The 51,729-nt window shown below is 35.2% G+C and overlaps 2 protein-coding genes and 1 non-coding gene across 4 annotated transcripts; 2 read left to right on the top strand and 1 right to left on the bottom strand.

The window, feature by feature from the left end:
* Window positions 1-21,207: 21,207 nt before the first annotated feature.
* Window positions 21,208-24,814, top strand: LOC109020775 (patellin-4-like). The gene is made up of 4 exons (XM_019003297.2): window positions 21,208-22,606; window positions 23,340-23,464; window positions 23,560-23,701; window positions 24,088-24,814. Exons 1-4 carry the CDS (start codon window positions 21,275-21,277, stop codon window positions 24,346-24,348), a joined length of 1,860 nt encoding a protein of 619 aa, XP_018858842.1. The 5' UTR covers window positions 21,208-21,274; the 3' UTR covers window positions 24,349-24,814.
* A 6,482-nt stretch (window positions 24,815-31,296) lies between these two features.
* On the top strand, window positions 31,297-45,468 carry LOC109020773 (putative rRNA methylase YtqB). Of its 2 annotated transcripts, XM_019003296.2 has the most exons (7): window positions 31,297-31,627; window positions 32,359-32,422; window positions 33,896-34,088; window positions 41,981-42,054; window positions 44,179-44,334; window positions 44,462-44,528; window positions 45,214-45,457. In XM_019003296.2, the coding sequence occupies exons 1-6, from the start codon at window positions 31,414-31,416 to the stop codon at window positions 44,502-44,504; spliced, it is 744 nt and encodes a 247-aa protein (XP_018858841.1). In that variant the 5' UTR covers window positions 31,297-31,413; the 3' UTR covers window positions 44,505-44,528; window positions 45,214-45,457. The 2 variants fall into 2 exon arrangements, with proteins under 2 accessions (XP_018858841.1, XP_018858840.1); XM_019003295.2 differs by lacking the exon at window positions 44,462-44,528 and having other exon boundaries at window positions 31,298-31,627; window positions 45,214-45,468.
* Window positions 45,469-46,559: 1,091 nt separating this feature from the next.
* Window positions 46,560-46,632, bottom strand: TRNAR-CCG. Its single transcript has one exon. It is a non-coding gene; the product is annotated as a tRNA-Arg (tRNA).
* Window positions 46,633-51,729: the final 5,097 nt, after the last annotated feature.

The following is a 51,729-nucleotide window of genomic DNA, read 5'->3' as shown; positions in this document are numbered from 1 at the left end:
ACCATTAAGTTCTGTTTTTACAGAGTGCTTTCTCTGTTACGAGAGAGTTTGATTAGAAGTTAAGACAATGTTCGCCACAAATGTATTTGTGTGTGGGGAAGCCCCAGAGCTGTTGAGTTAGTTGGCTTATAGACTGGATTTCCTATGTATTGGAACTTCTTGTATTGATAAGTCACATTTGTAACTTCGGTTTATTAATGAAATGAGTATGTTTCATTCAAAAAATAAAACTTATTATACTAGACTTATTTAAATACTAGCGTCTAACTTATTTCTATACTTGATTATGTATGATAGTAATACTATGATGTTTAAATATACTAAACTATCATTAGTATATTTATATTATAGTATAATTATATTATTTTATAATAATTAGCTTATACTAGTATATTATTGAATTTCGTTCTAGTTATACAACTATATTAATATATATGATAAATATATAGATAAATACATATTTTTATAACATATGTACTAGGGGTGATACCCGCCCCCTACGGGGCGGGGCCACCCCTCCCTCGCCCCCCACCCACGCATATGCGGGGTTGGAGAATTTTTCCATTTACCCCGCCCCCGTCCATGCGGGAGTGGGGTACCCCGTCTGCTGGCCTGGGTGCGGGGGTGGACCTCCATCCATTCACACCCCCGCATTCCCCTACTGGGCCTTCGGCCCAGTTTAGTTTTATGGGCCTAAAATTCGTTTTTGGACCACTTTGAGCCCATAATTTAACTTAAAAATATATAGATTTAAAAACTGAAAAAAAAAAAATATATATATATATATATATATATAGATTGAACTATTAAGTAGATACTAAATTTCAACTATTAACTAATTAAATAATAATCATCATTAAGGCATTAAGCTAAAATAAATAGTTTACAGTTATACAAATTAAGATAACTAATAAACTATTACACTATTACAAACTCCTCTAAAAAATATATATATTACAAATAGTACAATTAACTATTGTAGCAACATTACAATTAATTGTAAATTAACAAAATCATAATTTTTCAATTTGATCAATTTGATTTTAGGGTGGAGCCGTGGCGGTGAGTTCACTGAGTGGTGAGTTGTGTCGACTGCTATGAGACTGAAAATCAAAATCATAAAAGTTAATAAGTTATAAAACCTGAAATATTAATAAGTTAAAAATAAAACAAATTAGAATTAAAAAGTTATAAAGATGAAACAAAATTTTGAATGCAAAAAATAATTAAGGGAAAAATTGTACAAACCATGGCAATGGTGAGTCTAATAGAAAGTCGTACTGCATCGGAGGTAGCCGTAGACGCCGTCTCATGTATCACTATAAGTATTAAATTTGAAATCAAATTAATGAATACCAATTAAATGAAAATAAATAAATTAAAATAAGAAATTAGAAAATGAAATTAAAATAAATATCAGATTCAGGCTGATCATCACTCTCCTCCTCAACGTCGGCCTCCTCATACTCAAGAACATCCAGAACATGTATTGGAGTTCTCTTGATCCAATTCTGCGTGTAAATCAAAGCTTCCATAGTGGTAAGAGCTAATGAACTCCAAAATGAATCTAATACACGCCCTCCGGTGCTAAAAGCTGATTCTGAGGCTACGGTGCTAACAGGGATGGCCAAAAGTGTGCGGGCTATCTCTCCAAGAATGGGATATTTCACGGCATTCACCTTCCACTAATTTAATATATCGAAATATCGTGAAAATGGTAAAATCTCTGCTGCTAAGTATCTGTCTATCTCTGACTGAGCCTCAACAGAATCTTGGAGGAAGGGAGTTTGCTCATACCTCTCATCCCACTCCAATCTACGTCTTTTCTCAACCTCGACTTTAGGAACCTGTGAGCCTAAGGCTAAGGGGATAGGTGTAGGTGCCGCAATATTACCATCCTGCAGGGTGGAAAATTCATCAAATAATCTACCAAAGGTTTCCCAAACCCTTGTTGCAATAAGCTCAGCCCATACTTTCATGTAGGCAAGGCCAAATCCAAATATCATGCCATTCAACTTATACCTCGAGTCAAAGATGATAGCTACATATAACAAAATATTAGTCATAGTTAAATCTCCCCAATATTTTTTATACTTTGTCCTCATAATCAATGTCATTTCATGCAGCCTAATGTGAGCACCTGTGACCATGTCATCTAATTCTTCTTTTATCCTATATATTTACTGACATACAACATTGGATGTAGGGTACAAAGTTACAGATAACCCCATGGTGACATTGTAAAAAAGTCTCAAAAACTCTACAAAATTAGCTACAATTTCCCAATCATCATTTAGGGGTTTCCCCAATCTCCCGTGATTATCAAAATATTTAACATTTTGGCTGTCGTCGTTATCCAATAATGCAAATGCCAGTTTATATTCTTAGGCCGCCTCCAACATAAAAAATGTTGAGTTCCATTGTGTAGGCATATCAGTACAAAGGCCCTTCTTAGATGTTAGAGCTGCAGATCTCGCAGCAACCTTGAATTTCTCCAACCTCGAAGGAGAAGATCTCACTCATCTCACAGCAGTCCTAACCCGAGCAATCGCGTATGAAGATTCATCAAACCATCAGTGACAATCAGATTTAGAATATGTGCCGCACATCTCACAAGTGGACACTCACCACTCATGAGTGTCTTATTTGCCTCTCTAAGATAGGTCTTCAGATGTCCCAATGCAATATCGTTAGACGAGGCATTATCGATTGTGACTATAACAACTCGGGACAACCCACACTCCTTTATTGCGTGTGGCGCCCCCGACCCCCATCTAAGGAAACACAGGAATCGAGACGCCGGGATGATGATAACACGGGTCACGCATCCCAACGAAATGTGCCCAAGTGTGTGCAACATGCAAAAGTGTACAACAAAAGTCGCAGCGGATAATATAATAAGTCAACTAAGTACCAGAAATTTAAATACAAGTATTCAAAATAATTTACATTTAAAAAGTTATACAGTCATCCCAAAAAATTACAAAAGATAAATACATAAAAGAAGTAGGATAATAATTCTCGATAAACGAGAGCAATCCCAAATCGCTCTTCCAACAGAGCCAAAGCCTAAGGCTCGTCATCCTCATCTGCATCAAAATCTGCGATACCATAAAACGGTACCGCAGGTAAGTAATAATCCAAACAACCCTCGAGATAAAAACGCATTAAAGCAACCAACTAACAAATCCCAAAACCTCATTTTTCCCGAAAACGAGTACTTTCCCAACACAAGCTAAAAATCCCATTTTTAGCCAAAACATATAATCCAACATTTTCCCAGAAAATGATTTACACAAAACTCAACAATTTATTGGACACTGTAGGCGGGAATCACAGGCAGGACTATACCACCATCCCTACTGCGTGCACCGTAGGTGGGAATCACAGGCGGGACACAACCACCATCCCTGCATACCACCATCCCTACCGCGTGCACCGTAGGCGGGAATCACAGGCGGAACTCTACCACCATCCCTATAGTTCCTTTCCACACAATGAATACATATCAGAGCACTGTAGGCGGCAATCACAGGCGGGACTCTACCACCATCCCTGCTTACCACCATCCCTACCGCATGCACCGTAGGCGGAAATCACAGGCGGGACACAACTACCATTCCTACCGCGTGCACCGTAGGCGAGACTCTACCACTATCCCTGCTTACCACCATCCCTACAGTCTCTTTCATTTTTTCTCAAACCAGTCAATCCAAACATTTCAAACATACTCAAAATCATTTCTCACATAAAAATCCCGTTTTCAAATAAATACATGAACATGCATGCAATCATGTGAAAGCTCAGTTTTCAGTTACAAACATGAACATGCGTGTAATTGCAATGAACACAACACAATAATAATATCCAACAATCAATAATGTCAACACAATCCAATCACACAAACAACTTCCTCCACTAATCCATCCGACCTCCGTACTCCTCGGACTCAATCCGGCAAAACCAATCAATAATTTAATACAGTGTAATGAGTTAGTGTAAAAATACATTTAAATCACAAGAGTTCTTTGGAAAATACTTACAGCGCTATATAGCAATTTTTGGAGGATCACGGAAGTGCAAGAAGCGGCAACACAGCAACAGAACAGTGTCAAATACACTGTGGCCGTGGGTCTCAAAAACTCACTTTTGAACTGGTGCAAACGAAGACCCGAAATTGATAGGGTAGGGCCTAGGGAGGTCGGTGAAGCTAGTGGTGGTGGTAGTTGGCCGTGGGTGGCGACGTGGGCGGCAGTAGAAGACCAAAATACCCAAATCGGAAATGTTGATGAATGTGCTTCACCGGTGACAGATCGGAGGTGGGGTTGGGTCCAGTGGGTTGTTAAGAGGTCGAGGATGAAGTGGTGTGAAGATGGTGGCTGGAGGTGGCGCGACGGCAGCGCGCGAGCACAAAGAACGCCGCGGCTTCAAGCCGTGCATGGAGGAGAAGGCCGGCGAGTTAGGGGCTGAGATTGATGGGGAATGACGACCGGCGGGAGGGGAAGTTGTGGTGGTGGGCGGTGACGGTCACGGCGGCGGTAGGCTGGGTGAGCGACGAAATGCACGGGAGAGAGGGAGAAGCAGTTCGCTCGAGAGAGAGGGCCGAATGAGAAAATAAGGAGAAAAGAAAAGAAAGAGAAAAGAAAAGGAGGAAAGAAAAATAGATGGAAAAGAAATGAGGTCCGATCCTCATAACTTGGGTCACAAAAATGATCCAACGGAAACGATTTTAAAACCACAAGTTAAATAAAATAATTTAAACGTAATGGTAAAGTGAAATTTGAAATAATTAAATCCCACAGTAATTAATTAAATATGAAAAGCAATTTAAATGAATAACAATAAATAAATATTAAGAAATCACATAAAAATAATTTTCACCAAATTAAAATCATAAAAATAAACTCACTAAAAAAATCCAACCAATTTTTAAAACAAGAGAATAAATTTTTGAATAAATAAAAATAATCTTTCAGTAAAAATACACTAAAATACGGGGTGTTACATCCTCCCCCCTTAAATAAAATTTCGTCCTCGAAATTTGTAGGGCCAAACATCACACTAAAGCAGGATACCAAATACAACCAGAACACTCTTAAGAAAATCACACAACCTCCAACACCCAACGGGCATGGGTACAACTTGCATAACTTTCCAAAACCCAAGAATAAACCACACATGGCATCCATTACGAAAGGTAAGATTAGACCCATACCTGCCATAACTCCAGCGTTCTGAGTCTCTGGAATCTCGTCGCCAGCACTACCAGGAGTCACCGCATACACCCGAGCTTGAACTAGTTGCCTCTGATTAGTTCTATCACCGCGATGACCACCCTGATTCCCTTGGGTCCGATTAGGGCACTCATGAGCAAAGTGTCTCGTCTGACCACACTCAAAGCACTGGTTCCAACCCTGACGACACTCGCCCTCGTGGGCTCTATTACATCTGCCACAAACTGGAGCTTGGCCCCCAATACGTATACCGGAAGCTGCCTGTGCTCGGGCCCCGATCCTTTGCACAAACTTCTGTGGCGACCTGGAGCTGCTCCCTTCACCATCAATATTAAGTCGCTTCTTACCAGGAGGGGAGCCTACCACAACACTTCGCTCTCGCTCAGCAATAGAGGCCACCTCGACCAACCTCTGAAAGTTCTGGATTTCCAGGCACGCGACCTGCCTGCGGATCTGAGGGCGTAAACCTTCTTGGAAACGTTCAACCCGCAACTCTTCAGTGGCTATCAAATGAGTCGCAAATCGCCCAAGCTCCATAAATTTTCGAGCATACTGCTCGACAGTCATATCCCCTTGGATCAAGTTATTGAATTCTCGTGCCATCTGCCGTCTCACAAAAACAGGGAAGAAGCGGTCATCAAATTCTTTCTTAAAACGCTGCCAAGACACAGCAGCAAAGGATCCCAACTCCATTTCTAGGAGTGGCCACTTGGTCTCCCACCAGATTGTCGCTTCACCTTGCAGCATATAGCTTCCATATAATACCATCTGGGCCTCAATGCACCCACAAACTTCAAATGTTCTTTCCAGATCTTGAATCCACCTCCTAGCTCGCAGTGGTTCCTCCTCCCCAGTAAAGGCAGGAGTCCTATGAGCTAGGAAGCGCTCATAGGTACACCCAACTTGAACCGCTCTATTTGGATCTCCTTGCGGCGGTTGGAAATTTTGTTGGAGGAACTCCGTCATCCTATTCAACGCCCTCGCCATGGCATAATTTCCATCACCCTTGGGTAGTTCATCCTCGGGCACATCAGCTTACCTTCTTGGTCTCACCATTTTTCCTGCCATAGCGTAACCCTTAACCCCACTTTCAACTTAAAACAAACTAAAATATAATTATAGTAAAATAGATTTAAAATACAAGAAGATAACTTGAAATAAAATAAAATAAAACCAACAAAATATAAAAACATACAATAAATTAAAACCATTAAAATAACATACTACAAACAAAATAATTTCAAATCACAACTTTAAAACTTTCTGGTACTGCACCTACAGGACATGTGGTTTTACCCAGAGTCGAACTGCTCTGATACCACCTGTGACGCCCCGACTCCCACGTATAGAGAATCGTGACAACACGGGTCACGCATCCCAACGAAATGTGCCCAAGTGTGTGCAACATGCAAAAGTGCACAACAAAAGTCGCAGCGGATAATATAATAAGTCAACTAAGTACCAGAAATTTAAATACAAGTATCCAAAATAATTTACATTTAAAAAGTTATACAGTCATCCCAAAATATTACAAAAGATAAATACATAAAAAAAAGTAGGATAATAATTCTAGATACACGAGAGCAATCCCAGATCGCTCTTCCAACGGAGCCAAAGCCTAAGGCTTGTCATCCTCATCTATATCAAAATCTGCGATACCATAAAACGGTACTGCAGGTAAGTAATAATCCAAACAACCCTCGAGATAAAAACGCATTAAAGCAACCAACTAACAAATCCCAAAACCTCATTTTTTCCGAAAACGAGTACTTTTCCAACACACGCTAAAAATCCCATTTTTAGCCAAAACATATAATCCAACATTTTAAGCTAAAAATCATAGGCAGGACTATACTACCATCCCTACTTACCACCCACCATCCCTACCGCGTGCACCGTAGGCGGGAATCACAGGCGGAACTCTACCACCATCCCTATAGTTCCTTTCCACACAATGAATACATATCAGAGCACTGTAGGCGGCAATCACCGGCGGGACTCTACCACAATCCCTGCTTACCACCATCCCTACCGCATGCACCGTAGGCGGAAATCACAGCCGGGACACAACCACCATTCCTACTGCGTGCACCGTAGGCGGGACTCTACCACTATCCCTGCTTACCACCATCCCTACAGTCTCTTTCCTTTTTTCTCAAACTAGTCAATCCAAACATTTCAAACATACTCAAAATCATTTCTCACATAAAAATCCCATTTTCAAATAAATACATGAACATGCATGAAATCATGCGAAAACTCAGTTTTCAGTTACAAACATGAACATGCGTGTAATTGCAATGAACACAACACGATAACAATATCCAACAATCAACAATGTCAACACAATCCAATCACACAAACAACTTCCTCCACTAATCCATCCGACCCTCGTACTCCTCGGACTCAGTCCGGCAAAACCAATCAATAATTTAATACAATGTAATGAGTTAGTGCAAAAATACATTTAAATCAAAAGAGTTCTTTGGAAAATACTTACAGCGCCATATAGCAATTTCCGGAGGATCACGGAAGTGCAAGAAGCGGCAACACAGCAACAGAACAATGTCAAATACACTGTGGCCGTGGGTCTCAAAAGCCCACTTTTGAATGGGTGCAAACGAAGACCCGAAATTGATAGGATAGGTCCTAGGGAGGTCGGTGACGCTAGTGGTGGTGGTGGTTGGCTGTGGGTGGCGGCGTGGGCGGCAGTAGAAGACCAAAATACCCAAATCGGAAATGTTGATGAAATTGCTTCACCGGTGACGGATCCGAGGTGGGGTTGGGTCTAGTGGGTTGCTAAGAGGTCGAGGATAAAGTGGTGTGAAGATGGTGGCCGGAGGTGGCACGACGGCGGCACGCGAGCACAAAGAACGCTGCGGCTTCAAGCCGTGTGTGGAGGAGAAGGCCGGCGAGTTAGGGGCTGAGATTGATGGGGAATGACGACCGACAGGAGGGGAAGCTGTGGTGGTGGGCGGTGACGGTCACGGCGGCGCGGCGGCGATGGGCTGGGTGAGCGACGAAATGCACGGGAGAGAGGGAGAAGCAGTTCGCGCAGGAGAGAGAGCCGAAGGAGAAAATAAGGAGAAAAGAAAAGAAAGAGAAAAGAAAATGAGAAAAGAAAAATAGATGGAAAAGAAATGAGATCTAATCCTCATAACTTGGGTCACAAAAATGATCCAACGGAAACGATTTTAAAACTACAAGTTAAATAAAATAATTTAAACGTAATGGTAAAGTGAAATTTGAAATAATTAAATCTCACAGTAATTAATTAAATATGAAAAGCAATTTAAATGAATAACAATAAATAAATATTAAGAAATCACATAAAAATAATTTTCACCAAATTAAAATCATAAAAATAAACTCATTAAAAAAATCCAACCAATTTTTAAAACAAGAGAATAAATTTTTGAATAAATAAAAATAATCCTTTAGTAAAAATACACTAAAATACGGGGTGTTACATTGCGGCCTCTAAGGCATTCCCAATTGTCTCACCCTTATGATCGGTGATTTTGCAAAATTTTATAATTTTCTTTTGCAATATCCAATGACAATCAATAAAATGCACAGTCAAAAACATATAATTAAAATTTTAGACCGACGTCCAAGTGTCAGTGGTAAGACAAACAAATTGATCCGCCAATTGACCCCTCAACTTCTCCTTTTCAATGTAAAATTTTTTTTACATCCTTTGCCACTGTATGACGAGAATGAATATTAAGCCTTGGTTCCAAGTATCGAGAATATGCTTGGAACCCTTTCCCATCAACAAGTTTAAAAGGTAGCCCGTTCATGATGATCATACGAGTTAGGTATCTTCTATACTCATTGGGATCATACTTAATATGCCCCCTCAAAGTTGCACCCCCACTAGTCCTATCTGCCATTTTTTGAAGTCCAATTTCTAGCCTAAATTGACTTTTTTCTTATAATGATCTTAATATTGGACTTTTTTTATATTGCTATCCTAAGTGCACATTTAATTTTGAGGTGTCATGTTTCCTGTAGTGACATCCATAAATTTTTCCACAATGGTTACACTTGGCTTAGGGGTTACTTGGGTCACCACCCTCTAGTTTGGTAAAATGAGTCTAAACTATTGAAACAGGTTTTTTGTTGGGCTTGGGGGCGGGGCAAGGTGCAGTAGGGCTAAGGGTAGGGGTATGAGTAGGAGGGGTAGGTGTAGGTGTAGAGGTAGGGGTGCCCTTGGCGAAATGAAAGCTCGCACTAGAATCTGCTGGCATATCCATGAGCTCAAGCAAACAAGAAATCTGAAATTATAGAAAACATAGCAACATGCCAAACAATTAACATCCGGATGATCTTTAATTTCGGACACGATAAAAAAAATAAAAATTTCATGATTGAATGGATCATAACTACTACGAAAACACGATAAAAATATATATATATATATATATTGAGTACTTTGGTTATTTTTATTTTTCCTTCATGGATATATTATATACATTTTTTAATTTGTTTTCTTTCTTTTTTTTTTTTTTTAAAAAAAATAGATTTTATGCATGATTTCTAGGTTTCTAGCTACTCATCGATTACAATACTTCATCCTTCAGGTGTGTGTGTGTATATATATATATATATATATATATATATATATTTTTGTTGGTATTTGTTATATATGTAGTAAAGTATATTAACAATATAGTTTCTTAAACTTGAAAGAATATAAGCATAGCAACAATATAATGAATATAAAAAAAAGTATAATAAAAAAAGTATTACTTCACATTCATATGTATATTTCATCTTAATTAATTATAACTTAATCTCTTCTAAAGATTAATTAATGGATGATGATTTTGTTACAATATTTATAACTAATAAGTTGGACTTTCATTAATTTATGTTTATTGGCTTTTTGTTCATGCAGTACCTTAATTTATAAATATTGTAAATTAAGGTACTGCATAAAATATTGTAAATATTGTAAATTTCGTTACTGAATATTGTAAATATAAATATTTATAAGAGATTGTAAATTTAGGATATTTCGAAACCCTAAATTAATTTAGGGGTTTCAATCTTTGAAATCCCTAAATTAATTTAGGGTTTTGGATTGGAGCCCTAAATTAATTTAGGGTTCCAATCCGAATTAATTAGACACAAATAATATCATGATTCAATGATTCACACACATTACATAATGCAAACAAAAACAAACGGACGAGAGTCATTCAAAGTTCAAATCACATGCACAATCTAAGCTCTACAACACACAATTCACAAAATCTTATCCTCCATCTCCGATAAATCTCATCCTTCCTCCAATCTCCATTAAATATATAAATCACAAAAAAATTAAATTTTGAATTTAGGGTTTCTTACCTTTAGACCTTCGGTGCGAGTCGTGCGACGGCGACGGTGATGGGGATGGGGACGGGGATGGGGACAACGATGCAGAGAGAGGGACGGGGTGCGAGAACTCAGAGAGAGAGAGACTGAGAGCGAGGGAGAAGTGAGAATGAAGAAAGTTCGGGAATCGAGAGAAGGGGGGCCAGGGGGAGGGTTGGTTTTGATATTTTTAAACCTAGTCGTTTCATGCCTGGGTTTTTTTTTTTTTAATATATATATATATATAAATATATATATAAATACAGGCGAGGTGAGGTGGGGCGGGGCGAGGTAGGGGCAGGGGTCACCCCAATGCCGCCCCCGCCCCCGGAGGTTGGCCCAGATGCGAGCGGGTGGCCCCGCCCCCCGCATTTGTCGGACTGGGTGATCCGCCCCACCTCACGGGGCTGGGGCAGGGCCCACCCCTAATATGTACAATATCAGAGTCAAATTAAGAGTCGGAGTCGGAGTCGGATTTAGAGTTAGAGTCGGAGGGCAAAGGGAGTCTGAGTACAAAGTTGGAGTCAAAGTCGGTCCAGCGACACCTCCAACTTCGACTGAAAATTAGAAAAGAAATCCAACTCCGACTCCATTTTGTCGGAGTCGGAACGGAGCCAGATTAGAAGTCCGATTTTTGGATTTTTGCTCAACCCTACTTTGAAGCACAAAAGGAAGTGACATTCAGAGCACTGGGCAGAAATCACATTGCGTGAGCATCCGCAGGGACCATCGCAATGCTTTGTTTTAATTAAACAGTCGGATTCCCCTTGTCCGTACCAGTTCTAAGTCGACTATTCGATGCCCAGGAAAGACCGCCGTCCCCTGGCCGGCACGCGGTGACCTGCTCTCGCCGCGGGAGCAGCTCGAGTAGTCCACCGACAGTCGACGGGTTCAGGACTGGGACCCCCGTGCCCCATTATTAGCCCCACTTAAATTATCATTTTCACTATTTTTATCTTTGTTATGCCTCATTTGTTTTCACAACTCTTTTCAACTTATCTCATCTTTTCATTACAACTTTCTCAAATTCTCACACAAAATAAAATAAATAATTTAACTTTTTCAAATCTCAAAACAAAAATAATATTAAAAAAAATATATTATAACAATATTTTATTCAACTTTTAACTTTAATTTCAACTCAACTCATCTCATCTCATCTGTGAAAACAAACAAGGAATCCCTCAAAACTATTTTACCATTTATAATCAACTTCTAAGCTATTAATTTTGCCAATCGCTTCCTAAACTGCCTACCTAAAATCTAAATTACCCATAACAATTTTTAAAATGATAATATTATAACAATATTAAATTAAAAAGAAGAAAAAAGTAAACCAAAAGAAAAATAAATATATGATTTTCATTTTTTATTTATTTTATTTGTTGAATTTTTAACTTTTCAGTGAAGGCTATATTTTTTGTTTACTTTTTAACTGGGGAGATGTATGTTACAATTTTCTTTTGTTTTTATTTTTCCTCTTAGCTTAGAGGCGATTGTCAAAATTGATAAATTAGGATGATTGCTCAATAATGAGCTTGAGATCGAGACATGCATATATGTTACCGAAGTGGTTATATTAACAAGGAACCAGTATTATATTTGCAGTGAGTACGTAAGCACCGCGTATTTATTTTGAAAATTGAGTAAATATGAGACTCTATATGAAAAAAAATAAATTTTTAATAGTAGATCTCATTCTTTTTTAAAATGGATGCACGGTACTTATACAATCCATGACTATATCTAGTATTATTCCGTTAATTACGTACTACTAAGACTAATTGTATAAGGGAGCCTCAATCAATGCTTGTCATTTGTACGTCGAGGTTCAGGAATTGGTCCCAGATGACCACTTGTAGCTGGGAGCCTCAATGATCTATGACTGCGTTCAGAGTTTCGGTTTTATTTTCTACCTGTCTAGGCGCTGAAGGAGCCGATGCATGCGGAGGAAGAGCAGCTCATGTAGCTGGATTCCAGGAAGATGCATGACTATTGGAACATGCATGGGGGTTGACTTGACTCAGCTTTTAAAATATGTTCATGCTGATACAACCATATATGCACTACATACTACAGACACGGGGTAGTACAAAAGGAAAGTGATTGCCTAAGTACCAAACTCCAAGAGTACTAGGACGGTAAATGAATAAGTCTGTTTGATAGCCCGGCCACTTGAACTCGACTCATGAGAAAAAGAAACTCGCCTGTGAAAGTAGATGTCTACTGGATTAGTGAATGACATATACTAGACTTGACTAAGGCTCGTTAAGGCACACTCGATTCGTTAGTTCAATTCAATTAAAACTCGTTCTACATCAATAAATATATAGGCTGGTTGTAAAAAAAAATCAACAAATCGATGAACCAAACCGAACCCACCAAAACCAAATCGGTTGAGTCTAGTTCTGAACTAGTATGATCCAGTACCGGTTTCTATTTAGAAAAACCGGTTGAAAATCAATCTGGTTCCTATTTTGGTTTTTAGAACACCGGTTCAATTCAAACCAGACCGGTACATATATATTATTTTAATTTTGTAAATTATATATAAAATAAATTTTGTATGATTCTTATATTATATACAATTATATATATTATATGCTAAATTGCTAATTAATATAACATGAAATTTTAAAATCTTATTATTCATGTCTATTAATATTATAATCTAAAATTAATCTAAAAAATCTTAATATAATATTTGATTATAAAATAACATAAATTAATCTAATAATTTTTAATATAACATTTAAATTTTGATATAATATATAAATTTTAATTTTATAACATAAAATTAATATAATATTAATATAACATAAAATAAAGGATATGGGTCAATCACATGCTAAATTTTTGTTGGAGTATAATTTTGTTTATCCGTAAAACCGAACTGGACCCAAAATGAAAAAGATTGGAAGTTCTAGTTTTAATAGTGAATCGGTCCGGTATCGGTTCTTAAATTTTCAAAACTGATATATATCGGCTCGATTCTTAAAAATGTCCAAAACCAGACCAAATCGAACTGCTTACACACCTATTAAAATGTATATATATATATATATGTGTGTGTGTATACATTAGTAAATAATATAAGTATAGAACCTTTTATGATTAAATATATAGTCTGTAACCTAATTATTATGCCTAGTCACTTATGCCTACATATTGAATATGCTTCATAGCTATATGTTATTTAGTTAAGTACTTAAGTTAACAAATTATGGTAACTATTTTATAATTTTGTTAGTTGGTAGGATTTAATAATTTCATATGCTAGAATGTAGAAACCATATATGAAGTGTTGATATATACTATTATATTATGTGTATCGTATTAGTAATTTATGTAGACATAAATTATATAATTATAGTGGGTAAATATCAACTAGTTATATATTAATTATTTATAAATTTTCACAATTCTCTAACTCAATAGGAGGTCTACTTGTTAATTGTAAAAAATCTCATTAAATTTAGAATCTTTTTGCAGATTGTTTAATTTCATAATTATTAAATTTTATTAAAAAAATAAACAACTCGAGCTAAGCCGAGTCGGCTCGAGCTCATTTCTGGGTCAAGCTCAGCTTAAGCTCAAGCTAGGAACTCAGCTCACTGAGTCGAGCTTCAACAACGATTAGATAAAAGTCTTGAACTCAAGCTCGAGTTTTTTGAACTAGCCGAGCTCAACAATTCAAAGACTGGCTCGGCTCGACTTGACTCAATTACAACTCTACAAAGGACTCGAGGCTCCAAAAGGAACAAACACTATCGAGGGACTACTGGACCAAGTAGTCGGGGAGCTAATATTGAGAATAGACCTAGCCATATTGGCTTGGGATGGCTAGAAATCAATCCCACCTAGAGTGGATGTTGTCATCTTAGCATGGAGTGATTGAAGGGTGGATCTGGCTACCCTAAAACAGGTCGATTTTGAGGCCCCCTCTATTCATTTTTTAAAAAATTATTATTTTTTATTTGTATGACTCTAGATTTAGTTTAGTGTGGGCAAATATATATATATTTATTTATTTCGATGTAAGAAAACTAACAATTTAGCTTTTGACCACCCTTGACTATCAACATAGCAACGTCGCGAGAGAAAGTGGGTTGCTTCTTAGCACACTATGAGAGATCATGTGGTGTAGTGTGAGAAAATATGTTGAAGCCAAACTAGTGTGCCCAAAAATGATAATTGGTTGGTGCATGTATGTATTGATTGAGGGTGTTGACAATTTTAGCAAGCTCGAGTCTGGTTATGACCAAATACTAATTAAGAGCACCAACAAGTGAATGAACGTGGGAGCTATTGTTATATTTATATTGTAGATTGTGATATTAAATATGTGAATTTATTCAATATGAGTTATTATTTATTTTTCGTGAACCACTACTACAATAAGATGTATTGATTCAGTGATAAGGGTGTGTTATTTCAAAAGAAAATAAATTCCTTGACTACACCTTGATGATTTAATTTTAACAAAGCATGTGATAGCCCAAGGGGTGCACTGCCCATTTGGAGAGGCGCATGGTCCATTCGAATTGGTGACACAAGGCTGCACGCAAGCTTATATATGCTTCAAAATTGATAAATCTAAAAATGTGTCACAAGTGTGTTTTAAACTAGTAGCCTCAATTGGGAAAGAGAGGTGTCCAACCACTTGATCAGGCATGTCCCTTATTCTCTAAGTGAAATATTATGATCTTTAAATTAGTAACTGCTATTTAAAAGTTACAAGTTAAGAATTATGATATTTCACATGATGTCACTTCATTCTCTATAAATAGAAGATGAGACCCACGAATTTAAACATTCAATTCTCCCATATTTTCAGTCTCATACACAATTTTGCAGAGAAATTCTAAAAGAAAATTTTCAGAATTGCTATCTGCATTTTGTGATTTTGTTATATTCTAGAGGTGAATTGCTTATAACCCGGTAACAAACTCTTTTGAGTAGATGAAATTATCACCTTAAAGATATATAATGTTCTATATGCCTCAAAGTCGTATTTATTTTTCATATCCTCTCAAATTTCTTCAACATCTAAAAAAAGAGAGATAAGAGCCCTCACTAGCTAGATAGTCTTTGAACAATGACCATTGGGGTGGCACCATAAATATGGAGCAACATGATGTAAATTTTCTACGTCATTTGTCATGTACGTGTGAATGTGTGATATCTCTTGATTATCATGAAGCAAGCTGGAAGAGATCAGGGCATTTATATATGAGTAATGCTAGATACAAGTCATAAATAGACAAATCTCATACAAGCCTTTCGTAAAACAATGAGTCCCACAAATAAATAATAGTTTTTTTACATTTTTTTAAGGTGGGGTCTACTTTTTTACAAATGTTTGTATGGAACTTGTCTATTTGGAGCTTCTACAAATCATTTCTCTTTATATATATATGTTCAAATTTAACACATTTTAAATATGTTCAAACTTAGCATACTTATAATACTTATATGTAGAAGATATTAACAAACTGATTCAATCTTTCAAAAGCTAATTAATGGTAATACATTTGAATGTTAATTAATGGGAATATATATATATATATATATATATTTATTTATATGCACCCTCAAGGAAAAAATGAAGGAATTTTTGGGGTTGGGAAAAAGCATCGCAGTAAGTAATACTTACACATTTTATGATCATATTGTTCCAATGTTGGAGGAATTTTGCTAATCTTTTGGTTCGATTTCTAAGAGCCGTGATCATTGACGAAAATATATCTATACTGACATATATATTTGAACACAATTCAAGGACGTTGTTTGATTATACAAAATCAAACTATTTCATCTCATATAATTATTATAATTTTCTCAAATTTTCATACAAAATATAATAAGCAATTCAATTTTTTCAGATCTCAAAATAAAAATAATATGAAAAAATTATATTATAACAACATTTTATTCAATTTTTAACAAAACATCTCATTTCATCTGAACTGCATAATCAAACGAAACAAACTTAATTGATAGATCTTGTTCGAATCTTCTAAACGGTACGTACGTAGTAATACATCCTCGCCTTTCAATCGTAGTACATTTGATTTGAACATGCATATAATATTGAACTTCCATAAAAAAAAATTATGTTTACCAATTCTCTTTAATTTTACGACGTTCCTCAGGGAGCTAGTCTGAACCACTTATATAAACAGACTTCTTTCGAACGTTAATGGACGTAGTACATTGAAATGGTTATATATAGTTAATTTTTTTTGTTTTTTTTAAGGGTTATATATATATATATATAGTTAATTGTTCAATCGAACATATTTATGAATTATAAAAATAATCATTATAAAAAATTATTTATTTATTATCAGTTATTTTTTATTAAAACGAATTTATTTTGATTATAAATAATATTTATTTTATTATAAATAATTCATGATGAATATTCATTTTTCTTACAGGAAATTATGCATGCATGCCGATTATCTTTAGGTAATTTACATTGAAAATGTAAAGGTTAATGGTAGAGCATTATTTCCGAGTCTGCCCAGTTCCTTTTTCCTTCTCTCTCTAGAAAAAACCCTCTTCCTTCTCTCTAAACCCTAAAGCTCCAGTTTGAATCGAAAGGAGGTGGGAGCTCTGGCTCCTCCCCCCTCTTTTCTCCTTCCCCTCCCCCTTTTCGTCTGTCCAGTTTTATTTCTGTGTAGTGTTTTTTATTTTGTTTTGTTTTTCAGGCCGAATAAGGGAGGATTGTCGTTCGGGTCTTTGCAGCCATCTACTTCCTACACGCGCCCCACCGGGATGAAGCCCAGCCGCCGATCTTCAAGTCCACCAAATACGGCGTTCATCGGAGTGGAGCGTAACCCGCACGCGAGGGACGAAGTTCCGGATCTCGTTGACGCGTGCTCATCACGCGCCACCGCGGAGCCCTATGCCAATGCCACGCTCGGCTTCTCTGGCCTCCTTGACTCCGGGGCTTCCACGAGTGACTGGCGGTTTTCCTTCCAGAGTGACTAGCACCCTGCACGCGCCACTGCCGTCGCATCGTGCACTGTTCATTCGATTTGGTTCTCTGTTTTTGTTCTGTTCCAGTATTGTGTAGTGTCTGTTTTTGTGTTTTTGTGTTCTTTTGTTGACCCAAGTGAGGTGTTGTGCCTTTGGATCGTACGCAATCTGGGGCAAGAGCTATTCGAGAGTGGGGGGCGATGTTATGGCCAGTGATATCGTACGACCAGTGTTCGCACGTAGGTGCTACCTGCGTAGTGAAGGTTGTTGTGTCTGTGCGTGAGCTGGATGCGCGTGCCATCAGGGCTCAAGAAGCCGATGCTTGTGGTGGGCGTGTCGTCCGGGTCACACCGAGGCATGTGGCTTTGTAGTTTAGTTTATTGGATTTAGTATCTATAGCAGTGTCTCGTACTTCTCCTCCCTAGGAGGATAGAGGGGCCTTCTAGTTCTGTTTACAGAACGCTTTCTCTGTTTAGAGAGAGTTTATTGAGAAGTTAAGACAATGTCCGCTACAAAAGAATTTATGTGTGGAGAAGGCTCAAAACTTAAGCATAGTTGGCTTATAGTTTGAATTTGTCCATATATTAAGTCATTTTTGTAACTTCATTTTCATTAATGAAATGAGACTATTGCCATAAAAAAAAAAAAGAAAAAATGGTAGAGCATTGAACTTTAATGGTGATATGACGTTTGAATGTTTATCCAACAATTTCAGCGCAAACAAAAAGTCAGTCACAAAAAGTAAATTTCAAACGTTTTATCATATCACTTGAAAATTTAAAAAAAAAAAAAAACTTATTAATTTTTTCAAGACTAGTATTTTTAAGAAAAGAATTGTTATAGACATATGGAAATTATATAAAATAAATTTATAAATTAATTTGATTTTATAGAATTCGTTAAATTTATTTTATAATAAAATTAATTTTACAATCTAATATACCACATCAAGCCACATCAGTCTATAAATTTATTTTTATATAATTATTTTGTAATTAAAATATTTTCCTTCTAAAAAATGTCACAAACAGGTAATTTCGTAAAGATTCTTTTCCATCATAAAATCTAACAAGAAAAATAGGAATTTGGTAGCGACTAATTAAATATCCCACATAGGATCCCAAATACTAAAAGCGATGGTCAATGGTGGCCAAATGATCCAAAGGTGATTGGGTGGATTGAGATAGCTTACGTATATAAGAAAATTTGAACAAAATAAAGAAGACATCTAATTAAAAATAATGCTATATGCAGTCGTTATTAGGCCATAACACACTGCAGCAGTACCATCCATGACTAACAAGAATGTGTGTAAACGTATAAATATATGTAAACATACTGTAGTTGAAATCATTGAGGAAAACCGAGGATATTGCAGGAAACTTTCTGGGCACTTCATTTTAGCAAAATTACACAAATACCTACTAGTGTGTTGTGTGTTTCAACAGTCGTAGAGTGTATAAATATTACACAATTATTTAAAAAAAATAAAATTTATTATTAAAATTAATTTTTTTCAAAAAGATTGCTCGACATTTATGTATTTCATGATTATAAATATTATTTCCCTTTAATTAAATAGCTCGGCATTAAAATATACATCCGTAAACAATTTTGAGGAATAAATCTTTTAGAACATTCTCGTTAGTTTGGTCAAATGAAAAAATTATCTAAAATTTAGATAACTTGTATAAAAAAACTCTACATTGAATTGGTCATCTTCAAAATAATTTTCATTTTTACTACAGTCATTGGCCAAATATAGAGAACCATAATTGGTTCTCTAAATATTAAAATACTAATTTCTCACTCCAAACAAACAAATTAAATTAATTAGAATATAATTAACATTTAACATTTAGAATATAATTATTATTAACATTTCATAATAATTTTTTAATATTAATTTAAGTAGAATATAATTATTATTAACATTTAATAATACTTTTTTAATATTAATTTAATTAAAATATAATTATTATTAACATTTAATAAAACTTTTTTGATATTAATTTAATTAAAATATAATTATTATTAACATTTAATAAAACTTTTTTGATATTAATTTAATTAAAATATAATTATTATTATTAACATTTAATAATACTTTTTTTACTATTAATTTAACTAGAATATAATTATTATTAACATTTAATAAAACTTTTTTTAATATTAATTTAATTAGAATATAATTATTATTAACATTTAATAATAATTTTTTTAATATTAATTTAACTAGAATATAATTATTATTAACATTTAATTGGTAGAACTATAAAATGTGATAAAAATAAATTTAATTAATTAATTATTAAAATAATAATATTTTAGTATTATATAGAATGTGAATGGCTAATCCAATATAGAGATTGAATTTAAATGGAATATGCAAATGTAAAAAAGTGTGATATTGGCTAAATTTTAAAAATGTATTTACCCAAGCCAATGAGAATGCTCTTAGAAGCTATATACTTATTTACAGTTCCAACTCCTTGGGGAGTTGGGAAGTAAATAAGCAGTTCCAACTATTTTGGGGGAGTTAGGTAGCTATGATAAAAGGTCTCCTAACCATTTTAGGAGTAGTGCACGAGTAGGGCGGGCCAAAATAATTTGTACTCCCCAAACTATATATTCTATAATATCTAAATTTCATGCTCTCAAATTGTTCTTAGAATGCATTATAGTTTTTGTTTTTTAAGAGAAATTGTCATCATTCAATAATCAAATAAATTTACATCCATGACCGCATATATTTTAGCATGTTCTCATATCAAACATGACATCATCAACCAAAATAATACATTTGGAGCTCTACTAGTACACTATTTTCTTTTGTGACTGGTCTGGTCTTCACTATTGCTGATATTCTCTACAAACAAATGTCCAAAAGACAATATTTTCTGCCTAAATAGATACTCAACATCACCATTCATAGAAAGAAATGAATCAACCTCTACAGAAAAACGTCCTAGAGATGAACTCTTTTTTATATTTTAATTAATAATAAGAAATCATGATAGACAAGGTAGATGAATGGAGGAGAATGAGGAGGAAGCCGAGACCTCCTCCCCTTCCGACGAAAATTAAATCTGAAACTCTTGATTTTTTTACGAGAGAGAGGGGGAAGGAGGCACTTCATTCATTATGGTTTATAAATATTCACTCCAAATATGAATTACATAAACAAATAAATGTATGTATATACATATAAGTAGGGGTATGCAAATTCATTATAAACAATATTCTCATTGGTTGGACAATGAACATAGCTTTATTTTGTAATTTATCCATATTATAATTTATTCATTAAGCTTTAAAATTAATATAAATTTAAATAATTAACTTATTATCGATCTAAATATAGTACCATTGATCTAAATAGACTATATATGTTATAACCAACTCAAGAAAACTCTAGTTAAGTAACTAATTTTGGTGATTTTTTCAAACACTTAAATATAACCATTGAAAAGCTCTCTTTGTCTGATGATCTCTCCCCCACCAAAAAAAATTAGGAGCAGAGAAAACACAGGAGACAAAAGTGGCTAGGTGTGAGGTCTGTGTTCTTCAACCCTTTTTCTCTCTCCCCTACTCTCTTTTTACATTTTTCTTTCCATATTTTAAGCAATTGTTTCTACTTTTCTAATTTACTAGAAAAGCTCTGAATTTCGATATAGGAAACTTCAAAAATGGCCAAAACTACTGAGGTTGATGGAAAGCAAGAGCAAAAGCCATCTCAGAATGTTGAAAGCGAAGATGTCATAGTGGCAAAGGTGGAAGGTGTAGAACAAAATGGGGAACCAAAGGAAGATAATGTGCAAAAAATGGAGGAAGTGATTGATAATGGAAAGAATGTACATGAACTAACAGAAAAGAAAGTGGAGGAGAAGGAAAGCAAAGCTGAAAGAAAGGATATGTCATCATCTCCTGTAGCTGAGAAGAATACCTCGCCTAGGGAAGAAAGCAACTTCCTCTCTCACTTGAAAGTGCATGAAAAAAAGGCATTTGCAAAACTCAAAATGAAGATTGATGAAGTTATCAAGGGAAAGCTATGGATCCATGAGAATAAAAATAATGTCGATGAAACAGTGGAGAAGAAGAAGAAAGATGAAGCTGAAAGAAGTGATGTTAATTCACAGCCACCTCTTACAGTTGAGAGGAGTTCTTCATATTCGGATATGAGCAACTTTCCTTCAGATTGGAAAGAGTATGAGAAGAAGGCATTGGCTGAGCTGAGAGCAAAGGTTGAAGAATCAATCAATGGCAATCATTTGTTCAAGGGGAAGAAAGAGCAAATGGATTTGCAAGAGAATGCAAAATCATTGAAGAAAGTGAGAAAAGAGATCAGGGAGAAAAAAGAAGAAAAGAGTGAAGAAAATGAAAAGTTGGTACTTGAAGGGATAGAAGAAGAAAACGCTGACAAGAATGGTGCCAAAGAGAGCAAAGAGTCCAAGCAAGATAAGACCCATTTGCCTATTGAGGAAGAAAATCTTAATGTCGATAAGGATATTGCGCTTTGGGAGATACCATTATTGCCTAGTAAAGGAGATAATGCCACTGATATAATACTACTGAAGTTCTTGAAGGCTAGAGAATTCAAGGTCAATGATGCTTTTGAAATGTTAAGGAATACCCTTCAATGGAGGAAAGAAAATAATATTGATTCGATATTGAAAGAAAGCATTGATAGTACTGAACTTGACATGATGTGCTACATGAATGGCTTGGACCGCCAAGGCCACCCAGTATGCTACAATAACTTCGGGTTGCTTGGAGACAATGAGATGTATAACAAGATGCTAGGGACTGAGGAGAAGCATGAAAAGTTCTTGAGGTGGAGGGTTCAGTTGATGGAGAAGGGGATTCAAAAACTTGATTTCAAGCCTGGTGGTGTGTCTTCATTGCTCCAAATCAGTAATCTTAGGAACACTTCAGGCCCCTCAAAGAAGGAGCTTTGGTGTTCTATAAAGCAAGTGGTTGGGCTTCTCCAAGATAACTATCCAGAATTTGTTGAAAAAAATGTAATATTTTCTTTACACTTTATAGTTTTTTATCTTCATGGTGCATGGTTTTACTCATGTTTAGGCCTCATTTGTTTTCACAACTCATTTTAACTCATCTCATCTCATCTCATCTCATCTAATCATTACAACTTTCTCAAATTCTCACAAAATAAAATAAACAATTCAACTTTTTCAAATCTCAAAACAAAAATAATATTAAAAAAATATATTCTAACAATATTTTATTCAATTTTTAATTTTAATCTCATCTCATCTCATCTGCAAAAATAAACGAGGCTAAATTATATCTTTTTAAAAAAAACATGGTTGTGACAAACCTACCGCGATAATTAATTTGCTTGCTTCTTCAAAATTATTTTCATCATAAAAGTCGGTTTTCCCTCTTTTACTTTTCATAAATTGATGATTTGCATGGTGAATACTGTGTTTTCTTCAGGCCATATAAAAATCTGCTCAAGCCATTGTTCTCTCACATTCAAAACTAGGATTTTGCTCAAACACTTTCGTTTCATGATGTATACATGATCATGTTACAAATTATATAGGATTAAACTATAGATATAAAGAACATACATCGAATTTTCACAACTTTTTTTCCATAGATTTCAAACCTGCATGGGTTTTACTTCCAAATTTCCAATGTAACCACTTAGATTTTGCTTCAAATTAATCTGCATTTTTAGATTTCTCTTCACAATAACCGAAGGCTAACCACATGTCTTTGTTTCAGATATTCATCAATGTCCCTTTCTGGTTTTATGCCTTCACTGCTCTCCTATCACCTTTCCTAACCCAACAAACTAGGAGTAAATTTGTCTTTGCACGCCCTTCCAAGGTTACAGAAACTTTGCTCAAGTAAGAAATATTTCCAATTTTCTCCTTACTAGACTGCATATCTGGATGGGTCTATCTGATATTATGGAAACTAAGTAAAAGCCTCACTAATGCAGGTACATCCCTGCCGAGGAAATTCCTGTCCATTGTGGTGGCCTTAAGCAGGAAAATGATTCTGAGTTCTCCATTGAAGATGCTGTAATGGAAGTTGTTGTCAAGGCAGGATCAACAGAAACTATTAATATCCCAGTGTCAGAGGTACACACAGCTAGATTTTCTATATTCAAGTGGACATTATTTTTTAAGTAACTGGTAAAGTTCTTAAAATCTTAATATTCTTATTATTAGAGCCGGTTTGGATTGAGAGATGAGGTGAGATCACTACTATTCACTATTATTCACATATTTCAACTCACAAATCTCACTATTATTCACAAACCATTTCAATTCATCTCATCTCATTTCTGAATCCAAACGGGGCCTTAATCTTCTTAATCTATTGTGTCTCATGTGGTAAGTTGGGCAAAGCATCAAATGAAAAATAGCTTGTTAAGTGGTGATCTTTAGAGGACTCTTAAAACTTGTATAGTGAATGGTGTTCAATTCTATTAAATGCATGTTTCTGTTCTTTTTCATATTAACAGGCAGGAACTACTTTAATCTGGGAACTTTCTGTCACGGGTTGGGAAGTGAACTACAAGGAGGAATTTGAACCAAGTCATGAGGGATCGTACAGCATTATTGTTCAAAGGGAAAGGAAAATGGGTGTGCAGGAGGGTCCAGTTCGTAATTCTTTCAAGAACAAAGAACCTGGAAAAGTTATGCTCATAGTTCAGAATTTATCGTTCAAGAAAAAGCGTATTCTTTATCGACACAAGATCAAGAAGATCAGCTCCTCTACTTAAACTACGTACAGATATATAACATGACTTGCTGATCAAGCTAAACCTCTTTAAAAATACTACTTTTCTATGTTTGATATGTTGTTAAATAACAATAAGAATTTCTACCTTCCATTGAGTTAGAAAACTCTAGCTAGGTAGAGATTCCAAGGGCAATATCGCATGGCTATGATAAGGGCTAGAGCAATAAATTTGTTCACAATGTATTAGCAACTAATTAAGATCCATGAATATTGAGTATTATTTATGTTTGAAGCAGGATAAGGTGACTTTCATCATGTAGGTCTATATAAAGTAGACTCTAGAGTGACAAAAGGGAGGCTCTTTCTCTGTACTTCTCCATCAATCTTATAAAATCATTAACATACATAACTCATGATCATGAGTAAGAGGTCTACGAGCTTTTAGACTTTGATTGGTTTCTGATCAGTTTGTGTTTTACTCAAAGAAAGTTGAAACTTTGAAGGCATGATGCTCGATTTTATGTTGTTTGTGAATCACAATATTGTATTAACTCATACATATTGCTTGTCAAAAGTCGATTCTGATCTATGTATCCAAATGATAGGTTGATTGGTATATTCTGTTTTGAAAATTATAAGGGAATTCACCAAATGAATGAAAGATTGAAGTAAACATAAAAGAAAGATTTTAGGTACTTTACAAGATCTGAAAATTTGGCCAAGCGAATTAAGTTCTCTAGTATTATTGTTCAAAACTCAACTGACATGTTAGGTGTTTATCTAAGAGTGATTAAGAATAATTTCAAGAGGAATTAGAATGACAAGTTAAGATCTCGTTTGTATTCAAAACTCACCTCAACTCATTTCAACTCATCTCATTATTACAACTTTCCTAAATTCCCACACAAAATATAATAAACAATTCAACTTTTTCAGATCTTAAAATAATTTTTTCAAATTCTCATACAAAATATAATAAATAATTTAACTTTTATTCTACTATTCACAAATCATCTCAACTCATCTCTGAATCCAAACTACTCCAGACTAAGATCACATTTGGAATTTGGACTGAACTGAGATCAATTCAGTTCAGTCTAATTTTAAGCTGAGTCTAACATCTAAACACCCAACTATCAAATCACTAAACTCATCTAAACTTAAAACCTCTTTACATACGGGACCCACAACCTTTTCCAACATAACACATTTTTACACGCAGGACCCACAACCTTTTTTCAACTTCCCATAAATATATCTAAATTCATCTTAACATCTAAATACATCTAAACTCATCTTAGGTGGGTCTCACAAAACTTATTCCTCCATCTCAACTCACTACTATTCATAAAGAATTCAACTCATTTCAATTCAGCTCAATATCCAAACAGGGCCTAAATCATCCATATAACTTGCTATCTAAGACATTTTGAATGCATTCAAGAGTTCTAAACAAATATATATAACATGTTTTTAAATCCTTTTAATTCAACTCAATTAATGACTTGATAAGGTTTTGTTATTAGGAATCTATCAAATATGTATTGTTGAAATCTCATAAATCGGGTTCTTTTTTCTGTACAACACATTTAAGTCCAAAATATATGACTTTTTTTTTTTTTGTGTGACAAATTTATTACCATTAAATGATCATTTATTGTATGATTATTTATTATTTAATGGTGATGAATATGCCACATACTACTTAGTATGATAAAAAATAGGATTAGAATATAGTGTATAACATTATTCAGATATAATTCGACTCAATTACAATTTTGGACCATCTTTCATTTAAGCATTCTCAGCCAAAACAAGAGGCTAATGAAACAAGAGCTGCTTCATTAGCCTCTTGTTTAATATGTCGAACTTCCCAATTACGCATGAAAGAAGGAAATAGTGATCCTCTTAATATCTTCAATCTGCGTAGAGGAAGGGTTGAGAAGCCGAAGATCAGTACTTTGTATCAAGAGATGAAAGGTTTTGTGAATGCATTACTTGAACTTTTATATAGGTAATAGACTGTTTAATCCGAACACAACAGAGAAAGACTGCTAATAGAATTGCCATTGTTTTTACAGTAGAAGCATCTGAAATAAATCCTCTTACAGCTCTCATCCGCCAACTCCCACCTGCATCCCAGTTTATATTTTGAAACGCCATTAATGGGGCATTCCCACTTCAGTATTAGAGTGTTATCGCCTTAATACTCTCATACTCAGTCGTGCAATAGAGACTTGTACTCCCAGCTTTGAGTTTCCTTTGCCTAGTTGACAAGCCAATTAGTGGGATGGCTGAAAGTCTAGTCTCTTCAGGAGTTTCTTCCATTTCCTCAGCAACCAACACTTGATGTAGATCTGCTATATATAACTTGCATGCAAGACTCTTTTGCCGCACTTCTTTTTTTCACCTAGCTTCCTCGAGCGTTGATTCCGAGCATCTTTTGCAGTTTTTGACAATGGTATGCATATAGGACAAGAGGAGCTGACTCTCAATGATTTTCCTATAAAACAAATTCAATCTTGTTGGAAGAGCATCTAGACAAGATTTCTGGAGTGTCTGTAGCATTTGGATTTTTTAGTCATTAGATTCAAGATCAAAGTTCACTCTTTTTGCTTCCCAATCAAGGGTCTCTCTAAGCTAGAGCACTTAGCTCTCTTTGCAAGCGGTGAGCACTCCAAACTGAGAACTTCCATTCCCTATACACCACCAAATCAATTTGTCTGCATTACCACAGAGGCTTACTAAAATTCTGCATATTTCTTCAACTTCTGATCAGATTGTTAAAATGTTCTTTAGCAAAGGACCATTCCACCATTTTGTACGTATCTTTATCAATAAACCTGCTACACAAACATGATTTTCACTCAATATCTAAACTAGAGATTGAATTTGACACCCGCCTCGAAATCATCCCATCCTTCCAAACATTTTATAATTTGTCCATTACTAAGTCTCCATATCAATCCCTCATTTAGTAGAAGCTAGCTCGCTATGATGTTTCTCTAAACATAGCAAGGTTTATCCTTCAATTCTGCCTTCAAGAAGTCACCGTGTGAAAAGTATTTGAGTTTCAAAAGTCTTGCAAAGAGCTGGGGTTTTGCAGGATTCTCCACCCTTGCAGAGAGCTAGGATTCGCCACCCTAATCTGCCTCGTTTGGTTTTAGAGATAAGTTGAGATGAGTTGAATAAAATATTATTAGAATATTATTTTTAATATTATTATTATTTTAAAATTTGAAAAAGTTGAATTGTTTATTCTATTTTATGTGAGAATTTGAAAAAATTATAATAATGAGATGATATGAGTTGATGTTAGTTTCGAATCTAGGCCTAATAGATTTGTTTTTCCCCATTGGAGTCTAGTGCACCCAATGAATTTTGGTTTCATTTCCTTTCAAACATGAAAAGCCCAAAAATTTCTCACAAGTCTTGAGTTGATCCCTACTATTTCTACAATGTTATATCCTGTACCTTTTTTGTATTGTTTCTACTCAAGAAAATAAAGGTTTTCTCCTTATAAAGCTTCTGCCTGGATGCCTTTTCATAAATTTCTATTATCCTTAGCAATCTATAACATTCAAAAAAATTTACTTTGGAAAAAAAGAAAAAAAGATTATTGTCCACAAAGAATATATAACTAATTTGTAATAGCTTTCTCGCTATGGGAATATTTGAAAAAGAACCAAATCTTTTCGTATTGTCGACGAGGAACTTAAAAGTTTGACACATATTATGAAAATGAGTAATGCTACGTACAGTCGTAGAATATGCAAACGTCGTGTAATCGTTTTAAAAAAAAAGTGAAGTTCACTGTTAAAAAATTAATTTCTTTTCATGTGGATCTTATATTTATTTATTTTTTTCAAAACGACTGCACGGAGCTTGCACACTCACAACTGCAAGTATAATTTCTCTATAAAAATATACGAAGAGAGAGGATTAGATTGTCTTAAATCTCTAGAGGGTAAGTTCCTTTCTTTTGGTTTTCCACATTTATCATAATTGAATAGGAGTTTGTAGTGTCATAATTTATTATTAGTCCAGTTCATCTTCTTTCTATCAAACCCCATCATATGCCCTCATTGATGTTCAAATTTCAATGTCATGTAATCTGATTTCCTATCATTTGATTATGAGTCCATATTTGGACCGGACGTGGTGTGGAGCTGGGCTTCACACCACCAAATGGGTGATTGGCACCTCATCCTCTCCATTAATTAACAGAAAATATATACCACACTTTTTAAGTGTTTTCATCTAGACGCCTAATTTGGGTTAGGTACGCCTTCTAAATAAATTGGGTAAAACTTTTCAATTAGAATTAATTTCGTTGGGATATAGAAATATTTTTAATTATTTTTATCTTATTTTATTTTATCATTATAATTTTTTTAAATTTTCATATGAAATATAATAAATAATTTAATTTTTTTCAAATTATAAAATAATAATAATATTAAAAAATAATATTCTAAACTCATTTCATCTCATCTCATCTCACTATCTAAACTAATCATATTCCATGTTATTTATCTATCGAGTAATGCCCATCATTATCTTCATTTTCATCATCATCTCATCATCTCATGATATAATATTAGATGATTAGTTTACAAGTGAAATATAATAAATAGTATCCAATTATCTAATGACACATTATGAAATGATGGAAAGATGATAAAAAAGAAAATGATGAATAGATTTGTTGATATCTATCTTATTAGAGGCATTACGGTACTCGTGATTTTTTATAGAAATATTCTACCCATCTGCATACTTCCCCACATACGGCACACGAAATATGATGTGGCTTTTCCCCCTTTTTATTTTTTATTTTTTGAATTCCAGTTAAACGTGCGTTTAGCTACAAAATATCCAAAATCTAATTTCGAATTCCCCCCCTCCCTCCCCGCGTTCTTCCTCCCCCTCCCTGAATCTCGAGATGACCTCCCTTCATAAATCCCTCTCTCAAGACTCTTGACTACCACGACGGCAACTCGAACCCCCGAGCTAGGTGTAGGATGGAGCGCCCAAAGTCACAACGGACTAATCTCGACGTCGAGAGAGAGAGAGAGCTTCCTGCCGATATTCTCTACAAAGGCGAGTAACACTCATTTTTTCAATTTTTTCAAATGCCGTGTAAAGTACAAGTGATTATAATCTCATTATTATGGTGATTGTAATCTGGGCTATGGAAATATGTAGGCATATAGATTGATAACGTCATTTTGAGAAATGAATAGCATGTATTTGTAAAAAATACTCAAAGAAAACATTTGCTCATTTTGTGATGTGGTGAGGAAAATGATGCGAATGGCATGCTTCATATTAGTTTGCACTCATTTTGTTTTTTCCCAAGCCATACCTAGTCTGCATCATGCTTCATATCATGATGCGAATGGCGTAGGTGGTGTTTCATCTTTCTCTTTGTCCATCTCGCTATTTCAACTGAAGACACAGAAATTAAATTGTTACCCAACTAAAAAAAAAAAGATAAAGAACATGGTTACCCAACTCAAACTAATATTCTACATACGGCTCTATTCATTCAATTTTGGATTTGAATCCAAAACAAACAAAAAATAGTTCTCACTTTTATACAACGCATTAAAAATATAGTTCCCACTCTTATACAACGCATAAAAAAAAATTACCCTGCACTAACACCCCAAGTCCCAAGTTTTCAAACAAACTGGGAAATGAAACATATCAAATATATAGACAAAAGAGTAAAAAAATTAATGTAATGAACTTACAATAGCCAATTCCAATGCTTACCTTTTACATGATGATTATATAGCCAAGTCACAATTCATAAAATTCAATAGGATGTGGACAAAAAATAAAAGCAAAGAAAAATCTAAACTTTATCTATTGTGATTTTCAGTAGTTTTAAGAAAAACCCTAACCATAATCCAAACTTTCCATATTAAACTGAAATAACCACCTGAGCATAGAAAAATCATAATGTTATTATAGCCTCATTTAAAGATTTTTCGAAAGAGAAGAAAATTTAACAATAAAGTCCCAGAAAATAATTAGTTGCTAATTAGAAAACTAACTACAATGTTCTCTGCTACTTTAAGCCCAAATAAAGTTAAAAAAGGCTTTACAAGATTCTCATAAAAAACCATAACATGAGCAAAGAAAATCACCGAAAACTTTACCTACTTCATTTGAAAAGTTTATCTTTAAAGTCAAAGAAAAACACATGAGCAAAGAAAATAAAGCTGTGAACTTGCTTAAATATTTTGGCTCTCAGAGATTATAAAACAGAGCACAAAAACCTTCAGGAGAAGATTCACCAGCAGACAGCGGTGGCTTCGGAGGTCCTAGATAGTGCCGGACGTAAAGTGGCCACTGTGATGGTAGATGTGAATAGGCCGCTGGTAGAGGAAGAATGCGGGGGGAGGAGGAACGCGCGACATGCGGGGCGGGGGGAAGAACGCCGGGGGATTCGAAAATTAATATTTTTTGTTTTCTCTATATCAAAACGCCCGTTTAATTAGAATTAACAAAAAAAAAAAAAGCGCCACGTCAGAATTCGTGTGCCGTATGTGAGGAGATAGACAGATGAGCATTGCTATTCATAAGCCCATACACCACACACCATAATTTTTTTTTATTTTTTTAAAGTTTTTTTTGGTTTTATTATTCTTAAAATAATTAAATTATTCTACTCATAATTCATATACCACATATTTAATAAGAGAATAAAATTAAAGAAATCATAAAAAAGATGGTGTATGGTGTATGAGGCTTAGAAATAGAATTTTTTTAGACAGATATATAGACAACCTCTTTTTTATGAGGAATTATTGGCATCAGTCAGTAGCCGTAGCACACCTGCGTAGTGTTTTTTTTTTTTTTTTTTAACACTCAATACAATGGAGTGTATTGCGACTGTAGCACATAGTAGGCTGCAATTTGTATTTTCCCTTTTTTATAGGCAAAAATAGGAGATAACATTCGAATAACATACATGCCAATGAGTCATGATGTGGTTGTTGTTGACATGCCAGCGATGTCAAGCAAGTCTTAAGACCGTCTTGCTTCGAGCGCCAGGAAGGAACGTCGCCATACGAGCGCGTGTGGCGGAGAGATGTTATCGCTGAGAGGCTCTTCACGTTCTTCTGCCATCTTTAAACCCCTATTAGCTTTCCAACGGAAACCCCTGCTTATTTCTCCACGAAACCTCTCGCGGAGTAGCCCTAGAAGAAACCTCTGTTTCAGCTTGAAGCCGAGTGACCGAAATGGACTCACTTCTGCCTCTTCAACTTCTGAAACTTATGTCCTCGATGATACTCCTATGTCTGGTATCAATCCCCCCCGCCTACTTATATATATATGAAAGCTTTAAGTTTCTCGGGTCATATGTAACAAGAATTATTTTACTCTTTACCACATTTTCTCAAAAACCAAACGGAACAGGAGCTGTGGTGGGTTGGGTTTCGTGTCTGAATTCTAAGTTTTATTCTGTTCTAATGGATTTATCTATGAAAATAAACTTATAAAATCTTTGAATGATTATAAATCGAGAAATACTATACACCACACTTTTGTTCTACTTTTATCTTACTAAATAAGATATGGCACATTCATCACCATTAGATAATAAATAAACATTTAATAAATAATCCTTCAATGGTGGTAAATATGGCTCATCTTACTTAATGAGATGAAAGTGAGATGGTAGGTAGTGTGGTGTATAGAATTTTTCTTATAAATTTTCCTTAGTGCAACCATGCGCACTTGGATTTATGCGCGTGGTGGCTATGTTATTTTATTTTTTTAATAAATAAAAAATAAAAGTAAATAAGTAAAAATAATAAAATAAATTCGCATTGCCATGCACACATTTATCTACATGTGAGTTTATATATACATGTACTGTCTCTGGGTGTGGTTGTCTATAACTCTATATCAATACATGTGTGTGTGTGTGTGATTGGTATACGACATAATTACCATAACTTATACATATCTGCAGTTATTGTTTTTTATTGCTGAATCTTATATTCCCACATTGTGAATGCTTTGATATTAGGAATGGAGGATGTTCTAGTGAGCTATATATTTGGCAAGAAGAGGGCGACAGAAGTTGCTCACTCGTAAGTACTCAATAATCGAGTTCCTCCAGATATGTCTTGTATCCATTTTTATTAACAAAATCTTTAAAGATTTTGATTCTTGAGATTGTCTACCCTTATTTGTTCTGATGAAGGCATACTGGAGTTTGATTCTTTCATCCTTTACAAAAGTGAAATTTTATATGTTTTTATTCTCAATGCAACAATGGCTGCATTACTGCAGTAATGACTAGTGATTAAATTATGCAGTTATAGAACTTATATTTTCAAATGCTGTGTATGTAATTGTTTTATGTGATACAAGGGATGGTCAGTGAAGACATATGAATGATGAGCTTATAATTCACCCAGATCGCAATCTACCTTGATGTTACCTGTATGAACATTGCGTTTAAGGCCAAGAGATTATATCATATAGCACTGGAGATTTTCACTGATAATACAGGGCAATAAGGCCATTTTTTTTTATCAGTAAATAAGAATTTTATTGATGATAATAGGCATAGCCCAAGTACGAGGACATATACAAGACAGACACCTAAGCATGATTATCAAGGGAATGGGCCAAAAATTATCCTGGCTAACTGTGAAATTGCATTTTTATTGATTGTTAGCATTGTAGTAGGAGCAAACTAAGCAAAATTAATATTTAATAGGCCCAATCTAAATACTGGTGACGAGGATTTCCTTTATCTTTTTGTTAATGATAAATTGCAGCTTTGGCCTTTCAATTTAGAGCTGATGCCTCGGGTTTTCTTTGGGGCGTGCATCTGTGTAAGGTGTTCATGTGCTTGTATGCGCATTTGTATTTGTGTATAAAGTTGTTTTGGTATAAGAAAACTTACCATGAGTTTCTTTTTAAGAAGCATAGTTAGGAATTAGCCATGGTTGATGCTTGATACTCTTTCAATTGATCTACAGTTGGTTGATGAGATGCTTTCCTTTCATTCCATACTTGTCTAACTTCCTATCTCATCAGTAATTTGGTCATCTTTAAGAGGAGAATCTGTTCTATCAGTTCACTGTGAATTTGACTACACATTCTAGATGTTGCTTCTTGTTATCAACACATCAATGGTTAATTGGTTATATATATGAATTCTACATCAGATCTTTTGCTGAGAAACTTAGAGTAGCTTTCTTACTTTTGCAAAGTATATGCATTCTGAATTTTATAAACTGTTATTTAATGAATGAGCCCATGTGCTACTTGTGTTTGGTTCATCCAAAATATGAGCATGTGTTATGTAATTGGTTTGGCATTTGTTACAGTGAGCTTGTATGGGCTCAGTATGAGTCATTTAAAATTGGGATCCGACAATTTAGCACCCCCTGCCTTTGATAAGCTTTTCCTTTATGGTAAATGGTAACCCGGCAGGATATTTTCTAATTAACTTTAACCATCTCCAGATTGGTTCACTAGTATATACTTTTGCTTATTATTCAGTGCAAGCCTAATCTGACTTCTGATCTTCTACTGCCTCTGTATACCAGGGTATGGAAACTTGTTGTCAAGAAAGGGGATACAGTCATTGATGCCACTTGTGGCAATGGCTATGATACCTTAGCATTGCTCAAAATGGTTTCTGATGAATTAGGTAGGGGATGTGTTTATGCCATGGATATTCAGAAGGATGCTATAGTAAACACTAATTCTTTGTTGGAAGAGTCCGTCAATGCAAATGAGGTGCCCCAATTTTGCACTTTCAGTTTCCTTTTACTTTGGATTCTTCAAGGAATGCAAAACATCAAAAATTTTGTAATTCAAGAGATGTCACCCTACTAATTTTGCACAATTAAGGGAAACTATTTTGCAATAATCCATTTTCAGTTTTGAGTCTTTTGACATATAGCTGTACTTGAACTAAATTGCCATGGCTGTCTAATCTTTTGTGTTTTGTTTGTCTTATAAGTTACTGTGGCTCTCTAATCTTAAAAGCCAGAAATACAGAGCTGGAAATGTTTTGGTCCTTATCACATGGAGTCTTGCCTAAGCATGTAAATATGCACTTCCATTGTTGTATTTAACAAAATGTTATATATAAAGTGAGATTACCATAAATTTATTACTTATACCTAAAAGGAATGCCAACTAGGCAGTAAGCTCTATTAGGTTAGGAGTCCAGGGACTGAGTTTGGTGCTTATAGAAATGCTGGTACAGACAGCCTGCTATAGAGTTACTAATTTGTTTTTAGATGAGAGGATTCTCTTTTCTTGGCATTAAAGTTAGGTTCCTGGATCTGATTTCTAACGTGTTCAACCTGTGGTCTGCATCTAAGTGGAATACATGTTATCAATCACTAGATACAAATATATATATATATATATATATTTAGGAACTAGTGTGGAGGAAGGGACGGGGTTGTCATTGGTGCCTTGCGAGGGGGAATTTTTAGGGCCTAGTCCACAATTTGGAGCAAAGTCTGCAGTAGATGTTGTCCACCTGATATCTCTCCCACCGATTAGCAATATAGCTTATAGGGTTGTAAATGAATCAGTCTGTTCGATAGCCCGCTCGGTTAAACTCGAATCGAACTCGACTCGTGAAAGAAAAAACTCGTTCGTGAAAGCAGATACCCGCTCGAATTGTAAATGATACATACCCTACAAAACTCGACTCGACTCGACTCGACTAAGGCTCATTAAGACTCGCTCGTTTATGCTCGAGTCAACTCATTAGCTCGACTCGATTCAAACTCATTTATATATTGATAAATATATACAAACACTTATGTATATACACACACACATACACATATATGTAGTAACTAATAATATAAGCATACCACTTTTATAATTAAATATATAATATGTAATCTAATTACTTATGTCTATATAGTGAATATACTTTATAAGTATATTTTATAATTTGTATAATATTTAGTCGATAAAATTCAATAATTTCATATACTAGTATGTGATAACTATATATGAAATAGATATATGCTATCATATTAAGTGTATGTATTAAATAATATATATAGGCATATAATATATTGTTATTTTGGATAAATATCAACTAGTTATATATTAATTATTTATAAATTTTTTATTTATTTAATTTATTTATTATTAAATCTTATTCAAAAATTAAAAAAATAAATAAACAGTTCGAGCTCAAACTCGGCTCGACTTAAACTTGTTTGTGAGACGAGTTCAAGTTGAGAGTTTAGCTTATCGAGTCGAGCTCGAACAAAGAATAAAAAAAAATCTCGAGCTCTGGCTTGAGCTCGAGCTCGAGTATTTTGAGTCAAGCCGAGCTCGGCAAGCCAAAGACCGGCTCGACTTGGCTCGATTACAGCCCTAGTTGCTTATTCATCAATAAATTGGGTTTTGGACAAGGTAAATGAGATACAATAGTGTGTGGGAATTATCTGTGAAGGATTTGAGGACTAATTCACAGCACTACTCACTGTAATAGAGGCGGGTCATGCACTTGGCACAAAATCAAGATCTAAGAATAGTAGAGAGCTAAAACGTCTTACTTGGGTAATCAACTATGATGATAAGGGAGGTAGTTCAAGTAAAGGGAGAACCAGAGGGAAGACACAACCAATTATATATTGTTAGTAGGACAATGTGTTAGGTAATTTACAGTGGCTTGGTATTATTAGTGGATTATATTTATTTGAATTAATTTTTATGTTTTATTTATGTATTTCGGGTATAGACAGATTTGTACAGCTGTATAGGATTTGTAATTTGAATATTTAGATTGGGTAGATAAATATGAGAAACATATCTTATCCAAGATTTGAATCCCTTTAGGATAGGAAGTCAGATTTCGAATTTCTGATCCGTGTAATCTATTTTTTTGCTTTTTAATGAATGAGAAGGAACAAGAGGAGGCATTCAGCCAAAGAAAATTGTTATGGTATCAGAGAAAGGTCAAGAATTCTAGGTTTTTCTGATTCTAAGATTTCAGCTAGGGTTTTTTTTTTTTTTGTTTCCAGATTCTCGGCTAGGGTTTTTCTGTTTCCAGAGTTGTGGCTATTTTTTTCTCTAGTCTCAAGGGTTGCGGCTAGGGTTTCTTGTCTATCATGTCTTCTGAAATTAGAGATTTTCTTCTGGTTTGATTCAATGGAAATAATTATGTTGTGTGGTCTTTCAGTTTCAACTATTGGTGAAAGGAAAGGAACTTTGGGGTCATATTGATGGGAGTAGTGTGGCACCGGAGGACAAAGATTAGCGAGCTTCTTGGGAAAACAAGGATGCTCGAGTCATTTCTTCGATTCTTGGATCCATTGATCCCCGTATTATCTTGAATTTACGCTCATTCAAGAATGCTCGTGATATGTGGAATCATCTCAAGCGGCTGTATACTCAGAATAATGCAGCTAGGAGATTTCAACTTGAACTACAGATGTCGAATTTCTCTCAAGGAGCTCTCTCTGTGGAGGAGTTTTATTCTGGTTTTTGTAACTTGTGGGCTGAGTATATAGATATTGTATACACTTCAATTCCAGCAACAAGTTTGGCCGATATTCAAGCTATTTATGATGCAAATATGCGGGCACAATTTCTTATGAAACTAAGGCCTGAATTTGAATTTATTTGTGCTAATCTGATGAATCGAGATCCTGTGCCTCCACTTGATATGTGTTTGGGAGATATATTTCAAGAGGAGTAAAGATTGATGACCCAAACAGCCATGGAACAAGCTACTCCAGCTCCTGTGGCATATGCAGCTCAAGGAAAAACCAAAGGGAGGGATTTGAGCATTACTCAATGCTATAGTTGCAAAGGTTATGGGCATCTCGCTGCAAATTGTTCTAAGAAAACTTGCAACTATTGCAAGAAGCAAGGACATATCATCAAGGATTGCCCGATATGACGTGGACGTCGCCAAGAAACTGCCTATGCAGCTGCTGCCGAGGCTACTAGCGTTGCCAACTCTACCTTGGCCACTTCCTCTCATGTTTAAGCTTCCACTTCTCAAAATTCCACCTCTATTACTCCAGAAATGGTCCAACAAATGATCATCTCAGCTCTTTCAGCTTTTGGTATTTTAGGTAAAACCAAATATGCCTCTAAACCTTGGTATTTTGATTTTGGTACCACCAACCGTATGACAAGTGCCTCTCACTCTCTTGTTAATGTCCCACAGTATGCTGGTCCACTTAAAATTCACACGGCAGATGGTAGTTCCCTACCTATCACTGCCGTAGGTTACATTTCTCCTTCCTTAAATAATGTTTTGGTGTCTCCTTAATTAAATACTAATCTGATTTCTATTAGACAATTAGTTGTCAACAATTGTAGAGTGTCATTCACTTCTAGTTGTCTTGTATAGGATCAGGTGACCAGGAAGATGATCGCGAGGGGTCTTAAAGAGGGTCGGTTGTTTCCTTTATGTTTAGTTTCAAAATCTGTTGAGTCAAAGTCTTTATCTTTGTTTTCTTGTAATGTTGGTACTTTGAGTGTGAAGGATTGGCATAGGTGGTTGGGCCATCCCAATTCTCACACACTTCATAAGTTGTTATCTTTCGATTTAATTGGCAATAAAGATTTCTATTCTCTTGATCAATTAAATTTTGATTGTGATACATGCAAGTTAGCTAAAAGTAAAATTTTTCCTTTTCCTTAAATAGGATCTCATGCCACTCGTGCATTTGATGTTATTCATAGTGATGTATGGGGGTATTGCCCCGCTAGAATCTCATGATCGTTATAAATATTTTGTGACGTTTATTATTGATTACACTTGCTTTACGTGGATTTACTTTCTTCGCACTAAGAATGAAGTATTTCTGGTATTCAAGCGTTTCTTGGCTTTTCTCACTAGTCAATTATCTGCCTCTCTTAAGGTTCTTCGCTCCAATTCAGGAGGAGAATATATATCTATTGAGTTTCAAATGTTCCTTCAAGATCAAGGAATTATTTCTCAACGTTCTTGTCCATATACTCCACAACAAATGGAGTAACTGAAAGAAATAATCATCATCTTCTTGACATGGTCCGGGCTCTCCTAATTGATTTGAGTGTGCCCTCTCGTTTTTTGTGTGAAACTTTGTCTACTACTGTGTATTTAATTAATAGGTTACTTACTCCAATATTAGACAATGTTTCTCCTTATTCTTTGCCATTTGGGCACTCCCCAGACTATTCTCAATTGCACTCATTCTGGTTGTGTTTGTTTTGTGCATCTTCCATCTTACGAAAGACAAACTTTCTGCTCAATCAGTCAAATGTGCCTTTTTAGGGTATAATTCTTTTTAGAAGGGTTTTGTTTGTTATGATCCTCTGGCTAAACGCATTCGAGTTTCTCGCAATGTGGTGTTCTTTGACAAAAAAAAAAATTTTCATACTCATCTAGACCCTATTCCTCCTAGTTTCTAGTTTTGCCAAATTTTTCAGATGAGGATACAACTTCTACATCAGCTTCCACTCGGTTTAAACCTGGTTGTGTTTACACCAGGCATAAACCATCTCATCCAACAGATCTGACCGCTCTTTTTGCCCCTCCTAAGCATCCGCCCGTGGCTCTTGATCAATCTCTTGACACATCTTATGATCCACCATCTCGTTGGCAAACTTCTAGAGTCTCCAAACCCCCATATCGATACGATTTTTCATCTCATTCTTCTATATTTGCTACACTTTCTTCTATTGATATTCCCTCCTCTTATAAGTAGGCTATGGAACATGAGTGTTGGAGGAATGTCATGCAAGTAGAAATGGATGCACTAGCAGCCAATAACACTTGGGATATTGTGTCTTGTCCTTCTTTTGTGACACCTATTGGTAGTAAGTGGGTGTATTCTGTGAAAGCTTAGATCAGATGGATCCCTTGAGAGATATAAAGCTCATTAGGTAGCTTTGGGAAATAGACAAGAATATGGGATTGATTATGACGAGACGTTTGCTCCTGTTGCTAAGATGACGATTGTTCGTCTCCTTCTTGCCATTGCCGCTTCTCAATCTTAGCGATTGCATTAGATGGATGTGAAGAATTCTTTCCGTCATGGTGATTTAAATAGGACATTTACATGAAACTTCCTTCTAATATGTCCCTTTCCTCAGCTAATGATGTTTGTAAGCTGAAAAGGTCATTGTATGGTCTAAAACAAGCTCCCAGAGCTTGGTTTGAGAAGTTCTGCAATACCTTACTTGAGTTTCAATTCACTCAGAGTGAGTATGATGCTTCTTTGTTCTTTCATAAGAGTGATTCTGGTTTTGTTTTTCTGTTGGTCCATGTGGGCGATATCATTATTACTGGATCTGTATTGAATTTATTAAGAGGGTTCAGATGCATCTTCATAAGGTCTTTGATATGAAAGATTTGGGACTGTTGACTTATTTATTGGGGCTGGAAGTTCATAATCAGCCACATGGGTTATTTATTAATCAACATAAATACACCCAAGACCTTGTTCAATTGGCTGGGTTGGGGGAGACTACTTCAGTTGATACTCCTATGGAAGTCAACGTGAAGTATCGGAAGGATGAGGGTGATTTAATTTCTAATCCTACATTATATAGGAAGCTTGTTGGGAGTCTAATCTACCTCACTATCACATCTAGATATCTCATATGCTGTCCATATTGTAAGTAAATTTATGGACACTCCTCGACAACTTGCATTTAGTGGTTGTTCGTCGTATTATCAGATATTTGATTGAGACTCCTAACTATGGGTTATTTTTTCCTGTTGGCACTTCTCGACAACTTATGGCTTATAGTGATGCCGATTGGGCTGGTTGCCCAGATTCTAGGCGTTCTACAACTGCTTGGTGCGTCTTTCTTGGAGATTCACTCATCTCCTGAAAATGCAAGAAGCAAGAGTGTGTTTCTAAATCCTCTTTTGAAGCTGAATATAGAGCTATGTCAGCAGCTTGCTCTGAGGTGATGTGGTTGCGGGGCATTCTTCAAGAGATTGGTTTTTTGCAAGACAAGCCAACTCCTCTTCATGGTGACAACACTAGTGCCATTCAAATTGCTGCCAATCCAGTATTTCACGAGCGTACCAAACATATTGAAGTGGATTGTCACTATATTCGTCAAGCCTATGAGGCTATGTCTATTATTCTTCCTCATATCTCTACGGATCTTCAAGTAGCTGATATATTCACAAAAGTGATGACTAGACTGCGGCATCAATTCCTAGTATCTACTAGTGGATTATATTTATTTGAATTAATTCCTATGCTTTGTCTATGTATTTTGGGTATAGACAGATTTGTACATAGGATTTATAGGATTTATAATTTGAATATTTAGATTGGGTAGATAAGTATGGGAAACATATTTTATCCAAGATTTGAATCCCTTTAGGATAGGAAGTCATATTTCGAATTTCTGATCTGTGTAATCTATTTTTTTCTATTTGATGAATGAGAAGGAACAAGAGGAGGCATTCAGCCAAAGAAGATTGTTAGGAACTTAGGTATATGGGCAAAATCTGGTTTAGTGGGATAGGCATTAGTGCACTGGTGGTGGTTTGGGGCAGGCGCATTTTTGGGCTTGGGCTTGGGCTAGGGCTTTGTTAGGTTCATTTTCCTAGATGGGTTTGTTGTTGGGCTAGGGCTTTGTTGGGTTTATTGTCCCTTGTATCTTTTTTGCACCCCAACTAGGCGTTTTCTCTTGTATACATCCAGTGTACTTGGTTACGCCTATTGGTATTAATAAATTTTTACTTATAAAAAAGAATATATATTATATAATAATTATATTCATGTAACGACCCAAATAAAGCTTGACAACTAGGTTTATACTCCAAAAGAGCTATTAAAGTTACAATTGGACTCCCATGGAATCATTATGGATCCCCAAAACTTCTCCCTCCTGGGCAATGTGTGATCCCATTCACCACGCTCCTTTAGTCAATTCGAGGTATTACAATTTGGTTTCTTTTAAAAAATTTCATAGCCAATTGATTGGAAGTAAACTCACAGAATTACTTGCGTTCCATTGGTTAAAATTGCATGTCCTTGGATTACTGATAGTCTTAACCAACTGTTAACTCCTGTAATTCTTTTACTTGAATTTAATCAAACATGGAACTAAGCAAACGTCTCAACCCTAAAAAAAAAGGAAAACAAATCAAAAACAGCCCACCCACACTTGTTAGTGTACAGGTTGGTCTTTATCTACCATTTAACTGGTAATTGCAGAGTCCACTGGAGGATGAGGAAAGAAATAGCCTTTGTATGTTAGCGTTTTCAATATTTAGTAGAGATCTGAACCCTTTTATCGATTGTCTAGAAAAGTGAAAAAAGATCTATCTATGTATAATGGGAAAACGGAAAAAAGAAAATTAAAGCTGTATTCTTGCTAATATAGATACAAATATGATTCCGAATGCTCCTTAGACTCTCTAGGATTTTATATTCTTTTTTAATTTCTGTACCTATAGTGAACTTTTATGTGTCTAATATGTAACCATAGACACCAAAGATAACACATAAGTACTATCGGTCCTGTCATTACAGCTGAAATGCTCGGTTTTTTTTCTCACTACATCCATATGTAATCGTGTATTGTCTTTTGGAATTGGGAACATGGTTTATGGTTTTAAAGTTGTTTTCGTAAGATTAGAAAAGTCAATGCAATTGCTTATGAGTTGCAAATGTATGCAGAGAGACCTTGTCAAGCTCCTGCCCATATGCCACAGTGAACTGGACAAAGTTGTTCCAGAGAAGGCCTCTGTGAGGTACTCCCTGCAACTTGATATTTGTTTTGAAGCAGAGGATCTATATGTAACATCAAAGCTATTTGAATTGACGAAATATGTATATATACTTATATATATTTCTCAACCTATCAAACTCAAGATACTCCAACTTTAAGCAACTGTGTTTGTTGAACAAACATGAACAGAATAATTTAGCTGCGGTTTCTCACTCTAGGCCCTCTCACTTTGCCTCAGTAACCTAGGGTTGTGTTTGGTTGTTGAGCCAAACTCAACTAGCACAATAAATTGATGATTTATTGTTGAGCCAAACATGTTTGGTGAATTCATCCCAACCACTCCCAAGATTTTTTCACACCCCCACACCATGTGTACCTTTAACCTCATTAGAACACCAACTCCCCCAAGCACTCCCATATTTGGAATCAATCACAGCCCTCCACAAGACTCACTTTCCTAATGATACCTCCATAACCACTTCCTAAAAGGGCTTTATTGAAGGTCCTCAACTTCATAACTCTCAACCCTCCACATGACAGTGGGGTACATATCTTTTCCCAACTAACATAATAGAACTTCGCTTCCTCCCCAATACCTCTCCACAAGAACTCTCAAAAAATCTTTTCAACCCGATTAGCCACACCAACTGGTATGGGAAATAGTGAGAGAAAATATGTAGGGAGATTAGAAAGAGTGCTCTTGATTAAGGTGATTCTTCTATTTCGACAGGTACAACCTCTTCCATCTCGCGAACCTTCTCTATCACCCAATTGGAAACTGCTCTTGCCTTAAAAACAGCCCCCAGAGGGAGACCAAGATCTCTTAGTGGCAATGAAGAAACTTGGCAACCCAGAATGTTTGCCAAACTGCTAATATTTCACACAGGGCCCACCAGAACAATCTTGGATTTCCAAGATTCACCTTTTGCACAGCCCCAAAACAAAGCAAGTGTGCTCTCAATAGAGAAACCTGCCAAGAAACCACCATGAATTGCAGCCCTCAGCATTCGGCCGAGTGCATCCATAACTATGACAAAAAGGAAGGGAGACAACAGATCCCTTTGTCTCAAACCACAGGAATTTTAAAGAAGCCCATGGGAGAGTTGTGTACTAACACTGAGAATCATGCTGTCGAAACACGATGCGTAATCCACTTACACCACCTCCTCCCAAAGGCACATCTCCCTAGCCGGTAAAAAAAGAAAATCCCAATTGACATGATCAAAAGCCTTCTCCATGTCAAGCTTACATAAAATACCCGGCACTCCCGATTTAATTCTACTTTCCAAAACATTCATTTGCTATTAATATTGAATCGAGAATTTGTCTCCTTTTAACGAAATCATTCTGAGATTTTGAAATAATCATCCCCATAACCGTGCTCAAACGGATGGCAAGAACTTTGGAAATGATTTTGTAAACCATGAAAAACCCTTCACATTAGAAGCCCCCGCCCTCTTTGGAATAAGTGCAATGAAGGTCGCATTTAGACTCTTTTCAAACTCCCAAAAGAATGCAATTCCTGAAACACCTTCATAATGTCTTCCCATACAATGTCCCAACAAACCTGAAAAAATGTCATGGTAAAGCCATCCAAACCAGGAGCTTTATTTAAAACTTCATTCTCCTCAAAAGGTCGTTCAAGCCATGTAGCATTCAAAAGAGTCAATGGTATCAAAAGCTAAACCATCAAGATCTGGCCTCCAAGCATACTGCTTTGTAAGGAGTTTCTAATAAAAGAAATTATATATAATTTAAAGAAAACATTAATTATAGAAGAAATTAACAACACAAATTACTAGAAAGAAGAAATATGTAAAACATCTAACAGCCATTTATTGTACTTCTTATTGTAGATGTATTAAGATATGATAATCAATTAAAATCTTCAATATCATGTGTTCATATTGAGCCAGGCCATATCTTAATTAATATTTCTGTATTTCATTAAGCCAATGGCTTTAGCTCGAATGCCACCTTTTGTGCTCATAAATATGAGTGGGAGGATGTGCTTGTGGTTGTGGACTCCAGACCCTATGAATGTATCTGTTAATTTTTAATCAAAGACATATTTATGAATTTCATTAAGGAAAACAAGAAAAGTGCTTTCAGAAAAGGCATAATTTGATGATCTGGGTGCTTTTAGGCTTGTTGCTTTCAACTTAGGTTTCCTTCCTGGTGGTGACAAGGCAATAATCACAAAGCCAGAGACGACTTTACTTGCACTGGAAGCTGCAAAAGAAACTGTAATGCCAGGAGGGCTTATAAGCTTAGTGGTTTATGTGGGGCATCCCGGTGGATGGTAATACTTCTGCTCTGCTCAATTCTTATTATTAATAGATGTACCGCTGCTTATATAGCTAGTTTATTGTTAATGATTGTGTTTTGTCTTACTAATCAATCTGGTTAAGCCTTTTTCCCCCTTTTAGTGCCCTAGTTCTGCATGCAATGAAAACAGTTGAGGCAGTTTAAGTTCAAGTTCATAGTGGTTGTTTGGTAAGGCATTACTGTTTGAACGAGTAATATGTTAATGTCATAGGCCATTTTAAGTTTTCTACTTCAGTTGGTAAACTGTGATTGGTCGGTGGAGATTCCAACGTAATTTAGTACAAGTTTTACTGGATTTTTTGCAAACTCTTCTACCATTACTAAGTTGTAACCTGAGAGTTGAATAAGATTATTATTTTGTAGGTGGAATTTTATGTGGTCTACATGAGTGTGATTCCATAGTTTGTAATTTATATAGAGAATGATCAATACTTTTTGTTAATACATATACAACACGCACGCTTGCATATAAATATATATATATATATATATATAATCCTGCATTACCTAGTCATTTCATATCGTACACAATTTCCTATGGCAAACTAAGAAACTTTTGTATTCAAAAGGAAAGTTGTGTTTGAGATTATTTTACACAACTTTTTTGTACAGTTATAATTTATGACTTGTGATAAAATTAATAGAACTTTTCCATTTCGGATTTACATAAATATGCTCGCACACATAGGAAGACTGATGCATCTGTGTCTATGTATTTGTTTGCCCTCCCCACACAAAAATTCTTTTTTTGGGTAGCTGTTTTTTAAGACTTTGGTCCCTTTGGATCTGTTGTAGATAAATGTTTTAATAACCATTAACAGATATATCTTTCGTTCTTTTTTCTGATATCCAGGCAGGAATGGGAGACAATTCAAGCATTTGCTTCTGGATTGCCAGTGGATGAATGGGTTTGCTGCAAGTTCCAGATTTTGAACAAACCATGGGCTCCCATACCCGTTTTCTTATTCAAAAGATGATTCCCAGTTGCAAGACTTTTTGTACTATTTTTTATGAATAATGTTATTATGCCGTTTCATTTTGCCGTTCATACATTTAATTTTTTTTTAAAATTTTTTTACTTACTGATTAAAGAAGTGACTATTAGTGTATTCGTGTCTTTTTTTATTTTTTAAAAATATTTAAATATGTTAAAAAAATGTAAAGAAAAAAAAAATAAAAAGTGAAATTTGTACTAATGGGCACGCCCAGCGGTCAAAGCTGGGCGGCTAACTAGCAGTACCCATTTTTTATTATCCTTTTTTTCCAACAAGAGTAATGTTATATACAGTCTTGGAGTGCGCAAGCATCGCACAATCGTTTTGAAAAATAGTGAGGTTCACTATTAAAAAATTAGTTTTTTTTTCTATATGGATTTCGTATTTATTTTTTTTTTTTTTCAAAGGAATTGTATGACATTTGTATAATTCATGATTGCAAATATCATTTCTCATATAGTTATGAGATTCGTATTTACACATTTCGTCTGCCAAGTTGTGTGGATGCTAAAAGGAAGGAGACGGGCAGGCATATTGCATATAGATAAACAGAACGTTATGGCTCTGTTTCATGGAAAATGGTTTGTGGAATTAGTTTTTGTTCGCATTTTGTTAGTCAATACTAATGGAACATGGAAATTTGAGGAAAAGGATAAATCAATAGAAAGAAATGGGTTTTATAAATGTATACATATTAACTTTTAAGCAGTTCTAAGAGATTTTATAAAAGTAAATTTACAGATTGACGTAATTTTATGTGATACCTTATATTTATTTTATTAACTTTATAATATGGCCCACAAAAATACTCTTAACTCATTTTATTTCATCATTATAATTTTTTTAAATTTTCATACAAAATATAATAAATAATTAAACTTTTTTAAATTTTAAAATAATATTAATATTAAAAAATAATATTCTAACAATATTTTATTCAACTTATCTAAAATCATTTCATTATCCAAACGAGTAGTATGTGAATTAATATTTTGGACTCACAAAAATTACAATATAAAATTATAATATTTTATAACAATATAAAATTACATTTTTCATTTTATGCGAAAATATATTCTTGGTCTTGCATTAATTTTTGTGGTGAAGGATGTATAGCTGGAGTGACGGTGGGAGTACCCAACTGTCACGGCGTACAGTGCATTGCAACGGGGAAGACGGAAAAACTTAAAATAATTACTATTGGCGATCGCGATGGGACTCGAACCCACAATCTCCCGCTCCGGAGGCGAGCGCCTTATCCATTAGGCCACGCGATCTTATGTCTTAGTGTTTTGTGAATTATATTATTTATTCTGTTTTGAGAACTTTTTTTTAATAGAAATATTGTTCTTTGCTTTATTTGAATTGGCACCTTCATTTATTTTTTTAAAAAAAATTCATTATTAATAATTTATATTTTATAAAAAGAACAAGTGAAAGCCATTACACTCTCTTCCGAAAAATATGTCCTGTTGGGATTCTGTAAGACAACAAAACAATGCATCGATCTACATGCATGCATGAATGAATCCACCGGACAATTGTAAAAGAATAGAAGTCAACCCACAGTGGAGAATCACACCAATAATTTCACATGCATATCATTACCACAATAGAAAATAGTAAAATATAGGTTAGGAAAATGAGCAATGCTAGGTACAATCTCTAAATGGGGATTGCAATGCAAGCTTAGGCTATTTTAACTTTAAAATTACAAAATTATCCCTCCTAAAATGATGTTTTCTCTCATTTAATAATGTGCCTGCACATAAAGTCTCCACTTGAGGACTGCAAATAGAATTTCTCTAAAAAAATATCATAATTGTCGTGAAATTAATCAGAAGTAGTAAGAGAATTGAAATATTGCAATATAAATTTAGCTCTTTAGGAGCTCAATACTATTCACTTTTAATTTTTTGTGTTGTAAAAATGATTATAAATACACCATTTTATAGGCATAGTAGGATAATGAATATAAGAAAGTAATACATGAATTTAAAAATTCCAAGAGTTAGATAAATGAATGAGATAAGATTCTAAGAAGTGGAATCTAAATGGTCATCGACCAAGTTCATGTATACATTTATAAGTTTGTAACACTCTCTTAGATGATCATACACAAAGAACATGCTTCATTAAAATCTTACCAAGGAAAATTTTGATGGGAAAAAAAAAAAAAAAAACCAATTATGAAAGAAAAAGAGTACAATTCGTATGATTATTTTCTCTCCCTTAAAAATATGTAGACTTTCAATCGTTTATAATAAAATATCCTTGAGTTAACGCATTCCAATGTTATGTATCAATTTCTTAAATATTATAGCTGGTAATACTTTAGTGAATAGATGAACCAAATTATCACATGATCGTATTTTGCTTGACATCAATATCATCGCTCTTCTAGAGCTCATGTGTGGTGCCCCTAACCCTTGCTTGAGATTGGACAGTGACTGAAACGTCGGGACATGTAACACAAGGATACACACACCCCAAATATGACAGATAATATGTTATGCACCTAAGTACACTAGCAATATGCAATAACATAGTAGCTGAAAAATAGGAAAGGTCGAATAAACTAAGCAACGCGATAAGCAATTACAAAGCACATGGCACCATACTAATATCATATTCCAACATTGCCCAAAACATAAATATGTATCATAAAAATATAACATCCCAAAATCATAGAGTATAGTTTAAATCTCCCAAAATACGGGACCTCCTCAAAACATAGTTCTACAAAAGTTAAGGTCTAAAACCATAAGTCCTGTTTCTTTTCTTCTTTTTTTTTTTCCACAAAAACTTAAGTTCCCATTCTCCTCAAGAGGGTTTGGACTTCACACGCTTTTCCAAGGTCTTATCTTTGTCCCGATTGTTATGCCGCCTGAATTCCGCAATGAACTAAAGTATTCCTGAGATCTCCCGGTCGATGGCCTCGAGTCACTCCAGCATGGAGGGCTTAGGCCGACTTACAGCCATTTTAGGCACAATCCTCTCCGGAGGAGGAGGTGTCGTTCTCTTCCTCTTGGCCATGGTTATTGTCTGCTACACTTGTCACAATTTCTACCATTCCGGTTTGGAAATAGTAGTGAAAACTACCACAATGAGATTTTAAGAAATCTCAACAAGTAATCACACAATATACTACAGTTAACACAAGCATACAAGAGGTATATCATGAAATGTGTGCATGAACATGTACTTGACTTATACATTTTACCAAAACTTGACTTGTAACAAAACTTAACTTTTCATAAAAACTTCTTATCTTTTCTTATTCGCGTGATCTTAATCAAAACTTGTCTTATCAAGACATATCACAAGATTTGCATCAAGTGATCCTTATCACATAAGTTCTTATTCTTGTTCAGAGGATAGACACAACACGATTCCCCTTAGCACCGCGTGTTCCTACTAGTTACCGCACCATCAACGGTCCGTACATCATGATGAATACATCATAAACAGATATTCATATTAACTCGACCTTATTTCATCAGTTTACATGCCCTATGCACCTACTAGAGTTAGGCACTTTCTCGCTCCGGCATTCTTTGAAAAGAATTCATTCGAGACTTGTTGACGATACTTTGTCGACCCAGGGGTTACCACTCTCGCCCTAGCACTTATGGTCGTGATAAAGCTTTTAAACATTTTCTTTGAAAACACTTTTCCCCAAATGCATGTGACATGAGACTTATAACATACGTACTTACACTTGACATACGACATATGAATGCCGTGCATGAAATAACCAAGCATAACATATTCATTTCATAGCATGATAACATAAACTATATGAGATATCAAAACTCATACATGGACCCATGAAAAAGACAATTGGCCGAAACATATAGATGCAAAACATGAAGATTCATTACTTAAACATGCTTCTTCTTCAAACATCTTTGCTTAGAAATCAAAGCATAACGAAATGAAGCATAAAATTATGGTGTTTGGCAAAAATTCAAAACTTCTAAGACATGGTATAGCTGAATCATCAAGTAACACAAATCAACTACAATGTTTTCCTTAAAACCGAAACATGCATTGAACATTCTTGCCATTTTCATTTTAAAACCGAATCATACCATTCATGTAATATTCATATTCCAAGATCACATAAGCATATTCAAACAAACAAACAAGAGATAGTAAACAAAGCAAATATAACAATGAAAGGATTTACACAAATATATACAAGTATTAATCAAGAGTAAGTTGCGTGTATTATTACAAAAATCCGTGTAAAGAAATACTAGCAAGCTGTAAATATGAATATACTACATTAGAAATAGTATCTTAAAACCTTATTTCGTGTTCTTAAGTGTGTGGGGATTTCTAGGACATCAATTGATTTTAAACCATTCAGCTTTTAGAGTTCTTAGGTCAAAAACTCATTTATTCCATTCATGTAGTGAAACAAAACCTAAAGTAAATCAAAAAAATATGTGGTGGTAAAAAACATAGAGGATGAACTCCCCCCACTAATCGGCTTCAAGGGTTTCTTAAAAACCCTAAGTCATTTTCCAAGAAATCGGGTAGAAAGTGTGTGTTCTATCATTCTCGAAATCTTATGAGATTTGGATCTCATTTTTGAGTTGAGAAAGTGACATGTGTGTGCAAAACTAAGAGAAAACCGATCCTTACCTTGTCTATCCTTGATGATGCCGAAATTCTCTTTCTTGAAAGGATCCTCCTTGTTTGGTTGGAAAGAAAATACGAAAAAGTGAGAGAATCTTCAAGTGAACATGTGAGAATTGTGTGGAGAGAGTGAGAGTTCATGCAAATTCTAAAAAATGGCAAAGGAAAAGCCCATAAGCGTGTACCACCTCCTTTTTATAGTAGACTATTCACTTCCCTCCTTGGTTATTTCCAAAATCCTTGCATGGATGACAAGTGGAATAGGTTTTTTCTTTCCCTTTCTCTTTTGCTGAGAATGACTCTTAGAATTCCCCATTTGGATTGCATTGGGAAGGGACATCTTGGGAGTGGCGTGTAGGGTTTCTCCATCCTTGGCCGAAATCCCCTTCTTTCCCCTTTATGCCATTCCTTTCCTAAAGCAAGTGAATATCTCTTCAAGGGTATCTTGGTAAAACATCTTATGCCTCTCATTTTCCCAACAAGTAACCTTTGCCATAGATTACAAGTGGCATTGGGCTTGTGCTATTCTCTAGCCGTTCACTCCTTCTTACATTTTCCAAGTTGATGCTTCATCTTCCTAGTGCTCCTTCCCTAGGTGACTTCTCATGTGCCATTGGTCTAAAAATAATCTAGATGACAAGTGGCAAGTGAATGGGGTACTTAGGAATGTGTTAGCTGAAACCCTAAGGGCATATTTGTCCTTGGTACAAAAGTATTTTCATCTAATCTTCTAGAAGCTTAGTGCATGCTTAACACTTGGCAAAAATTGACCAAATTCGAAATCATTTGTGCCTCCTTTCGGTTCCCCATGCAGATTTTCTAGAAAAGCACTATTTCTCTTCCCTAGGCTTCCCTTCCCAATATACATGTGGTAGTATGTTGACCTTGGACGTTCCCGCTAGATGGAACTAGACCTACACGATTTTACATGTAGCATAAAAGTATGAGAGAGCCTTCAAGAGGATGGAGGCCAAAGATGGAGGTTTGTATAATACTTTGTCAAAGGACACAACAAGGAGGAAGGGGCTCATACCGCTAGACACTTGTAATTGGGATAATGCGAGATATTTTGTTCAATTTTTTAAATTGATTTATGATACCACTGTTCGTATATTTGGTAATTTATATTGTATTGCGAACATGTACTTTGAGAAGTTTCTGGGGCTTTATGACCACTTGCAACAGAGTTGTGAATGTAGTGTCAACTTGGCTTCGGACCTTAGTCAAAGTCGGAAATCAGAGTTGGCCAATCTGACTCGATCGGAGTCAGAGCGCACCACTAAATAAGAGTTGAGAGCTTGTATCAAACACAATTTGCAATAGATTTCACTCCCTAGACTCATGGACGTAAACCCCAATGTCGAACCACATTAGGCTTATTTATTTTTTTGCCAGTTATTATACTTTTAGCAAGTCATGAATGCAAAATCTCCACCATCATTGCAAAGCAATGGTGTCATGGACGTCCGACCACAACAAAATTAAAAAAGGCATCATTACATAGCAAATCATGTTTAGACAAAACCACATTCTTTAACAAATTCTTTTTTTTTTTTAAAGGTATTCAGATTTTTGGTCAATAACTTTTTTTAATATTAAATAATAATAATAATAAATCCATAAAAAAATATTATTTAGATTATTCAACAACAATGTCAACATCTCAATTGAATTGATGAGGGGCAAGAACCGACTTAATTTTAATAAAAGGGCCGGATGATCAAACC

The sequence above is a fragment of the Juglans regia genome, chromosome 2 (genome assembly GCF_001411555.2).
Source record: "Juglans regia cultivar Chandler chromosome 2, Walnut 2.0, whole genome shotgun sequence".
Lineage (NCBI taxonomy): Eukaryota > Viridiplantae > Streptophyta > Magnoliopsida > Fagales > Juglandaceae > Juglans > Juglans regia.
This window is presented reverse-complemented; position numbering and strand designations above follow the sequence as displayed.

Coding starts and splice junctions, on each gene's coding strand:
- LOC109020775 (XM_019003297.2), top strand. CDS start 21,275: ATGGCCAAAACTACTGAGGTTGATGGAAAGCAAGAGCAAAAGCCATCT. Junction 23,465..23,559: donor GTTACAGAAACTTTGCTCAA/GTAAGAAATATT, acceptor TCACTAATGCAG/GTACATCCCTGCCGAGGAAA. Junction 23,702..24,087: donor TTAATATCCCAGTGTCAGAG/GTACACACAGCT, acceptor TCATATTAACAG/GCAGGAACTACTTTAATCTG.
- LOC109020773 (XM_019003295.2), top strand. CDS start 31,414: ATGTTATCGCTGAGAGGCTCTTCACGTTCTTCTGCCATCTTTAAACCC. Junction 32,423..33,895: donor GCGACAGAAGTTGCTCACTC/GTAAGTACTCAA, acceptor TCTGTATACCAG/GGTATGGAAACTTGTTGTCA. Junction 42,055..44,178: donor CCAGAGAAGGCCTCTGTGAG/GTACTCCCTGCA, acceptor GGGTGCTTTTAG/GCTTGTTGCTTTCAACTTAG.